This window comes from Silene latifolia, chromosome 9 (genome assembly GCF_048544455.1).
Source record: "Silene latifolia isolate original U9 population chromosome 9, ASM4854445v1, whole genome shotgun sequence".
In the NCBI taxonomy this organism is placed as follows: domain Eukaryota; kingdom Viridiplantae; phylum Streptophyta; class Magnoliopsida; order Caryophyllales; family Caryophyllaceae; genus Silene; species Silene latifolia.
The window spans coordinates 69,166,065-69,238,153 of record NC_133534.1 but is presented as its reverse complement, the minus strand read 5'-3'; the positions used below and the strand labels follow the sequence as shown (position 1 = coordinate 69,238,153).

The 72,089-nt window shown below is 38.9% G+C and overlaps 1 protein-coding gene, 1 long non-coding RNA gene and 1 other non-coding gene across 3 annotated transcripts; 2 read left to right on the top strand and 1 right to left on the bottom strand.

Annotated features, from left to right (window-relative positions):
• The first annotated feature begins 41,008 nt into the window (after positions 1-41,008).
• Positions 41,009-41,729, top strand: LOC141598144 (chlorophyll a-b binding protein 6, chloroplastic-like). The gene is made up of 2 exons (XM_074418069.1): positions 41,009-41,182; positions 41,569-41,729. The coding sequence occupies exons 1-2, from the start codon at positions 41,071-41,073 to the stop codon at positions 41,709-41,711; spliced, it is 255 nt and encodes an 84-aa protein (XP_074274170.1). The 5' UTR covers positions 41,009-41,070; the 3' UTR covers positions 41,712-41,729.
• A 12,368-nt stretch (positions 41,730-54,097) lies between these two features.
• LOC141599897 (uncharacterized) lies at positions 54,098-56,031 on the top strand. Its single transcript, XR_012524008.1, has 3 exons — positions 54,098-54,251; positions 54,436-54,536; positions 55,445-56,031. It is a non-coding gene; the product is annotated as an uncharacterized LOC141599897 (long non-coding RNA).
• Positions 56,032-61,286: 5,255 nt separating this feature from the next.
• On the bottom strand, positions 61,287-61,393 carry LOC141602897 (small nucleolar RNA R71). Its single transcript, XR_012524803.1, has one exon. It is a non-coding gene; the product is annotated as a small nucleolar RNA R71 (small nucleolar RNA).
• Between the last annotated feature and the right edge of the window lie 10,696 nt (positions 61,394-72,089).

Sequence of the window (72,089 nt, the reverse complement as noted above, 5' to 3'; positions counted from 1 at the left end):
CAATCACTTTTAATCTTGACAAGATAATGAGAGCTCCTCGATTACGTGAGCCATGTTTCAAGGTTGATCACTATAGCCGAGAAAGTGATAAGAAGAAGTTGGCATTTCAATGCAAAGATCAAGCTATGGGTAAAGAATCACTACCCATCTGGAAGAAGAAAGTGGATAATCCTCAAAATGCTCTATCCGGAGAGCAAGAAAATTTCAACAAGAATGAGAGCTTGAAGAGCTCACCATCAATCATGACAAGTATTGAAGAAGGCCTCATAGGCCATGCCAACAAGGAAGAAGAGTTGTTTTCATCAACTCATGACACTATTGGGAAGCAAGCTAGTGAAGTATGTGGTCTATGGGATGATGAATTTGAAGGATTAGTCAACCCCTACATTGGCAAGGCTATGACCCTAGACCAAGGCTTTGGTGATCATTTTGACTCAAGTCACCACAATGAAGAACATAATGTGCAAAGCTCTATTGAAGATCTATATAATAAAAATGAACAAGCCTTTGACTACTTCTACAAGGTGTTGAGCAACATCAACAACACCTTGGCTATGCCCCCTTGACATCCCATACACGAATGAGAGTTTGGTGGAGTCCTCCCTAAACCACCATTTGAAAATATTCTAACCCCTTAACTTGCATTTTACTTCTTGTATTGCATTTTTGTCAATTTTGGATTTACATTTTTATGTTTTGATCAAGGTTATCATTATGAGAGAAAGTGAGGGAGGTACTTTAATGTTTCTTGATATGTAGTGTTTGGACTAGTGTGGGGATAGCAATTGCTTAGGCTATCCGAGCCTTTGTAGTGCACCCGCAATGAAGACCAAAGGAATGAAGAAGAAATGACACGAGAATGAAGAATCCCCACTGGTGGAACTGAACCCGTGAGGTGCAGAAGTGATCCGAGCGTCCTGACAGTAAGACGCTCGTCTTGGCAGAGCTGGAAAGGAAAATTTCGTACTGACTATGGATCCGAGCGTCCCATGGAGAAAACGCTCGTCTCAGTCAAGAAGACGCTCGTCTGATTTAAAATCCGCGCGACTTGGCTACTTCAAAAATTGGGATTTCACTCTGACCTACAATCCGCGCGTCTCCACCAGAATCCGCCCGTCTCCAGAGAAAGACGCTCGTCTCCTCCTGAAGACGCTCGTCTCAACACGGGTTTGGTATTTCAATGCTGACTGACCTACAATCCGAGCGTCTCCACCAGAATCTGCTCGTCTCCTGCTCTTGAAATGCTATAACACGGGATTTTAAACCCTCTTCCCCAATTAATTTCATTCTATTCAAACACAAACACACATTCAAAACCCTCAAAACCCTCAATCCCTTCATCCATAAAACACATTTTCCTCAACAAAATTCACCCAAATCAAATCCAAACTTCCTCAAAACACAATCAAATTACTCCTTTATCAACATAAAGCCATTCAAACATCAAAACCCTCAAAAATTGAATCGATTTTCTAGGGTGACAAGGCAATTTCGAAAATCCTAAATCGATTAGGGTTCATTGAAGCTTAAGGATACTAGGAGCATTCAAGCAAAACTTTGGTTGTTGATGCATTCTTAACATGGAGAAGAACAATGGCAAGAACTAAAGGTGGAAACAAGGCACCCCTAAAATCAAATCTTTCAAAGAGTCAACAAGCTCTTCAAGCTTTCAAAGCTTTGGTGGTACAACAAGCAAGAGTGGAAATTCAAGAGGTACCTACTCCTACGGTGGAAGCTACTACTTCTATTCCGGATATTAAGCAATTACAAGAATATCCAGAGGTAACTTTCACATCTGATTCTCATAGGAAAGCTTTTATATCTCTTGCTAAGAAAACAATTTTGCCCACCAAGTTTATTTGTCAAGATGCTTTAGCCAAATTGGGTGTTATTGAGAGGACCAAGAACTTCTTCGAGTCTATGGGGTTGCTTACATTATTTGACATGCAAGAATTAACTTACCTCTCCCTCACCATGGAATTTATAACTTCATTGAAAATCACTAAGGTAAAGGCTCGAAGGAATGTTGAATTCCGCCTTGAAAATGTAGATAGAAATATGTCTTTGGAAGAGTTTGGCAAGGTGTTTGGCCTTGAGGACCATTCTCCTTATGTGAAGAAGCTTTCAAAATATGACTGCGCCCCTTTATGGAAAGGAATCACCGGAAGAAAATTTGAATCCTTCCATGAGTGACGTGCCCTTTATGTCTACCATCCGGGTATAAGGGTATGGCATAAGGTTGTGGGAAATATTCTAATTGCAAGGAAGGGCACAAATCATTTCATCGAACTCGATTTCATCTACCTTGAGTCAACCATGAATGTCGACAAGAAGTTCACCAAGAAATACAATGTACTTCAACTCTTACTTGAAAGGTGGCTTACAATTGACCATGGTAAGGAAGGAGCGGCTTTTTTTGTGAATGGGGGATTGATAACATGGTTAGCCAAACACTTTAACCAGGATTTCAACAAGGATAAGACTTACAAGCCGGTCAGGGGAGGCAACCTTATTGATCTAGCCACTATGATTAACAAATTTTATTTGGTCAAGAATAATAACCTTGACAAAAAATTTGTGTGGCTCACAAAAGATGCTAAGTCCTTCATTCTACCAAACAAGATTTGCCGACTCAATGTCCGAAGCCCAAATTATCATCTTCCACTCTCCAATGAAGCCGAGCTGATTATGCAACAACATAGGGAAACCATTGTCGAGCCCTCCTCCTCCTCCTCTATTGTGACTCCACCCTACCCGTTTACCTACCAAGAAATCCGACCCAAAGATGTTGAGGTAGGTAACGATTACTTGACTCAATTAATGCAACACATGCATAAGAAAGCCTATGAAGACCGAGTCAATGCCTATAGAGCTCAATATCCGCCCCTCCTACACCTATCTAAGCAACGACTCCTTGACCCATCATGTCCTATGCCTAGTTGGGCGGATAGGAAAGTATTCTTTCCTAATGCTCCTAAAATGGGTGGTGAGGAGATTGTTGTTGAGAGTGAGGAAGAAGAAGAAGAGGAAGATGAGGAAGAAGAAATGGAAAGCTCAAGTGATGATGGTGAAGCCTCCAGATCCATGGAGGTAGATGATGATGACAATGAGGATGATGATAATGACGATGATGATGATAGTGATGTCGCCATGGGCGACCATTGAGGATTAGCAAGCTTTTTGGAGGAGGTAACAACCCATTGTGAGTTTCCTACACCTCCTTTATCTTTGTTCATTTCTCTTATTTTCAAATATTTTTATCTTGATCATGAATATTGAGTCCTATCACCACCTAGAGGACTCTCACCTCTGTTTCATTGAGGTGTCTTTTATTGTTCCCACATGTAAAATCCAAAATGACAAGTTTAGTTTCATGCATATCATTTTTATGCATGAACTCCCCCAAATTTTTACACTATCAATAGTGTCTCATTTGGTTTGGGGAAGTTCAAGCACGAGCATTGGGAGTTAATATAAATTATGATCTCCAACCAAACAAAAATTCATGCATGATATAGTATAGTGTAGTTTGCGTTCACTTGTTTATATTCCATATAGTTTGCATCTAGTGTAGCAATCATGCATTCACGTATAGCTTGCATAATTTCCTATCGTATTGGCCATTGAGGACAATGCCCATACTAGTGTGGGGATGGGAAATTCTAACTTGACTCTTAAAACAAAAATGATAAAAATTGAAATTTTTTGAGAAATACAAAAACATGTCTTTTTTTTTTCATAAACAAAAACCCAAAAACATGTTCATTTCCTTTATAGTTTAGTATTGTATATCTTGTACATATTGTTTGTTTGTTTGTCCATCCTTTTTCACATTGATCGACTACGACACATCCGAGACATGAGGATATTGAAGACCGCATGGTATGATCTTTCCAATTTCCTTTTTCCTCTTTATGTTAATCACTATGTGGCTTGATTTTAGTTGATGCGGTATACACCAATGTGATCTTAGGAATTGCATTTAGATTATATGGCATACTAGTTTGTAGAAGCATATGCATTAGGTTGTATAAATGTTAGTTCCATCATGGCATATAGTTGCATTTAGGAAATTTTTTGTGAAAACATCTATTTAGGAAGCTTGAAAAGTGTATATAAGGCCCTTGTAGATACTTTTTCTTATTAAGACTTTGCTCATTAGAATGCTTGTAAAACACCCTAGGATGTATCATGCTAGTATCCTTTGACCCATGAATTAAGGCCTAGTCAAGAGTACCTTGTGGTGTGATAACTCCTAGGCTGCCGTTTATTCCAAGGTGACCCTTGAAACCATGAAACCATTTTCCATATTCTACCACATTTTGTCATCAAAAAGGGAATGGGCACAAAAATTCTCAAAATTTGAGTTCAATAATTGAAATGAAAGTAAAAAAGTTTGCAATTGCATCAAAAGAAAAGAAGAGTAACAAAAATAAAAACTCCTATGCTTCAAATAAAAGCACCCTCACTACAAATGGGGTAGCTTTGAAAATGTTCAAAAGAAAATGCAAAAAGTTGAAAGTTGTCAAGTATTGAAATGTCAAACATCAAAAGAAATGGCAAAAAGAAAGTGTTCTCAAATGTCAAATGCCACAAGAAATTGGGGGGAATAACAACAACAAAAGCAAACTCCCACATGAAACTCAAAATCTATTGATCCCTTTTTCATGAAATCCACTTTTGTGCATGGTAGAGAGGGGACGACCCTTATTATTGTCTAGGCAAGAAGGGGAATTCCGCGATCCTACAGTGTTTCTCACACCGTAGGGAGTCTAATCTTGACGAAAACATTTAACGATTGAGGACAAAGGTACCCTAGCTTGACACAACTTGGAGGTGATTTATTGATATCCTTCTAGGCTTAGTAGTTTGAAGAAACCATATCTATGATGGAGTGTGTACCCTTAGATTGCTTACCTTGTAGATAATTTCCGCCACTCAGATGAGGTAAGTGGCTATTCTTTTTGTAGATGCATCCATTACATGTTTTATGTGCTTTAATTGTAACACCCCCATACTCCAAGTGCCTTACCAGGACCACTCAGGTATAAAGCTGTTACCATCTCTGTTTCCCGAGGCAATGATAATCAAAAGACAATAAAGAAACAACGTTTAAATAGTATAAAGTTTAAAGCGAATACAATCCCAAAAACCAAACTGCCAAAAACGGTTTACATGTTCGTAAGCTAACTCTCTAAACAACTAAACAAATGTCTGATAAACTACTCAAGCAACAGTGGAAGACTATATCATCTGAAGGTGACACATCCCAGCTAGCCCATATGTCTCGACTCATACCTGCTCAACAACTGCTCACCATCCCCGAATGGATCACCACAGTTTTTAAAACAATAAAACGGGGTCAGTACTATACACACAATCATACATATACAACTACTATAAGACAGAAACCAACATATCTCAACCGTCACATAACCCAAACTCCACAATCAACTCCTCAACACCGACTACACACTAAAGTATGTAGTCCTGCCAGAGTACCCGTCGCAACAGGTTACTCCACTCCGCCAGTGGGCGACCGCAGCCGTTCCCACCTAAGCCCCGCTCATACCATAGAGCGAATAACCCAAATCCATTAATGTGCACATCCCTTCTGTGGCGGGTTCCACAGAAGGCGAATAATGGGCGTGAAGCCACTCCCGCAAGTGACCCCACTCAGCCAGGGACGCACCCCGAATACCACAGACAGATACAAACAATTATAACTACCAGCAGTAAAAAATTCCAACAACCATCACAATACTCGTATGATAATACTCAACAAACATAGATCACAACCAACACATATGGGAATAATACTGAGTAGGGAAACCCTACCTAGAACGCAAAACAATTAGACGATCTCAACAGCTGTTATCAAAAAGCCTCCTCTATGAATTCTCCTCCTAACATATGATCACATAATTACTAACAATCACAAAAACCAACAAACCCCCAAATCCCCAAATTAGGGTTTAAACAACTTTAATAAAATACTATAAAATCGGTACGTAGATCTTACCCTCGACGCAAGGATCACAAGGATGTAAAGAACGATAGATTCCGATCTCCCAAGCTCTGGGATTTGTCAATAACGCGAACGATGCGAAGAACGTAGTTTGAAATCTCTTTTGGAGTAATTAGGTTTGATAAAAGTGTATTATGAAAGTGACGGAAAGGTTTATATATTAATTCGCATTATTAACAAGACCCGACAAAACATTACCCGTAAACCGAGACACTCGATCGAGTGCCCAACGTACTCGATCGAGTGCCCCCTACTCGATCGAGTACCAAGGCTACTCGATCGAGTACCCTACAGACAGAAACTGTTTTAAAAACCCAAAACACCCTTACTCGACAGAGTAAGGCCCACTCGATAGAGTACCCAGAGACTCATAAAACCGTAGTATTACAGTCTTCCCTCCTTAAAAAGAACTTCGTCCCCGAAGTTCAAACCACAACAAAACAAAAACATACTACCACACTCCCGACACAACAACCAACATAAAACTTAACATAAAAACATGTTACCAACCAAACATAACCCGACTCAAACCACTACAAAACAAACCGACACAACACAAAAAGGGTGTAAAACTCTTTGCGATCATCTCCTACCCCCCTAAAAGAAACAAGGTTACGTCCCCGTAACCATACATACCTGATCAAAAAGGAAAGGGTAACGCTCTCTCATAGCCTCCTCTGCCTCCCATGTAGCTTCCTCTACCTCATGATTAGACCAAAGGATCTTAAGCAAAACTGTCTCACCACTCCTAGTCTTCCTAACCTTTCGGTCAAGAATCTGCTTAGGCACCTCAAGATAAGACAAGGACTCATCTAGCTCTATGCTCTCTACCTCTAACACATGTGACGGATCACTCACATACTTCCGCAGCTAAGATACATGAAACACATTATGCACCCTATCCAAAGAAGACGGTAAAGCCAAACGGTAAGCAACCTCTTCAACTCTGTCTAGGATCTCATATGGCCCTATGAACGTCTCACTCAGCTTGCCTTTCTTCCCAAATCTCATAACCCCACGCATAGGAGACACTTTCAGAAGAACCTTGTCCCCAACCTGAAACTCGATATCCCGGTGATGTAGTTCTACATAACTCTTTTGCCTATCCTGAGCTGCTCTCATCCTCTCCCTGATCATCTTAATCTGCTCAACCATCTCATGTATCATCGCAGGTCCTAAAACCACTGCCTCTACACTGTCGTCCCAACAGATCAGACTCCTACATCTCCTCCCATATAAGGCCTCAAATGGTGCCATGCCAATACTAGCGTGATAGCTGTTGTAAGAAAACTCTATCAAATCCAACCTCTGTTCCCAGCTACCACCAAAGTCCATCACACAAGCTCGTAACATATCCTCAAGAGTCTTGATTGTTCTCTCTGTCTGACCATCTGTTGCAGGATGAAATGTTGTACTCGTCTTCAATGTCGTTCCCAAAGATTCCTGTAACGCTTTCCAAAACTTGGAGATAAACCTCGCATCTCTGTCAGAAACTATGTCTTTAGGCACCCCATGTAACTTTAGCACGTTCTTTCGATAAGCCATAGCTAATTGTGCTTTAGTCCATGTATCTTTTATTGGCACAAAGTGAGCTGACTTGGTCAGTCGATCCACTATAATCCTTATCATGTTGTTACCCTGTTGACTCTTTGGCAAACCCACGATAAAATCCATAGAATTGGATTTCCACTTCCACTCAGGTACCTCAAGAGACTGAATCTTACCTTGTGGTCGTCGTTGTTCCCCTTTAACTCTCTGGCATGTCAAACAACGGGCCACAAACTCAGCTGTTTCTTTCTTCATCCCAGGCCACCAGAACGTGTTCTTTAAATCTTTGTACAGCTTGTCACCACCTGGATGTACCGAATACGGTGTACAACGTGCCTCTGTCATGATTGTCTTTTTCAGCTCCTCATCATTAGGGACACGCCACCTTCCATCAAACCTCAAACTACCATCTGAATGAATAGAGAATCTAGACACTGTCCCTTTCTCTACTCCAGCTCTCCAATCTACCATATTAGGATCCAAAGCATGTTTACCTCGTATATCATCATAAAGATCAGGCTGCACTGTCAAATCTCCCATGGCATCCCCTCTCTGCATCATATGTATCCCAAACTTTCCCACCTCATCTCTCAACCTCATCAAAGATATAGCTGTACATAAAGAATGTACACTCTTCCTGCTCAAAGCATCTGCAACAACATTGGCTTTCCCTTCATGGTAGATAATATCCATATCATAATCTCCAATCAACTCCATCCACCTCCTCTATCTCATGTTCAACTCCTATTGAGTGAAGATGTACTTGAGACTCTTGTGATCTGAAAATACCTTAAACATCGCCCCATAAAGGTAATGTCTCTAAATCTTGAGAGCAAACACAACTGCACCCAACTCTAGGTCGTGTGTAGGATAATTCTCCTCATAAGGCTTCAATTGCCTAGAAGCATAGGCAATTACTTTATCGTTCTGCATCAACACACATCCCAACTCATTCTTTGAGGCATCTGTATAAACCTCAAAGTTCTCACTCCCTTCAGGCAATGCTAAGATTGGAGCTGTGGTCAAACGCTCCTTTAATGTTTGGAACGCCGTTTTACAACTCTCATCTCAACGAAACCTGTTCTCTTTCCTCATCAAAGCTGTCATAGGTCTAGCAATCTTGGAGAAATCCTTCACAAACCGTCTTTAGTATCCGGCTAAACCCAAGAAACTCTGAATCTCAGCTACATTCTTTGGTGCTTTCCACTTGGTCACTGCCTCAATCTTTGCCGGATCCACAGCTACCCCATCCTTAGAGATCACATGCCCCAGAAAAGAAACTTTCTCCAACCAGAACTCACACTTGGACAACTTAGCATACAACTCGTGTTCCCTCAAGGTCTGCAACACGATCCTCAGATGTTCCTCATGCTCCTTCATAGTCTTGGAATAGACTAAGATATCATCAATGAAAACCACCACAAACTTGTCCAGAAACTGACTGAAACTCTGTTCATCAGGTCAATAAACACAGCCGGTGCATTAGATAACCCAAAAGGCATCACCACATACCCATAATGGCCATACCTCGACGTGAAAGCTGTCTTTGGTATGTCCACCTCCCTAATCTTCACCTGATGGTATCCCGACCTCAAATCAATCTTGGAAAAGACTAATGCGCCACTCAACTGATCAAACAGGTCATCTATCCTCAGCAAAGGATACTTGTTCTTTACCGTCACTCGGTTCAACTCCCTGTAATCTATGCACAACCTCAAGCTCCCATCTTTCTTCTTCACGAAAAGAACTGGTGCTCCCCACGGTGATACACTTGGTCTAATGTATCCCTTCTCTATCAGATCGTTTAACTGCTTCCTGAGCTCCTCCAACTCCTTAGGACCCATCCGGTACGGTGCCTTAGAGATTGGCCCTGTCTCTGGTTTCAACTCAACCGTGAAATCTCTCTCCCTCTTCGGCGGCAACCCCGGAATCTCCTCTGGAAAGACATCTGAAACCCCCCCCCCCCCCCCACAAATGGTATATGATCAACCGTCGGGCTCTCTATTCGGTCATCTCTCACATGGCACAAGATCAACGGGCACCCCTTCCTCAGATAGGACTTTAAGGTCACAGCTGCAATCAACTTAACTTTGGGTTTGACAACAAACCCACTATAAGACACACTTATGCCCTTAGGACCTCTCATAGACACTTTCTTTTGATGGCAGTCTATCTTAGATTTATACTTACCTAACTAATCCATCCCGACTATCATCTCAAAACCGTTTAAAGGAAACTCAAGCAAGTCTACAGGTAGATCAACTTGCCCAACTATCAAAGATACATCCCTAAACAACCTCCCACATGTTACAGACTCTCCCGAAGGTATAAAAACTTTCTCACTTACAGACTCATACTCTCTCAAGCCCAACTGTTTAACATGACTCGAAGATACAAACGACTGAGATGCCCCTGAATCAAACAAAACAAAAGTGTGAACACCATTAACAAGAAAGGTACCAGTGCTAACATGTGCGTCGTCCTCAGCTGCTTGTTTGTCCATCATAAACAGCTTTCCACTGGTCTTCTGCCCACCTCCCTGGACAGTACTGGTTGAAGTAGGCGGCTTAGCACCCGACCATGGTTGTTGTTGGTGTTGGTAATTGGTTTCTGATAAGAATTACCGCCATTGCGGTTACCTCCACCGTTGTTACTCTGACCTCCCCGGTTGCTCCATGACCCAGCTGGTCTATTACTCGCAAAACTCCGTGCCGGCCCCTGAGAAAAACTCCCCTGTCCTGATCTCTGGTAACCCCCGTTCGCCGCACTGGTGCACTCATGTCTCTTGTGGCCTACACCGCCACAGTTAAAGCAGGTCATACCCCAACTACCACCACTAATACCACGGCCACACCCGAATGAAGCCCCAGTACTAAACCCTGAACCAGAAGAATACGCTCTAGCCTGATTGTGGTTGCCTTTCTTGTAGTTAAATTGGCCACCACCCTCGCTCTCAGCCTTTCTTTTCTCAGCACCTCTCTCTCGGGCCATCTCTACCAACCTCTCAGCTCTCCCAGCCCTCTCATAAGCTTCCTTAACATCAGTAAGGACTCCCACGGGTAACTTATCCATTGTCTTGGGGGTCAACCCCTTCTCGAACTTCAGAGCTAGGTTCTCCTCACTCAGTCCCATATCCTCAGCATATCTAGACTTCTCATTAAACTTCTTATAGTACTCAGCCACAGACATCTCAGAGGTCATCTTGAACCCATCAAAATCCTCCCTCAGCTTACTCCTCACATGTTCCGGCACGAACTCCCTCTTCATAGCTTACCTAAACTCTTCCTAAGGAATAGCAGGCAGCCCCTGCTTCTCATACATCTCTCTAGCGCTCACTTTCACCTTGTCTCACCACTCTCCTGCTGCCTCCCTCAAGTAGAACGCAGCTTGTTCTACCCTCAACTCATCCGGACAAAGCACTAAATCCAGAATGTTCTCCATCTCCCTATGCCAATTGTCAAGAAGAATTGGCTCCCCGGTCCCCTTATACTCTTTTGGGTTAAACCTTGCTATGTACAGGTTGATCTTAGAGTGATCAACCTCCTTATCCTTCCCCACTCTCTTAAGGGCCTCCGTAAGAGCATCTTGATGCTTCAACATCTTAACTATGTCATCCACGTTCATGCTCTCAGCTCTCGCATACAAAGCGGTTTTCTTTGGCAGCATCTTGAAACTATATAAGAAAAGGTAGATATAAACATACGTACTATAACTCAAAACAAGAAAACAGCCTGCCCAGAACCCACTCGATCGAGTGCCCAAACCTACTCGATCGAGTGGAGGCTACTCGATCGAGTGCCTCTCGTACTCGATTGAGTACCCCGACTCCAGACCCCAAACAGACCTTCTGATCTCTAACCCACTCAATCAAGCTGACAGGACACTCGATCGAGTGCCCCCTACTCGATCGAGTGCCCCTATGTACTCGATCGAATACCCAAAAACACGGTTCTGATCATGAAAACGTCAAATACCCACTCGATCGAGTCAGACCCACTCGGTCGAGTACCTCACCCACTCGATCGAGTGCCCCACCCCCCCCCCCCCCCCCCACTTGATCGAGTCATGCAGACTCGTGAATACTACCCGCATGTTATCTCACATACCCCAACGTACTATGCATTCATTATTATCTTAACATTATAACAACAACTACGCATGCAAATCTACGCGATTCCTCATACAATCAACAAAAATAATCTACTTCATGTTATCAAGTGCCACATTATAAACAGCTAACATGCCTTTCATTCAATTCCACATATAAAACACACCTCTTCAACTTTTAACCACACACCCAATCCTCCATTTCCACATCCAATGATTCTCAACATATATCATTGCCTACACACACAAACCAAAAGATAACACACACGACTCTGACACATACCCCCCCCCCCCATGTGACCGATTCAAAATTGCAGGGCAAGTTCGCGACCTTAGGACGTGTCCCAAGCCTTTGTATTAGCTCCTATAACTTTTACCTCGGGTTCATTTTATTTGACTCCCTATGTTCATTAGGTTCATTATTTTTACAAGTTTCAGGATCGTCGCTCTGATACCATTTTGTAACACCCCCATACTCCAAGTGCCTTACCAGGACCACTCAGGTATAAAGCTGTTGCCATCTCGGTTTCCCAAGGCAATGATAATCAAAAGACAATAAAGAAAAAACGTTTAAATAGTAAAAAGTTTAAAGCGAATACAATCCAAAAAACCAAACTGCCAAAAACGGTTTACATGTTCGTAAGCCAACTGTCAAAACAACTAAACAAATGTCTGATAAACTACTCAAGCTACAGCGGAAGACTCTATCATCTGAAGGTGACACATCCCAGCTAGCCCATATCTCTCGACTCATACCTGCTCAACAACTGCTCACCATCCCCGAATGGATCACCACAGTTTTTAAAACAATAAAACGGGGTCAGTACTATTCACATAATTATACATATACAACTACTATAAGACAGAAACCAATATATCTCAACCGTCACATAACCCAAACTCCACAATCAACTCCTCAACACCGACTACACACTAAAGTGTGTAGTCCTGCCAGAGTACATGTCGCAACAGGTTACTCCACTCCGCCAATGGGGGACTGCAGTCGTTCCCATCTAAGCCCCGCTCATACCATAGAGCGAATAACCCAAATCCATTAATGTGCACATCCCTTCTGTGCCTGGTTCCACAGAAGGCGAATAATGGGCGTGAAGCCACTCCCACAAGTGACCCCACTCAGCCAGGGACGCACCCCGAATACCACAGACAGATACAAAAAATCATAACTACCAGCAGTAAACAATTCCAACAACCGTCACAATACTCGTATGATAATACTCAACAAACATAGATCACAACCAACACATATGTGAATAATACTGAGTAGGGAAACCCTACCTCGAATGCAAAACAATTAGACGATCTCAACAGCTGTTATCAAAAAGCCTCCTCTACGAATACTCCTCCTAACATATGATCACATAATTACTAACAATTACAAAAACTAACAAAACCCCCAAATCCCCAAATTAGGGTTTAAACAACTTTAATAAAATAATATAAAATTGGTACGTAGATCTTACCCTCGACGCAAGGATCACAAGGATGTAAAGAACGATAGATTCCGACTTTCCAGGCTCCGGGATTTGTCAATAATGCGAAGGATGCAAATAACGTAGTTTGAAATCACTTTTGGAGTAATTAGGTTTGATAAAACTGTATTATGAAAGTGACGGAAAGGTTTATATAATAATTCGCATTATTAATAAAACCCGACAAAACATTACCCGTAAACCGAGCCACTCGATCGAGTGCCCCCTACTCGATCGAGTACCAAGGCTACTCGATCGAGTACCAAGGCTACTCGATCGAGTACCCTACAGACAGAAACTGTTTTTAAAACCCAAAACACCCTTACTCGACAGAGTAAGGCCCACTCAATAGAGTACCTAGAGACTCATAAAACCGTAGTATTACATTAATGCTTGGATGTATCGCCATTTTGGCAAGCCCCACCTTGCCTTGCAAAAAGGCATCCTACCTCATGGTTGTCTTGTTGTGTGTTGAAGGGGCGGAGTGAGACCCGCTAATTAACTCACATCGGCTATATTAGTAGGTTAGTTTAAATAAAGGTCCTAATTTTGGTCACCACTTTACTCGGGACGAGCAAAGGTTCGGCTTGAAGATGTTTGATGTGACTCATATTTGAGCACATTTAGTCCCCGAATTAACCCCGTTCCTATGCTTTATAGTGCATAATTGGGTCATTTACTATCTTTAGTTTCCCATTTTGCATATTCTTTGAGGCTTTGTCCCCTTGGTAGGAAAGGAGTGCTAACCTTGCATTTACATGGCGAAATGGAGTTAAATTGATCGCATCTAATGAAGAAGCATCAAAGAGAAGACAATACTAGAAGGCCTATGTAAATAATAAAGTGAAATGGGCAATGATGAAAGGATCCATGCAACCCCGAAATGATCCTTGCGGATTCTAAAGGAGGAAAAAGAAGAGAAGCTGTCTGCCAAGGAATCCGAGCGAAGCAGACACGATCCGTGCGTCTCCCATCACCCACATCCGAGCGTCTCTCGGCCAAGACGAGTGTCTTGAAACTAAGGGATCCGAGCGTCTCCCAAGCAATCCGCTCGGATCATAGGTCAGAGAGCCCGTGTCACATCTCAAGATGCACGGATCGTGGCAAGACTAGCATGACGGATATGCTCACTTCCTTTGAGAGGAGCATTTCCTCAACTTTTCTTAAGGACTTAATAGTCATTTAAGCCCTTAGTAAATTTAATCCTTGTACCTAATCTTTAGTATAAATACCCCTTTGTACTACCTAGATTAACAAAGAAGTCTAATAATTCCTTAATGTTGCTCTCTTAATTAAGTTGTAATCCATTCTTAATCTTGTAATCAACTCTTAATCTAGACTTAATACAAATCTCAATACTTAATCTTTCCTTAATTTATCTATTGTTCTTCATTTATTTTGGGTAATTAGAAGATTATTTGGGTTTATTTGGAGGATTGACAACCTTACATCAATCATCAAGTACTTCTATTATTCTTTGCTTTATTATTTGGAATCATCTTCATAGATATAATTCTCTCTTAACCTTGTTTAATTATTGTTAATCACTTTCATCATGTTTTGCTTTGCTAGTATGATTGACAATCTTGTTAGCATGTTAAACTTGATAATGAGTGAGTAGTTTCCTTAACTAGGGTTAATGGGGAATTAGGGGAAACCAACATGGGGATTGATTCATGCTTAATCTAATATGTTTTCATAATTAATTTGCTTGCTTGTTGTGATTTCAAATTACGCACATGTTATGTTTGATGAAATGCGAGCCTACGAATCCTTGCATTTTTTACCCATCACCTATCTTTTCAATGAGACTTGTAAGCTTATACACCAACTCGAGTCTCATTAGACCATGCATATAGTTGAATAGGAAGGACTAAGTCGACTTGTAGATGTTGTACAATCTAATCGATTCGGCTCTGGGACCCAAACCTTCTTAGTAATTGTAAGCTTATACACCAACTCGATCCCTTCACAACAATACGTGCTTGCATCTAGTAGAGAACATGTTTGTATGATCAACTCCTATGAATCCCCTATGAACCCATGACACCCTAGTGCTTTTAATTAATTGTTTACATCTCATTTCAATTATCTTGCTTTTTTTTATTACTTTACTTTCGTATTGTTGATTAGCTTAGTTGATCTCCTATCTCAACCCAATTTGTGACACCCTAAGACACAACCATATGCAATTTAAAATCCTACATCAATACCTGTCCCTTGGGATCCGACCTTTACTTGCCTCTTTGCTAAGAGTAGTTGTAAAGTTATAAATATTGTTTTGGTTAGGTAGCTTTTGACGACAAGTTTTATACCGCACCACTAGCTTACCGTTTCTATTTGGTCAACAAGAATGATGACAACAAGACCGTGGAGTGGTTGATGAAGGATTTCCCTTCTCACATTGCCGGTTAACGGATTCCCTCGTCTTGCAAAGCGAAGGGAAATCTATCTTCTCTCAATATACACCACCAATGCAACAACTCAAGAAGATGATTCGTCTTTGCCTTCAAGTCCCAAATACCTCCCTCAACTTTGGTAATTCTTCCATATCCTTTTCTGTACAAGCCATATCTGCACGATGATAATAATGTCGTGGAAAGAAAAGACTATGTCTCAGGTTTAATGAAACATATCAATAAAGAGATGAACCAAGATCGGGTCAATAGTTAATATGACCAATATCCGCCTCTCTAAACCATGGCTAGACAATTGTTGCATGAACCTAACGGGCCTTTGCCGAATTGGGTGGATATGAAAGTTTTCTTCCCAAACTTATACACTTCAATAGATGAAGAGGTGGTATGTGAAGATAGAAATGGGAGTGATGGAGGGAGTGATGAGGTCAATGATGAAGATATCAATGGAAGGGATGACAAGATGATCAAGAGAGTGATAAACAGGATGATGAGAATGATGATATGGCTACCTCAAGTGGTGAAAATGAAGATGAGGAATCCGTTGATGATTGGATGAATGATGAAGACAATTGAGGGAAAAAGGATAACAAGCACTTGATGGATGCAGACTAACTTAGCATCCATGCCATGTTACTTGTATGTTCCTTTTCTACCTTTCTTTTCGTGTTTAATATAACTTGTAGTTCATATTGCATTTCTAGTGTTGTTTTGAATTTTTGCTTGATTGTTGTCCTAGCACCACCAAAGGACTTTTACACCTTAGCAACAACAAGGTGAACACAAATATTTGCTTCTTCAAGGAAAATCCAAAATGACAATTGCATAGCATGCATGGCCTTGTGGCCAAACATCCTCTCCTTAGCCTCAATCGGTTTGGAAAAGTTTGATCACAATAACCCGAGTCAATTCAAATTGGCTCTCTAACCTAATAGAAAGCATGCATCACTTAGCTTATTTTAGATTGCATCACTTGTAGTATATATCATATAGTATTGCATTTAGTCTTAGTTCATGCATTCACATAGAAGTTGATATAAAATTACTCGATTTAAGATTGGACAGTACGTTACACTGTTCGATAATAATGTTGCAGCGGAATTAAAGTATATATTTTTGGTTTTTATATGTGAAAAACGAAAATAGTAAAGGGATATGAAGTAAATTGCACTCCTTCCTCACAAGAAATTGTAACAACTCACAAGTGGTTTATATGACTCTCACCTCGTAAAGATTGACTCACACTCAACTCTCAACCTCACAAGGAAGAAATATAAAACTTAAAACTCGTAAGTAATAAGCACACAACAAGAAACTCCTGTATTAATTCTCAACTCGAATGAATAAAACTAAATGCAAAGCCCTCTATTTAGAGTAGATTTGGCCGACTAAAATCTCCTTAAGCTTAATAGGATAAACATCATAAAAACAGCTTTCTTGTGATTAGGAAACCGACTTATATATGGCATAATTGCCTTATTTTTGCCTCTACTGAAATTAGGAAAGAAACAAGAATTACCTTAAACTAATTAGGAAACTAATTTTAGGAAACTAAATTATGAACACAAAACTTGACATAATTGCTAATACACAGTTTAGGAAACCGTGTGGACAGCTCTGGCTTCCTTGCTCTCCAAGTAACCTATGTTGCTTGCTCTTTCTGAGTATGCTCCTGCATCATACTCCCCTTCTTCAAAAAAGAATCGACCCAATTCTTGGACCATCGACCTCCCAGATCAAATATGAATCTCGTAAATCTGGACGGCAAGATCGCTGATAAGGAATAGTAATGCACTCGAATCATCTTTGAGCTCATCATCCCGGATGCATATTTAAAGCTCATTTAACTTTTTTGATTCCAATCTCTTCTTGTGCTATCGTATCAGCAACCTCTTCTTCTTATACTTTCCATACCCGTGGCAATTCATATCGTGCCTTCCACCACGCTACCCTCCATGCACAAATTTATCGATAATAAATTTCAATACGCAAACTTTAATTTTATTTTCAATTTTCCCCATTAACAACGAAGTAAAGAAATCAGCATCATTACTAATATCAGGAACTTATCTATATTGGATTACAATGGAGATTTTTTGTAAGCACTTATAAATTCATTTTTGGGAAACTTATGTGCAAGGCAAGAATCAGAATTTTGGCTTGCTTCTTCTCTTGATGGAATCACCCATTCCCTAAACTCATCTTCATTTTCTTCATAAAAATAGCTGGTAGATTAGGGTCAAATAAAGATGTATATTTTACATAAGTTTCCTCTACAAAAAATAATAGTTCATCTTTAAACACGGCTTCTATGCGCTTCTCTTCTTTATGATTATCATTAAAAGATCCACCCTTTTCTTCTTTAATCAGATCAGTTTGAAGATTTAAGTTGCAAACCAGAAATTCTTCTTGTTGTTCATCATCACTTACCAGTTCAATAATATATGTGATAAACTCGGCTTTTTCCTTTGCTTCATCATTCTTAATCTGAATATGACAGTCTTCTGGATTGTTCTGTGGCGTCTCTCCATGCTTTCCTGCTTCTTCTTCATCAGTGACTTTACAAGATTCAATCTTTATCTCTTCTTCCTTCGTTCCAAAAGATTGATAGAGTTCATGCTCCCACTTCTCGTATTTGGATGAAAGATGGTCAATTCTTCTTATTATATCCTCCAATAACAAATCTTCCTCATATTCTTCCCACTTCCTCAATGCTTGTTTGAGTTTTTTTCGAGACATAGCAGCATCAGTGACAAACGATAAACTAAACTCCCAAGACAGATCTATTGAGAAATAAATCTAAACCTGGCTCTAGTAACCACTTTGATATAAAATTACTCGATTTAATATTGGACAGTACGTTAGACTGTTCGATAATAATATCGCAGCGGCATTAAAGTACGTATATTTGGTTTTTATATGTAAACAACGAAAATCGTAAAGTGATATGAACTAAATTGCACTCCTTCCTCGCAAGAAATTTGTAACAACTCACAACTGATTAGTATCGCTCTCACCTCGTAAAGATTGACTCACACTCAACTCTCAACCTCGCAAGGAAGAAATATAAAACTTAAAACTCGCAAGTAATAAGCACACAACAAGAAACTCTTGTATTAATTCTCAACTGGAATGAATAAAACTGTATACAAAGCCCTCTAATTATACTAGATTAGGTCGACTAAAATCTTCTTAAACTTAATTGAAAAAACATCCTAAAAACAACTCTCCTATGATTAGGAAACCGACGTATATATGGCATAATTGCCTTATTTGGTCCTCTACTGAAATTAGGTGTAGATACCCGTATCCGTCGATATTGGAATTTATAGAGAACCCAACAAACACCCGATGATGATAGGACACATGTATTCTTTAGTTGTCATTGTCATTATTTGGAGCTCGTTTTACGAGCTAGAATGGGCGTCGTCGATGAAGTATTTTATTAATTTAAATGATATTTAAATTAATGTTTTTTTTAGTGAGTTTATTTTATTAATTTAAATGATATTTAAATTAATGTTTTTTTAAGTGAGTTTATTTTATTAATTTAAATGATATTTAAATTATGGCTTTTTTTTAGGTGAATTCAATTTGATTTATTTTGAATTTATTTTTCCAAGTTTATTTTATTGAAAATAAAATAAATATTTGATTTGAAAAATCATTTTATGAGTCATTTATTTTAATGTGTTAATTGATTTGAAAAATCGATTTAAAAATCGAAAAGAACTCGTTTCAACCAAGCGTTTTTGAGCCCGATTTTAGCTCGGTTCCTGGGCCCGTTTTCTTTACGAGTTGGCACGAATATCGAGTACACTAACCAACCTAAGCCTCTACCCATCCAACCCAGTTCGAACCCCCATAACCACGGCCCAAATTCCATCCCAAACACCCCCCAAACAGCCCGCAAAACACGAAACAGCCCCCCCTGTTTTGCAGCTCAAACCCGAGCCCAAAACCCGCTCCAAATACCACCAAAACCCGTGCCCATTAACCCTAACCCATACCCTAATGTCCTACCCATATTAACTTACCTTAACCACCAAGAAAACCACCCATACGAACCCTAGAAAACCCCCCAAAAGCTGCTGGACAGCAGCTATGTGCAAACAGGCCCGACTGCCTCTCCTCTCTTTTACCCTACTTTAACTCCTTATAAATACCACCCCTTCACCATACATTCATTCCTCTAAGTTCTCCATACATCCTACCATCACTCACAAGCTTTAAACCTCAGAAACAAACCCTAAACATCCTTCAAAAACCCTAAACAAAACCGACACACAAACTGAAACTGTTTGTGTGTCCCCTTCAAAAACCCATTCGTTCCTCCATCAAATCTCCATCAAAACTCGATTTTCTTGTTCCTAATTAACCACATAACATCCATATACACATTAGACAAAGATTTACGAGCCAAATTGCCCTTGAGAGTACACGAAATCCCTCGAAAAACAGAGTGAAATAACACTCTGTTTTCGCGGTTTCTTCTTGTCTGTCCAGTTCTGTTTGTGCTCGTTTTTCGTGCCCAATAACCCAAAACGAGCAGGGGTTGCTTTAATATCCCTGTTCTCCTCTCTTTCTAGTTTCCAAAACATCTTTTAAATCGAATTTTCGTCGTGAAACGAGGGAGATATCATCGTTTGAAAATCGCTGTCCAGAAAGTTTCCAAAACGCGTGTTTGCTTTATTCTTCGTCGACGACGGCCTCTCGAGATAAAATCTACCATCGATTACGACCCAAGACGGTGTCAACGATACATGTAGGTTGAGGGTGCATCAAATCCTCCTCTTTTCCCTTTTATTTCTTTTGTTTTATGCTCGTTTTTTATTGTCTTTTTTGTTTGTTTTTTCGTTTGTTTATCGATTGTTTTAAATTAACTATGAAACTAGTTAGTCCGAGTATGAGTTAAAGTACCGCCATGAACACCCGCGTTGACTTGAGATGGGAAAATAAACCGCTACTTCAGTCGGTTGTACACCCCCGTCTCATTTACATATCCTCGTGTTCAAGGTAGGGCATAAATAAAACAATTATCTAACTTCGTTCTTCGCTTTTGACCCCTTTGTTATTTCGGCCAAATCGACATACCCTAGGACCCGTTGTATGTTAGTTTAACCTCTGATTGTTAACCTATGACACATTTAGACGACATTAATTTAATTTAATAACCTAATTAGACACGATAGGTGGCTTCGACGTAAGTTGTAAAATCAATCGACGATTCTGTAAACAATTGAACGCATCTTTCTTATCACTTGATTTCTCGCTAGCATAGGAGTGCGTGATTAGCACCTTCCTATTAACACTCGACGAGTAAGCTTTAATCTTATGATATCTGACCTAATTAGACCCTTTAGGCCGTGTAGAACACACCCTTGCGCGACAATCAATCAACATCGTTTCTAACTCTTTTTCTAACTTGCTTCCTATCCCTTTTCGCAATCATTCGATCTAACCAATGAATCTAACTTAGGAACTAGGTTGGCCTTGTCTTGGCCATGAGGGTGGCCGTTAGTTTGGGCCGTGGGTTGGCCGTGTGTTTTGTCTTTCTTATTTCGTTTCTCTTTCCTTGTTCATCATTCGTTCTTTGTTTGTTTTGTAGCTTGTAATTCATTGTTTGTTTATCGAGTTGTAATTTTCGAGTTTGTTTTTACTTCTTTTGAGTCAAAACCTCTTCAAAAAACCTTGGTCTTGTTTGGTTGGACGGTTGTTCCCCAATGCTTGTAGGAGCGTAGTAAACCGCATGTTGTCTAAAGCAACATGGCCCGGTTTATGCTAATACATGCTTTGGTGCGTAGCCCTATGTCTAATTCGATGAGATTAAGCGCGAGCACGCATTACGAGGAGTGACCCAAGGCCGTGGGTCCTGTGAGCCGTGGGCCACCCCTCATGTGCACGGTTTTCTAGGCCAAACGGCCGTGTGTGTTGTCGTGTATTGCGTCGTATGTAGCAATTGTATTTAGATCGAGTTGTATCTTTAATTTGTTGTTGTGTCGGCATGAAATGCCTGGTTTGTAATAGGTAGATCCCAACGGCTCCCCCATTCCCCCTCAAGCCTTGTTTGTTTCGTTTGAATGTTGCTAGATTAATCAACCCACATGCTAAATTACAACTTTGACAAAGTTAGTTTAATTGCATCTAAAACGACATAGAAATTGTTGTCACATGTTAGGGTTAAAACAACGTTTGCATATCATACATCGTAGTAGCTATGACCTTGTTTGAAATTCGACACTTGACTTAGTAGAAGCCGTTATTGACGGGCGGGGTTGGGTGTCCTTATGGGCTTCCCAACACGTACCCTCACCCCTTACTCAAGATCTATGGTTTGCGGATCCGTCTAAATACCATTGGATTACGAGAGTCATTCAAATCGAGTGATATAGGGTACAAGTCTTTATCTTTAATCACTCGTAGTCGATTGGCTTTATGCTTTTCGATGAAAGGTGTAAAGTTGACTTGAACGGTTCCAAGTTCCCAAAAAACTTGGTGGCGACTCTAATTTGCCTTAATTCGATTCGAAAGAACCTCGAGTCGATTATGCCGGGTGTGGATCCCTCGGACGCAGTTCCCGAGGGCCTTGTCCACGATTTGGCGACTCTCTTTGGGGAAAAGAGGACTAGTTACACTTTGTTTCTAGGGTCTTTTCCTCCGAGGTGAAACTTGAAAAGAAAGTGTTGGAAAGTAAAACATTACTCATAGTGCTACGATTCATGCATAAACCCTTAAGGACTTGCCCGGGCCGTCCCAGCGTTTCTTCGTGATACGTGGGGGGCGACGTCCCACTATGCTAGGAAGCTGCACATTGCTCGCTTCCACTTCACCTCGCGTGGTTCTTGATGGTGGGGACGATCTTCTAGGTACTCTACCTTAAGACACCTTGCTCTATAAGACCGCAAAAGGATGGAGGGCATAGACCTTCTTATAGAAGACTTGCCGAGACTTAGAGATGTCTAGAAGCATACATCCTTACAACATGAGAATGACAATGTGCAATTTGTTTTCCCGAGTCTTTTTCGAAATTTCCCATGTCCTTTTCAAAACCGAACTTTTGAACAACTTACTTTCAAAATAGCATGGTTTTAAAAACGCGGAATGCTGCCCAAATAGGACTAGAATTTTCGGCCCAAAATGAGCTTTTATAGCCGGCATGCTGCCCATTTCAAATCTCATTTTCGAATCAATCTTTCGTTTTTTCAAAACCAATCCAAAATGCCTCTCGAACCTCAACCAAGCATGAAATGCGTCAAGTCGTGTCCGAGTCATGGCCGTGTTAGGCCGGGTGTGTTTCGTTCTAAGAGTCTAGAACACGACCTTGTTGGGTCACCCAAGCTCACCTCTTGGGCCTTGAGTCATGTTGGTCGACCATTTGGTCTAGGATAGTCCACAAAAACGCCTAAGCTAGGCCATTTAGGGCGTTTCACCCGAACCTATGGGCTATGTTAGTCCAATCACGGGTTTAGTCACACCGAGTCCAGTTTAAAATCGTGCCATGACAGTTTGAGTCATGTTGTTTTGCCGAGTCCAAAATGAACCAAGGTCTAAATCAAATCGTGAGTCGAACCCTTGTTTAGTCAATCTCAAGTCGAGTCTTTGTTTGAGTCAAGTTGGGGTCGTGTCCTTAAGTGTGCAGGGGCTCTTACTTTAAATATTGACTCAGTACGGGGTTTTCTTGTATAAAGGCCGCCAAAAACCCGACGTCAAGCAATGGAAGATGCTGTTAACAAACTCACTGAGGTCGTGAACCTCATGATGACCCGAATGGATGCAATCGAATCTAAGCTGGGTGAAGATTCCCCTCCACCTCTGACTGATCTGGAGAAACGGTTCAAGTTCATCGAAGACCGTTTGAAACTCTCCCAGGGGAAGAACATCCACTATGAGAATGCTAGGACCTATGCCCCAGTTCAGGATAAGTTGCCCACGAACATGGTACTCACTGACATCCCAAAGTTCAAGGGCACCGAAGATCCAGTCCACCATGTTAAGGCCTATAAAGGGTACTTAGCACTGAAGGGAGTACCTGCTGATATGCTCTCTGAAATTTTCGCCCAATCTCTGGGTGAACACCCAAAGGCGTGGTTCTATAATCTTGACCTCAAGAACTTCCCCACTTTCGAAGATATTACGGTGGAGTTCTGTAAGCACTATGCTGACAATGTTGAGATTCAAACCAACATAAGGACTTTGGAAGTGATGACACAGAAGGAAAAATAAGGCTTTACTGAATTCCTTGCAAGATGGCGCGCTGAAAGCGTGAAGTTAGCCAAAAAGCCTGATGAAGTCGAAATGGTAGATAAGTTCGTAAACAATCTACGACCTGTTTACCGCAATGCTCTGAAATACCAGAATTTCGGTTCTTTCAAAGAATTGATAAGAATTGGGATAAAGGTAGAAGATGACGTCCGAATGGCAGAAGTTGAGAAGCCAAAAGGGTACCAAGGGGCCTCATCGTCTAAGGCAAGGCCCCAGCAACGGCCCATATTGATGAAGCCATCAATCTCTTAGAAGGGCAATCGAAAAAGTCGCAGCGCCAAACACCTAAGGCATTCACCGATATTGGATGCACTTATACATACGCTCTCCAAAGGCTCATAGCCCAAGGAAAGCTGAAGCCTATTGGTCCAACTCCGGACCCTCCCGCTGATCAACAAGGTAAATGGTATAAACCAAATGCCTACTGTGCCTTTCATCAAGGGAAAGGCCATGATACTGAAAGGTGCTATCGACTGAAGCACGAAATCCAAGACATGATTGAGAATGGAACACTCCCGATCCCAGCTGTCAAACCCAATAACATCTCCAATCCATTTGGCGATCACACTAACTTTGTTTCTGTCGAAGACAATGTCGATTATTCCCATCTTATCCGCCCATGTCACTTGAAAGGGGCGTTTATCGGGAAAATATTTGTGGATTGCTGTGAATTCTTGCCAAACCCGAAGAATGAAATTCAAGTCGGGAGTCTTGCTCTAGAATGTACTCCTCTCGTTAACGAAGTTAATAAAAGACAATTTGATTCACCAACCTTCATCACTGGCGTAGATCCTCAGAGGACTACCTCGGGATGGAGGCCGACCATCAAAGGGATCAAGGACCAGAGCCGGGCATCTAAGCCGACAAATTTGAAGAGAAAGCTCAAGACCAGATTTGAAAATTATGAGTCGGGATCTGTTTTCTTATCTTAGTCGAGTCGAGTCTAGGACTTTCTTTTCCTGAAGTTGAGTCGTTTGTTCCGCGATGACCTAGGGTGTGTCCTAGGAATCGTTCCTTCGAGTCTGTTAAGCATTTGTCATTCCAATAAAAGTTGCAGCTTCGTTTCCAAATATCCCTGGTTTTCAATCCTCAATCATTCCGAAGCATGATTAAACGCACAACACACTTAAAGGAATCCCTGGGGTAGAAATATGTCCCATTTCAAAATGTAAGGTACACTAGGATCCCGTGTTTGATTCCTTTACCTATTCCATGTCTGGTGGTAGAAAACCTCCATCAAAACCAATGTTTGTGACAAGCTTTTAGATGATTCTATGACAAACCCGGAATAGCTCCTTGTTTCCCCTATCGATGATGGAAGGCAAGCCTTTTCCCCAACAAAATCATCCCATCTCGAAGAGAGAAGATATCAACCCGTTCTAACAAGGAATTGTTAGGTCCTACCCAAATTAGTTGGCGAAACCCAGTTTTCAAGGTGTATCCATTTATGACTAAGAGAATGAATAGAAGATCATTTTCAAAGAGAGAAAAAAGATGAAAAAGAATGCAAAATGAGAAAAAGAGAAAAAATTGGAAAAATGAAAAAAAAAAAAATGAAAGAAAAAGGAAAAAAGAAAAAAGATGTTGAAGTCATTGCAGAATGCTTTTGGTTGAATGTCGAAGTTACGGAAGCCAGAAATCAAGTCAAGTACCCATAGTTGAAGTTCAATGGGCGAAGCCCAAAAGCTTAAGTAGTAACCTCTTTACCCCTAAGTCAGTTACAAGGGGATAGTTGGGAATTTTGAGAATCATTTCGCTTGTGTTGTTATACCTGGCCTTTAGGGTCCATACATGGAAATTTGAACCCACATCATTTTTCAACCCATTTGCACTCGTGGTTCATCAAACCCGAGACACCCATTCCAACCACATCAGCAGCCATAGCCCTTGGCCTTAGCACCACAAAACAAACCTTCAGAATGATGGTTAACCATTCCAACTTGTTATTACCAAGCTCCACATCCCAAAAGATCCAAGCCTTTTACACCTAACCCTAGACACGGGATTTAACGGTACTTTACAGGCTAGAATGGGATATGACATGATACCTTAGGTGAAACCTTCGAGTGTGTACACACAATCAAAATGCCATGTTTATGCACCATGATCGAACTACGTCGGATTTGATTTCGCTCCACGCGAATACGTAGGCAGTCCTTCAGAATAAGGGATTCAATCCACTCATCAACCAAGTTGTCATCTTGTCGGTTTCTTACGGGTCTTAACCAAGTCCAAATGAAGCCACCTTTGTTTGTGTCGGTCTTAGCACTCGATGTAGGCTAGGATAAGGATATAGGTTCAGATGAATAGTATCAAGTCTCAGAATGAGCTTTATCGAATGGTTTAGGCAAAGATGCTGAGTCACATATATGTGGGTTTGTATGGGGAACAGAAAATATGAAAAACCCGCTGAAAAGAAAGAAGGCGTGGAAGAAAAAATAGTAAAAGCCCGCTGAAAAGAAAGAAGGCGGTGGCAAGAAATGATGAAACTCGCTGAAAAGAAAGGAGGCGAGGAGAAGAGTGACAGAATGTTCCCAACAAAAGTCATGTGTGATGTCCAACTGTTCTCATAAAATCAGTCTGTGTTTGGTGCCTGGGCGAAGCCAACGTTGTTGCTCCGTGAGTTTAATCCACCTTGTCAATGCCAAGTGATCTTGGTTCCCATGTGCCCTCGGGAGCACGCCCATGCCATACGATATCTCTGTCTCAAGTCCGATGGCCTTGTGATTCCCATTTGCCATCTTTTGGCGCCAGAATGGCCAATTTACATTTCTACCCCCAGCGAGTCCATAATTGAATTAAAACCCGTGCACACTTAGGGTTTTATTTTCCTTTTTTGTTTTACGGTAGCGGGCTACGCCCACGTCTGTTTACGGGTCATACAGAGTGTCTGAGTCGTATTTCCTGCTCACCCGTCAAGGTTCGATTTCAAAATGCCAAAGATTTCAGAATTCCGAAATTTCAAAAACTTTTTGCGAATTATGGGATAGATGATCCAAGTAGTGGTACATTTCAAGTCAAGGTTCAAATCTCAAAGTTCAAAATCAAATTTTGGGTCGACGACCCAACATCCAAGTAATTCATTTCAAATTCAAAATTTGGGTCGATAGCCCAATTATTCAAAATTTTCAACATGTTCAAATTTCGGATCGATGACCCAGTCTTTCAAACTCAAATTTCGGGTCGATGACCCAACATTCCAAGTGATGTCAAATTCAAAATTCGGGTCGATGGCCCAATTATTCAAAATTTTCAAATTCAATTTTCGGGTCGATGACCCAATCTTTCAAATGATCCAATTCCAAGGTCGATGATCCAAATGTGCTTATGTGATGATTATTGCTAGTACATGTTTTTTTGTGTTTCAAATATAGCAGGATATGCTTCAACTGGGGGCTCTAAAGTCTTCGACTTTAGAGCCATTGCAAACTGGGGGCTCTGAAGCCGTTGGCTTCAGAGACCATTATCAAGATGAAAAGGATGACATCCACTCAGAATTCAATTCAATACAAGAGTATGAAATGGAAGAATTCCGTAGCTGAAAGCAAATGATAAAAGCGGCGGCAACCTCCTCGGAAAGTCCCATCCCATTCGGACAAGCGCCAGCAGATGATAAATATTGGGCAAATGTCAACAGATGATGAATTTTGGACAAATGCCAGCAGATGATAAACTTTGGGCATGTGTCAGCAGTGGCCGAACTACGACGCTGTTTGATTCCGTCTGAAACGGATACGTAGGCGCCTAAGGATAAGGCTCAACCCACCATTTATGCAATTTATGGGTCGATGACCAACGATGATAATTCGATGCAACGAAGCAAGAGTCGGTCCCAGCGAAGTTTCGGTATGATCTCTTCTTATGGTCAAGAGCTTATATCGCAAGTCTAATGGACTATAAACGACCCGAAGAATCCTCAGGTCGAGAGGGACCTGGGGTATACTTTGACTTTCGCCTTGTCCAAGCCTCAGTCAAAGTGGGGGCTCTGTAGATACCCGTATCCGTCGATATTGGAATTTATAGAGAACCCAACAAACACCCGATGATGATAGGACACATGTATTCTTTAGTTGTCATTGTCATTATTTGGAGCTCGTTTTACGAGCTAGAATGGGCGTCGTCGATGAAGTATTTTATTAATTTAAATGATATTTAAATTAATGTTTTTTTTAGTGAGTTTATTTTATTAATTTAAATGATATTTAAATTAATGTTTTTTTAAGTGAGTTCATTTTATTAATTTAAATGATATTTAAATTATGGCTTTTTTTTAGGTGAATTCAATTTGATTTATTTTGAATTTATTTTTCCAAGTTTATTTTATTGAAAATAAAATAAATATTTGATTTGAAAAATCATTTTATGAGTCATTTATTTTAATGTGTTAATTGATTTGAAAAATCGATTTAAAAATCGAAAAGAACTCGTTTCAACCAAGCGTTTTTGAGCCCGATTTTAGCTCGGTTCTTGGGCCCGTTTTCTTTACGAGTTGGCACGAATATCAAGTACACTAACCAACCTAAGCCTCTACCCATCCAACCCAGTTCGAACCCCCATAACCACGGCCCAAATTCCATCCCAAACACCCCCCAAACAGCCCGCAAAACACGAAACAGCCCCCCCTGTTTTGCAGCTCAAACCCGAGCCCAAAACCCGCTCCAAATACCACCAAAACCCGTGCCCATTAACCTTAACCCATACCCTAATGTCCTACCCATATTAACTTACCTTAACCACCAAGAAAACCACCCATACGAACCCTAGAAAACCCCCCAAAAGCTGCTGGACAGCAGCTATGTGCAAACAGGCCCGACTGCCTCTCCTCTCTTTTACCCTACTTTAACTCCTTATAAATACCACCCCTTCACCATACATTCATTCCTCTAAGTTCTCCATACATCCTACCATCACTCACAAGCTTTAAACCTCAGAAAAAAACCCTAAACATCCTTCAAAAACCCTAAACAAAACCGACACACAAACTGAAACTGTTTGTGTGTCCCCTTCGAAAACCCATTCGTTCCTCCATCAAATCTCCATCAAACCTCGATTTTCTTGTTCCTAATTAACCACATAACATCCATCTACACATTAGACAAAGATTTACGAGCCAAATTGCCCTTGAGAGTACACGAAATCCCTCGAAAAACAGAGTGAAATAACACTCTGTTTTCGCGGTTTCTTCTTGTCTGTCCAGTTCTGTTTGTGCTCGTTTTTCGTGCCCAATAACCCAAAACGAGCAGGGGTTGCTTTAAGATCCCTGTTCTCCTCTCTTTCTAGTTTCCAAAACATCTTTTAAATCGAATTTTCGTCGTGAAACGAGGGAGATATCATCGTTTGAAAATCGCTGTCCAGAAAGTTTCCAAAACGCGTGTTTGCTTTATTCTTCGTCGACGACGGCCTCTCGAGATAAAATCTACCATCGATTACGACCCAAGACGGTGTCAACGATACATGTAGGTTGAGGGTGCATCAAATCCTCCTCTTTTCCCTTTTATTTCTTTTGTTTTATGCTCGTTTTTTATTGTCTTTTTTGTTTGTTTTTTCGTTTGTTTATCGATTGTTTTAAATTAACTATGAAACTAGTTAGTCCGAGTATGAGTTAAAGTACCGCCATGAACACCCACGTTGACTTGAGATGGGAAAATAAACCGCTACTTCAGTCGGTCGTACACCCCCGTCTCATTTACATATCCTCGTGTTCAAGGTAGGGCATAAATAAAACAATTATCTAACTTCGTTCTTCGCTTTTGACCCCTTTGTTATTTCGGCCAAATCGACATACCCTAGGACCCGTTGTATGTTAGTTTAACCTCTGATTGTTAACCTATGACACATTTAGACGACATTAATTTAATTTAATAACCTAATTAGACACGATAGGTGGCTTCGACGTAAGTTGTAAAATCAATCGACGATTCTGTAAACAATTGAACGCATCTTTCTTATCACTTGATTTCTCGCTAGCATAGGAGTGCGTGATTAGCACCTTCCTATTAACACTCGACGAGTAAGCTTTAATCTTATGATATCTGACCTAATTAGACCCTTTAGGCCGTGTAGAACACACCCTTGCGCGACAATCAATCAACATCGTTTCTAACTCTTTTTCTAACTTGCTTCCTATCCCTTTTCGCAATCATTCGATCTAACCAATGAATCTAACTTAGGAACTAGGTTGGCCTTGTCTTGGCCATGAGGGTGGCCGTTAGTTTGGGCCGTGGGTTGGCCGTGTGTTTTGTCTTTCTTATTTCGTTTCTCTTTCCTTGTTCATCATTCGTTCTTTGTTTGTTTTGTAGCTTGTAATTCATTGTTTGTTTATCGAGTTGTAATTTTCGAGTTTGTTTTTACTTCTTTTGAGTCAAAACCTTTTCAAAAACCTTGGTCTTGTTTGGTTAGATGGTTGTTCCCCAATGCTTGTAGGAGCGTAGTAAACCGCATGTTGTCTAAAGCAACATGGCCCGGTTTATGCTAATACATGCTTTGGTGCGTAGCCCTATGTCTAATTCGATGAGATTAAGCGCGAGCACGCATTACGAGGAGTGACCCAAGGCCGTGGGTCCTGTGAGCCGTGGGCCACCCCTCATGTGCACGGTTTTCTAGGCCAAACGGCCGTGTGTGTTGTCGTGTATTGCGTCGTATGTAGCAATTGTATTTAGATCGAGTTGTATCTTTAATTTGTTGTTGTGTCGGCATGAAATGCCTGGTTTGTAATAGGTAGATCCCAACGGCTCCCCCATTCCCCCTCAAGCCTTGTTTGTTTCGTTTGAATGTTGCTAGATTAATCAACCCACATGCTAAATTACAACTTTGACAAAGTTAGTTTAATTGCATCTAAAACGACATAGAAATTGTTGTCACATGTTAGGGTTAAAACAACGTTTGCATATCATACATCGTAGTAGCTATGACCTTGTTTGAAATTCGACACTTGACTTAGTAGAGGCCGTTATTGACGGGCGGGGTTGGGTGTCCTTATGGGCTTCCCAACACGTACCCTCACCCCTTACTCAAGATCTATGGTTTGCGGATCCGTCTAAATACCATTGGATTACGAGAGTCATTCAAATCGAGTGATATAGGGTACAAGTCTTTATCTTTAATCACTCGTAGTCGATTGGCTTTATGCTTTTCGATGAAAGGTGTAAAGTTGACTTGAACGGTTCCAAGTTCCCAAAAAACTTGGTGGCGACTCTAATTTGCCTTAATTCGATTCGAAAGAACCTCGAGTCGATTATGCCGGGTGTGGATCCCTCGGACGCAGTTCCCGAGGGCCTTGTCCACATTAGGAAACAAACAATAGTTACCTTATACAAATTAGGAAACTAATTTTAGGAAATTAAATTATGAACATAAAACTTGACATAATTTTTAATACATGGTTTAGGAAACCGTGTGCACAGGTCTAGCTTCCTTGTGTAGACACCTCATTTCTGCACCTCCCGCCAAACACCCAGTGATGATTGAGCCGCATGTTTAGCATATGTCGCGATTTTATGACGTTTCGTAAATCGGTTAATAAAAGGTAACTCGTACACTTGTGTCTAACCCATGGTCGTCATCTACGCGTCGATACGGTCATTTTGACAGTATTTAGAGTACATTTGGAGTGCGGGTCAAAAACCATTTTTATTTTCTAAAAACGTCAATCCCGTGTCAAAAAGCAATGGGCTTGTCTACGTAAGGTTAGGATGTCATCAAATGTTAGGAGTATATCTCATTTTGAGTCTCATGTCACTTTTTTTAGTCTAAACTTAAGTTTACCTTGCAAAATGTGCATTTTATTTAGCTGAAATGACAACCCGGCCTTTAGGCCCATTTTACGAGGTGATAACGACTTTTTTGGGTCTGGCATATTTCACAAAAATTTCTATATCTTTCTCTTATCTTTCCAACGCCACCAAAATAACCTTAATCCGAGTCTTGTAGAGAAAGTTATGCCTAAAAAACGACAGGCTGTCAGACGCGCTTTCTTGCGAAGAAGGAAACCGCCCAAGGGAGGACGCACCATATGTTGCGCCTCTTCCAAAGGTGGCTTTTTCCTGAAGCAAGCTCCGCATCTACGCACTTGCTTGGGGAAGAGGCTATCTTTCCTATTTCCTTCGATATTCCTTTCCTAAACCTTAATCCTCGGGATTAGTATAAATAGAAGCCTTCGCCTCACATATTTTTCACGCGAGTGTCCGCTCTTCTCTGCTCCCTTTGCATTCTAAGACAACACTCTTGCTTATCGACGCCTACATGCTTGCTCTACGCGACCACGTAAGCCCAGATCATGTTGGGTACCAGTCACGTTGCATAGACCGACCAATTTGGCCACTACACAATCAATAAATCAAATCTTTTTAAATATTTTTTCAAGGGCACTTTCATATTTTCAAAGATCGAGTCGAATTACCACTAAAAAAGCCAATTTCAGTTAAATCTCGTGATGCTAACATGTAAGTCTGAGGGTATTGTAACACTACGGAATTTCCTTGGTGACTACTCGACCGAGTAGCGCCTACTCGGCCGAGTAGTGCTGAGGTTGTGTGTTGTTTTGGTTCTGCCGAGGAACACTCGGCCGAGTATAGTTAACACTCGACCGAGTATGGGACACTCGGCCGAGTATACACTTACTCGGTCGAGTGTCCGGTTTGGCGGAGTGTTATTTCGACGGTTTGATTAGGGAATGTTTAGGGTATTTTATATTTCCGCGTCAGTTTCTAATATCATTTGAAAGCTTTATCATTCTACGATCTCTCCCTAATCACTCCCTAATCATCCTCTTATCTCGTTGTGTGTGCAAATCGTCGTGATCCTTGCGTGTAGTCTCTTATTCTACTGTTGGTAAGTTTCATTCCCTTGTCATTTGTATTCTTTTGGGGTTACTGTATATATGGAATTGGGGAAAATGGGATTGTGCAATGTGTAATTGTAGTATGTGATTATTGTTGTAGGTGACGACGTGATATTTGTTATGCATTTGTGTGGTTGATTACAAAGATAGCGGATTGCGAAAAGGTAGGGTTTCCCTACTCGGTTCTTCACAATTGATTTGAGATTGTGCTTGTTGTAATTGTTGTTATCTGCACGATCATCGGAGTATGGAGATTGTTGTGACGATGTTGGTATGAGGGGATTGAGATGGCAGTGATGTCATGTGATTGTGATTGTGGTGGAGTCACTTGCGGGAGTGGCTTCACACCCTAGTTCGCCCTCCGTGGAACCCGCCACGGGAGGGGATGTGCACATTAAGGGACAGGGGATTGTTAGTCGCTCGTTGATGAGCCGGACTAGGTGGGGATGGGTCATGCGGTCACCCATCGGCGGCGAGGATTACCTTGCGATGGGTAATCTGGGGGCTACACACTTCGGTGTGTAGTCGGTTCTCGTGCGTGAGATCGATGATCCGCTAGCGGTAATGTTGTTGTCTTATATTGATTGAGTAGTACTCGACCCGTGTTGTTGTTTTGTAAACTGCGGTGATCCATTCGGGGATGGTGAGCGATTGTGACAGTGATACGATTATTGAGCTTGGGGGCGATTATGGGAGAGTCACCACGCTGGATTAGATGACACCATCACGAGCTTTAGTTACTGTTTTGGTAGTTGTTGCCATTTGGATAATTCGTTTATTAGATTTTGGAGACTATGTAACCTTTATAATTACCGTACATTAATAAATGTGTTTGGACTGTTGCTTTTGATATATACTAACCTCGGGCAACCGAGATGGTAACAACCTTTCATGCTGGGGTAGTCTTGGTAAGGTACCTTGGTATGAGGGGGAGTTACAAAGTGGTATCAGAGCCGACGATTCCGGCACCTAAAACAAATGAACCCAATGAACTTAGGGAGTCTAAATAAAATGAACCCGGGGAGAGTTGTTTGGAGCTGCCGCAAAGACTTGGGAGACGTCCCGGAGTCGCACTAAGGCCCTTACAATCTCAAGCCGGTCACATGGGGGAAAATTTTGTATGTTGAGTCATGTGTGTGTAATACTTGTAACTTGAGCCTTGGATTGTTGTTGGATGAAATGAAAGGATCTGACCATGGTGTTATATGATAAAGGAAGTGCGTAGTTGCGTGTGACTGAACCTGGAGCATGTTATGTGGTTACTGCTTGGCTTTTGAAAAAAAAAATCTTGTTTAATTGTATTAACGAAAGGTGAAATAATTGGAGTATATGTAATGTGAGGTAGGATGTATTTATATGATCATGATGATGTTAATGTTTGATTGTTAGTAGTAGCTTGTGTTTAAGCTCATGTGTCTGCATATGAATGTCGTGTTTAATTTTCATGTGAGAATGATAAAAGTTCATCCATGTACTGGTATTTAGAAGTACTAAGTTGTTTTTGTTGCCTTATGCATGTTCAAGTTGTTTTGGCATTAGAAAGCTTGATTTATCTGAATACCGATTACGGAAGGGTTGTCTTAAAACTGTTATAACTCAAGTTCGAGAAACTATATTGCTGTGATTCCAAGTTGAGGTGATAGCTTGTCCTCTTACGATTCTAACGATAGGTCACACGCCCAGAATGACCAAGTAACGAGCGACATATAACTGTTTTACGAAAACTGACGGTCTTGAGAATCGCGCCTTATACTCGACCGAGTAGTCCCTACTCGGCCGAGTGTCCTTTATACTCGACCGAGTATTCCATATTCGGCCGAGTAATCTCTCTGTGATAATACTGTTTAGCGTCTGGAGTTGTGAACTCGGCCGAGTGGTCGTATACTCGACCGAGTAAGGTCTACTCGGCCGAGTATTCCCAATACTCGACCGAGTAATCCTTCTGCGGCAATTGAGTTGCTTCTGAGTCGAAAACTCGACCGAGTAATATGGTTACTCGACCGAGTACCTTGTACTCGACCTAGTATGTTATATACCCGACTGAGTACCTCATTGGGCGGTCACTTTGAGTCGGTGGCTATGTTCTTACTTTTGTTTTGAGCCGGTGGCTATGTTTTTTTTTACATTGTTTTGAGTCGTAGGGTAAATACACATGTATGTTTTGAGTCTTAACGCATTCTTTTATATGTGAGACGGTCTTGATACGTAAGTTACCGGAAGTTATGACATGGAGAATGACGGCTTATGAGGGACATGTGTTGGGTAAGGAAGACATGTGTTAATGTGGTTGTGAAGGATAGTGGAAAAAGAAAAGGGAAGAATGATGAGCTAATCGAGGTAAAGAGCATGTTTTATGAGATATGATGAGTGAAATAGTCGTGTATTGAGTAGTATAAAAGTAAGTGTATATGGGCAAGGGTGATGTAAGTGTAAAGAAGCATGAGAATGAAAGATTGAGATGAGAGATACGAATAGTGACATTTCGGGATGTGTAAGGACTTATAGAGGGAGACGGTTAGCATTGTGTTGCTTAAGGATATAGGTAATGAAAGGTTGCTTTAGATGGATGGAGAAGAGGGGTATATAGTGAACTTAGATAGAGATATGTCGCGACGTGGAATTGAAGATGGTGACCAAGTTTGGGAATTTGGAATTTTCACGATGTGAGCCTAGTGAGTAATTCTTTGGGCAGCTAACGGTATGAGATGAATTTTGGTTTCCTAGTGATGTAAAAAGGGAGATGCAATTGTTTGAACTTTAAACGTTGATTTTATGGATAGATTAGTGACAACTGGGAGTTATAGTATAATGAGAGAAGACCCATGGTAAGAAAGAGTGAGATGATATCGACATAAAATAATGGGAATTGAGTTTGGAGCAATGTGAAGGTAACCGGAGCACTAGAGAGTTAGATAGAAATAATGAAGAGTTGAATCATTAAGGGAGTTTGTCGAGGGTAAAAGAAAAGAATAAGGGGAGTAAAACTAGGAACATGTTCACTGAGGATATGTGATATAAGAGTAAGGAATCGTAGAGATGTATGATACTATCATGAGGATTTGAGTTACAGTTATGTAGAAGTTCCAGGACAACATGATAATCATGAGTTTCGAGGAATTAAAGAAAGCAAAAGTTGGGTAAAGAATTTGCACGATATGAGATTTTGGTGGTGAGTCGGGTGACGATACAATTACGGATGAAATTGGAAATAGTGTTGAGGTTGATTTTGTGAAGGTGATTAAGGTTTGGTTATGAGGGATTTTAAGGTATGGATATATGAGGTATTCGTTGGTAGTTGGGTACAGATGATATGGCTACGTTCGCCGGGTGGTGATAATTGTGTGTAAAAGAAGATATGTTATGAAGAGCACCTGAGTTAAGTCTGGATAAGAGATTTTCATTGTCAAGTGGTAACTTACGTGATCAGGATTGACTAGTTGGATGTGATTATGGGTCTAAGATGCATATAAATGTTTGTGTGAGGTTGTGACCTCACGAGAAGCGGTATGGTGTGATAGTTTTAATGTTGTTATATGAATGTTCTGTAATATATATTGGATACGGAACTTAATGGAATGATGATCAAAAGTGATAGTTTGGGTGATCTGACAAGACTGGTTATATTTGCATGTGTATTCATGATATATGTTTATTCCATGAAAAGTATGGATGGTATGCATGAGATTCTTGCCTATTTGTTCCGTATGATATATGGTGTTGTGATCTGCAAAAAGCGAGTCTTGAGTAAGTTTTCTTGTCCGTGATGTTATATTGAGTCAGTGTTTAAGGGATTGTGTATGTCGTGATGTCTATCAGTGTGGTTGTGGTGCCTCGGGTGGTGATCCGGGCACGGTACTTAGTGTTGTGATGCGGGCATTTTCGCATTGCGGTACGGTTGTGGTGGCGGTTTTGCGATGACGTCACCGGTTGTGGTGGAGTAGGTGAGATGTTTATGTTACGAGTTTTGAAAGTGCTTACCGATTAAACATATATTGTTGTTTGTTTGTTTCATTGTTCTGGTGAGTCTTGGTTGAACATGCAGATCGTTGTTTTTTGTTTGTTGATGTTTCTTACCAGTTTCAGTTTGGGAATGAGGGTAGAGTATGATATGAAAGAGAGTTGTATATGTTTTTGTTGTTGTCATGGTATAGTGATATTTTGTTGATAGGATACAGTTGTGAGAAGTTGTTACAGTAATTTTGACCTTGTTTCAGGATGAGATATCGGTAGTCATAGTCATGACAAGTGATTCGTGGAATATGTGTTATAATGATCTGAAAGCGGCAGGCGGTTCATAATCTTTTGTTGAGATAGTGAGTACAGGATATTGGGAATTGGTGTCATGTTAAGTTATGTATGAGTTTTGCGGTAATGAAAGAAAAGAACTTGAGGATCTAGTATGAGTGTACGTAACAAGTGTGGAATGTGAGTTATGCTTTTGGTGATATGAGTTTTATATAGTTTATATAGAAAGGTGTGTCATGTTGCGGTAATGTGGAAGATTTGAAGTTTTGGGTTAAGCTAAGGATTTTGAAATTGAAGGATGAGAGTTGTTTAAGTAAGAGAGCCTAAGATATATGCATGGCGACTGTTCAGATTATAAGTGGTTATCTTTGACACGCGGTGGTGATGGGGATAATGAGAAAATATAGCTAGGATTTAGTATTAGCGAGTTACGAGGACGTAACATTTATCTTAAGAGGAGTAGGATGCGATAAAGGATAAAAGAGATTTTGATGGTTGTACATATGGTAGTATAATTGGAAGTAGAGTGTTGGTGTAGCATAAAGGTCGGATATTTGCTTTGATCAAAGGTCATGACCGTGCTTGTAGTAGTTCGATGTTTAGCAATGAGAGAATATTTCAACAGTGTTGATAGTTGAATGACAATGATTATGAGTCCAATAGTTTTGACAGTTGGAAGATGATGTTTATGTGTGTGAGTAAACTTCGAGGACGAAGTTCGTTTTAAGGATGATAGAATGTAACATTCCGTTTTGATGATTGATCTTCTTTTGTGGTTGAGTGCTATTGAGTGTTATGGAAGTGATATAAGGTTGGCAACATTATATTGTGGTTATTGGGTAATGTTATGGAGTCAGTATTGAGAGCCTATGCTATAGTTGAGACGATATCGTGAGCCATGTTGTGGAAGGAAGAGTGGTTTGTGGAGTTGGTGTTAAGTGTCCATGTTTTATAGGTTGCGTTGGAACTTCGCGGTCGTGTTTTGTTTTGTTTGTTGTTTTGCTTTGAGTCGGGGTAATGATTCTTGTGGAGACTTGTGTAGTTCCTTAGTGTTGTTATATGTGGTTGGTTTAGTCTTGTGGCGTAGTGTTGTGCTTTGTTTTATAGTAGAGTGTGAACTTCGGGACGAAGTTCTTTTTAAGGGGGGAAGATTGTAACACTACGGATTTTCCTTGGTGACTACTCGACCGAGTAGCGCCTACTCGGCCGAGTAGTGCTGAGGTTGTGTGTTGTTTTGGTTCTGCCGAGGAACACTCGGCCGAGTATAGTTAACACTCGACCGAGTATGGGACACTCGGCCGAGTATACACTTACTCGGTCGAGTGTCCTATTTGGCGGAGTGTTATTTCGACGGTTTGATTAGGGAATGTTTAGGGTATTTTATATTTCCGCGTCGCTTCTAATATCATTTGAAAGCTTTATCATTCTACGATCTCTCCCTAATCACTCCCTAATCATCCTCTTATCTCGTTGTGTGTGCAAATCGTCGTGATCCTTGCGTGTAGTCTCTTATTCTACTGTTGGTAAGTTTCATTCCCTTGTCATTTGTATTCTTTTGGGGTTACTGTATATATGGAATTGGGGAAAATGGGATTGTGCAATGTGTAATTGTAGTATGTGATTATTGTTGTAGGTGACGACGTGATATTTGTTATGCATTTGTGTGGTTGATTACGAGATAGCGGATTGCGAAAAGGTAGGGTTTCCCTACTCAGTTTACTGTCAATTGATTTGAGATTGTGCTTGTTGTAATTGTTGTTATCTGCTGATCATCGGAGTATGGAGATTGTTGTGACGATGTTGGTATGAGCGGATTGAGATGGCTGTGATGTCATGTGATTGTGATTGTGGTGGAGTCACTTGCGGGAGTGGCTTCACACCCTAGTTCGCCCTCCGTGGAACCCGCCACGGGAGGGGATGTGCACATTAAGGGACAGGGATGGTTAGTCGCTCGTTGATGAGCTGGACTAGGTGGGGATGGGCTGCGGTCACCCACTGGCGGCGAGGATTACCTGTTGCGATGGGTAATCTGGCAGGGCTACACACTTCGGTGTGTAGTCGGTTACTGTGCGTGAGATCGATGATCAGCTAGCGGTAATGTTGTTGTCTTATATTGATTGAGTAGTACTGACCCCGTGTTGTTGTTTTGTAAACCTGCGGTGATCCATTCGGGGATGGTGAGCAGATTGTGATAGGTGATACAGTTATTGAGCTTGGGGGCAGTTATGGGAGAGTCACCACGCTGGATTAGATGACACCATCACGAGCTTTAGTTACTGTTTTGGTAGTTGTTGCCATTTGGATAATTCGTTTATTAGATTTTGGAGACTATGTAACCTTTATAATTACCGTACATTAATAAATGTGTTTGGACTGTTGCTTTTGATATATACTAACCTCGGGCAACCGAGATGGTAACAACCTTTCATGCTGGGGTAGTCCTGGTAAGGTACCTTGGTATGAGGGGGAGTTACAGGTATAAACCCACTTTAATTTTGTATTTATTTCCGTAATTATAATTTATGTAAGAATTTATGTCGTAAATATGCTTGAAAACCGTTTTCAAGATCAGCTTTTTAAAACTTTTTGACGAAAACAGATGATATCTGACGTGGGGGAAGAATCGTATCAACTTATGCACCTCCTGGAAAGGCCGCAACATCTGATGCGCCTCTTCCAGAGGCTGCCTTCAGTTGTTGCACTTCTTCTTCTTCTTCCTCGGGTTATCGCTTCTTTCACCTTTTATCTTCTTTCTTCGTTCTTTTCTTCTTATTTCGTCTAGTAATTTTCAAATTAGTTTTTATTCCTTAATCTTATCAAATATTTTTCGACATAAATCCCTAATAATCAATATTTGCGGGTTTTCGTCATTTATTCAGACCCGGATTTAAAGGATTCGATTTCTCCATATCGAGTCGTTTGACTTCGTCTTTGTACATGCTTTTAGTTTGTTTTCCAGTGTTTTAAACCACTTCCATTCGAGTTATACACTAATAATCAATGTAAACTAACCTGTGATATTTTATCGAATAACCTGTGATATTGTATTGCGGAACCTCTGATATTGTAACGAAATCCTCAATCCTCAATCCTCAAAAAGATAGTGTATTCTCACATGATCTCATTCCTATATATATATATATATATATATATATATATATATATATAGGGTCAAGATCCAGTGAGAACCTATGATATAATGAGAACCATGAGAACCATGACACTAATCATACACGATCCAATTACCAGTCAAGTATTGGTATAATCAGAGTCAAATTATCACAATTCACAAACTACACATTTCTCTCTCCATCTCTCTCCTCATTCCACCACCGCGTCCTTCCAGTTTCTCCGTTGCCGATCACCGCGCCTCTCCATTTTATCTGTTGCTGACCACCGTAATTCTCCAGTTTCTTCGTTGTCATCAACCATTGAAATACTCCTCCTTTACCGCCATTGACACAGGTAAATTTTAGGTCCAAATTTATTCAATTTTTTGGCATTATTGGACTATCACAATGATTTTGTGGCAAATTTCTTTGATTGTTTCGATATTAACTTAAGTTGGTGGAATGTTGAATTAGTTTGAGTGATATATACAGTAAATTAGGGTTCATAAACAATACAATCTGGATATTAGACCTTATTTTAATATTGTTTGTAATCATTAGTCCCCAATTTTTCATATTGTGATAATGCCTCTGATTGTGGTGGTGTTGCGGCAAGTAGGCCGGCGGCGGAAGGTTGTAGGAGTGAAAGACAGATCGACATATTACTTTTGCCTCTGATTGTGGTGGTGTTGCGGCAAATTAGGGTTTCGTGAATTAGGAATGAAATTATGGTGGCCGAATTGGTGACTCGACATTTAATGGGATCGAGTGAATTGGTGGTTGAATTGATGTCCGGCTGATTGGAGGAGCAGGACAGGTTATGGTCCTTATGGAGTCGGGTTTTGAGCTGAAATTGAAGCTGGTGTTAAGTTTCGATGCTGTTATGACTCGAGTCTGGGGTTGATGGAGTTTTGTGGGCTCGGTTGAGTCGTGGGGCAGGTGTGAATGGAGGGGGAGGAGAAATCTGCCTACCATTTTGGCTATTCAATTCCTGGCCATCGCCTTTGTCGAGCACCAACGTAGCATGGAGAAAGACCCTGAAAAGAAGAAGTACCCTGGTGGCGCTTTTGACCCCTTGGGTTACTCTAAAGACCCTAAGAAACTCCAGGAATTGAAGGTCAAGGAGATCAAGAATGGTAATTACCTCTTCTTCTCCGTCTTCATTTTTAACACTTAAATACTCGTATCACTTTGGAACAACGGAACCTCGACTGCATACATCTAAACTTGTATATATCACATTATAAGCAGGTTAATTCGTATAGAACACTGGACATAACTCCTTCATTCTTCTTACTGTTTCTTTCCTACAACTATAAACAAATTGAACACAGAAATTACTAGGGAAAGTCATCGGATGTCGCCCCTAAGGGGCTAAGACCTTGTATAAGCGGTCTGAAATATTGTGTTAGGTTACATGTATCATGTGGACAAAATTTAAAATCAAACATGATCCTTTGATTGCAAAATCAGTCTCCATTTCCTATACCAATTCTGATATGTCGTAAATGTTTGTTGATAGGTCGTCTTGCTCTATTGGCTTTTGTGGGTTTCTGCGTTCAACAATCAGCATATCCGGGAACCGGTCCACTAGAAAACTTGGCAACTCACTTGGCTGATCCATGGCACAACATTGGTGACATTGTTATTCCTGGAGCACATTAATTTTGCCATGATTGTATTATGAAGAACATCACCAAGAGAAGCACCGATTTACTCCTTCTTCTTCTGGAACAAGTTACTCAAGATAGACAAATCTGCGCAGCAGAACTCAATGGATGCCATTCGAGCTGCTGAGGAGAGGTACTTAAATCCCAAACTCTTTGATTATTACATGTGCATTCTACCTTGCTTCTTTTCTATCACTATTTTAGCTTTGAATAGTTTCAATTTAGAAATAATTCCCGACCTTTGAATTCAAAGCTCAACTTTTATACTTTCACTGTTTGTTTGGTTGGAGGTGTTGGAATGGAATGGAATGGAATAGAATAGGTTAGAGTGATTCTAGTGTTGAACTGGAGGCTCTGAGTTTGACTGCTTTTCATGAAATCTGAAAATGCGTGTTTTTATATATATATATATATATAGAGATTCAATAACAGCAAGGTATTATTACTGGAACTTTCTTCCGTCACCTTCTCAGATACCCAAAGACAAGTGCTTAGGATATAATGCTGGGGATGAATCTATGGGCAACCATATACAACATGGCCTTCATGTTTGGTTGGCCGCGTGCAAGTGGATACGAAGCCATTAGATTCTGCCAGCTCCATCCTGAGGCGGCCTGAGACATTTTCTTCTACTGCTTATGCGGTGTTGTTGGCCAGAACTTCATTTTTCTTACTGTCAGTCGCTTCAGGTCCCTTGCAAGTTGGTCAGCATTGTCATCTCTTCATTTTTGAGTGGGAATCCGCTCTCTGCAACCGGTGGAGTAGTGTTACCATGGTCTTCTCTGGTGTATCCTACCAAATTTCACCTGAAATGGCAGAAGTTACAACGATTGCAGAAAAAGAGGAAGGGTACTCAATGACTATGAGTTTATGGTATATAGATTCTGGATTTATTACAAATTTACGGAATCCCCATATAACTATCACTATTATTTGGAGTCTGAAGGCAATATCTTGGCTTTCCTGCCTGCTTCATATGTAAAATAAGAATCCAAAATATTTTGCTGTCTCCGTTTCCTTGGTAGTAGCTATGAGCTAGCTGCTTTTCGAGTAAAATACATGCGCTGATGAAATAGTCCTCTAACTCAAGCTTAAGCTCTTCTTTCTTCGGCGTGTTACTTATTTTGAAAGCCAATTAGCTCAAATGGGAGAGCATTGTGCAATGCACAAGATGTGGGTTCGACTCCCATATTGGCTATGAAATACCAAATCTTTCTTTTATTCTAAGAATGAAATAGTGTAATTGATAATCCTATTTCCAGTTCTTATCACGGACCTAAAGACAAAAAAGATGAGGAAATTGGACACTTATTTCATGCATGTACAGGGTTGTTTAATGCACATAGGTTGCTTTTTCATGCATCTAATAGGCTATATGGGACTCGAACCCATACCATTGTGCAAAATTTGCACATTGCTCTACCATTGAGCTAATAGCCTTTAAAATACGCTAAACAAATACGAGTATTAAATAACGAGCATATCATATGATTATGGCCTCCTAAATAACTGACATAAGTGTACTGAAATGTTTCTGACATATTAGCAAGATAAGTAATAGTTACATAAAAAGAACGGTAAATACATTAAATCTCCTCCACAATCATTTCCCTTATTTCATGTACATAGAACTTTTTTTCATGCACATAGAACCTTATTTCATGCACATAGGACCGTATATCATGCACATATAATCTTATTTCAAGCCCATATAAAATTAACGTCCTTGATAAACAGTAATTAATATCATAATATAACCAAATGATGCAACTGAAGAACTTTTTAATAACCTTATTTCATGCACATAGAAGCTTATTTTATACACATATAACCTTATTTCATGCCCATATAAAATTAGCGTCCTTAACTAACAATAATTGAGTATCATAATATAACCAATCGATGCATCCAAGACCTTTTTAATGCACATAGAACCATATTTCATGCATATAGACTTGCAATTTTTTATATAGTTCTTGCTTTGCTGTTATCGGTTCATTTCTAGTGAACTAAATAAGGGGTCATTTTTAGTTTCATTTCTATTCAAAATCACAAGTCACCGCAGGCCTACAAATCGTTTTACTCCTAAACTTCTGAATTTCCAAACACTTTCAATCAGTTCGGTCGATCAGCCATGCCTATCAAAAGTAAAATTCACTCATCACAGAACAAATTTTACCTGTGGTTTTACTTCGACAATATGTTTGCCGCGTTTAACATCAACAGGTTCATTAGCGAGCACATTCTCCAAATGGTCAAGTAGCTCTTTCGATCGGGTCACACCAAAATCAAGGTCGAATCTTGATAATGCCACACCAAAGTCAAGCTTCCTTTTGCTCTATGGAAGACCCATCTGTTGCCTCTGCATAATGCTCCATAATCGGTTGGACAACCGTCTTCCAATCCAAATCTGTGCCTTGCATGCTGGACTCCCAAGGAGAATTCTTACTCCACCTACAATCAAAGAAAAAAAACATCTTACTATTTGCAAGGCAGGAAAAATTCCACAAAAAATGGGAGAGACTCTTATATGTGAGTCAAACCCATTAACAGTGTAACTAAATGAAAAATACACAAGGATTTCGGAAGATAAAAAACAGATGTGTAAGTACCGAGTAAAGTAGCCATGCTCAGCTGATAATCCAAGCTTTTCACAAGAGGAGAACCACTTGCTGAGAATCTCTCTACCTCTTCCACTTACAATGTAGACGGTATTTTTCGGGTCGTTGCATAAACTGCGCAAGATTGCGATGACTTCAACGCTCGGAGCTTATTTCCAAGTTCACGTAGGCAATCAACCAGCAATACTAGTATTGAACTCCAGAAGTTAGCCAGAGTTTTGACCAAACGAAGCTAGCAAACAGCGGGGGCACCAAACACGATTGAAACCTTATTTCCAAGTTCACGTACGCAATAACGTAATGTGAGGGCAATCAGCTAATGGCGACTAATCAATAACAAATCCCGGAATTCAACCTCTCTATGTCGAAAAAAGAGCGGGGTAAGGCTGTGTATAACCAACACTCCTTACCCCGCCATATGCGAACCCTCGAGGCACTAAACCCTCAATTTCCAACCACATTAACTAAACTGAAACAGAAACATCCAGAACACAATGTACCCTCCAAAGTAAGAATTCAACTTTAGCTAAACAAGTACAAGTACTCAGAAACCTAATTCAAAACAAGGGAGCTAGTAACTAAAGTGGCAATCAATCAACTAATCTTTAACCAGCAATAAACCACAGAATTTGAGCAAAAACAAAAAACACAAGCAATCATTAAACGAGGATCAAATACAAAAAAAAAATAATAAAAAAAAAAGACGAAACGATGCAGATTTTACATATTTCATGCATATACAAGGTTGTTTAATGCACATATATCGCTTTTTCATGCATCTACAGGGCTACTTTATGCACTTATAAGGCTATTTAACCCTAAACCCTATTCATGCTTTTCTCATTCAATGCATTTGTTGATTTTGGTGAAAAATAATATTTGATTGACTCACCTACTTTCACTGGTGGAAATGAAACAAAACATGCAGCCTGGACGGTCAAATTAAAATGAAGGTGTAAATTGGATACATAAGTTTCTTAATTACTCTAACATCCAAACATGAGTAGGTGACGCTCAAAATCAGGCATGCAGTAAATTGGCTAACCGGAACATATCATAGTCATGCTGTATTATTATTATTGTCCATCCTCTTAATTTTGTGGTGTATTTTTGGATAAGTAGCTGCTACTTACTTTGTGATAGCTTGAAGGTGACAATTTGCTCATTTCTTCACCCAATTGTTTTTCGTAAAACTCACAATGCTCGAACCTGTGAGTTTCATTCCATCAGAGATTGAATTAACAAAACAAATAAATAATATCAACATGACGACGATATTAGATGTTACCAATAAGCAAGACACTGATATGGTGCATATTTGTCATAAACTTCTTTCACATCTCTTCTCGCGTATAGCTGGTTTCTATTTCACCCGATGCATTTGTAAACTATGGTGCTCTGAATGCATATACAAATCTGAAAAATCACAATGGTAGATCGAGAAAGAAGTGAGCATTAAGACTAGTTTCGTAACAACTCAACTGATATATAGAAACTTCTCCCAAAATCTGAATAATTAAAGCGTTAACCATAATTTTTTGCCAACAGAGATATAGACAGCAACAACCACAGAGATATCGGACATGGGTTCCTTGACTCATAATAACTACGTGAAAATTTCAAGAAGAATTCGGCAATATTCAAACTGTAAAGACAAGTTGTATAATCAACTAAGCAAAATGAAGGATTTTCAAAGGTTGAAGATGAAAAGTAATAACAAGATGACGAATTAGGGTTCGATTTCTTTGAATTAGGTAAAATTTGGAGGGGGAATAATTACCTAAATTAAGAACAACTTGGGCAGGAGTGGTCGCCTAGCCGCCAATCCATGTCGTCGTCGGCAGGTGACAGCGGTGGTCGGTGGCTGGAAATGAAAGTAAGAAACGTGGATAATCGTAGAGAGAGAAAAAAAAGATGAGTGAGAATAGGTTTGGTAAAATGAGGTGATTAGAAACGGTTTTGGGGGAAGGGGTTAGTTGTGCGATATTTTTAGAAATTAGATGAGTTAATCTCGTCGTCTATTATGCGTTTGATCTAAGGGCGTGAGTGGTTCTCACGCTCTCATTATCTTGATGGTTCTCATAGGATCCCGAATATATATATATATATATATATATATATATATATATGTATATATATATACATATATATATATATATATATATATATATATATATATATATATATATATATATATATATATATATATATATATATATATATATATATATACATATATATATATATATACATATATATATAGGCAAGATCCGGTGAGTCCACCTATATTTTTGAGTCTCATGAGTCCACTTATGTATCACACGTTGTACAAAATAATATCACGATTTTTTCTGTCCGACAATTTATCTGTACGGTGAAACAATTAAGTGAATATTAATTACTACGGCTCTACACCGATAAATTATTCGGACATTATTCTTCTTATGGAGAAGAAATCAAATACAGTAGCATAAAATGAGGGAAATTTACAACTGTATTCAATGAAAGAACAACTCACAATAGCAGAATCGTATGACTGAGAGTATACTAGTAATAGTGCGTATGACGGGTAGCAATCACATAAGAGAATGTTTCAAATAATTATACGAAATTCGGACAAAGACATGAATCAACATATGGTATACAACTACACACCATAGTCACAACAATTTGCACAGAAGAATTTAGCAATTCCAACAGAGCATGACACTGCAATTTTTAGTCTTCAAAGCGACTGAATTGTGCAAAGATGAGTAATATCCATAAATATGAACAGAAAATCAAACAAATCAAGCCCGATTCTCGCAAAAGTAGTACAAATAATGTACCTAGTCATTTGACAAAAAAGTTGATCACAAAAGCACAAAGCTTTGCAGACATGAAACATCCCTCTAATTTTTAAGCAACATGTCAATGGAAGATTGTATTTGTAAAAAAAACAACATAGGGAAAAAAATCACAAAACTTTTACTCGATAGGAGAATGCACATTTATAGCACCATGCCACCATACCTTCTACTAAACTCGATAGGAGAAAAAATCCAGGTGGATCTCTGGCTGCCCATTCGATACAGTTTGCAGGTGACGTTTCAGAACTCATGCTCAACTATGTTGTTCAGTATCAGTACCTGTATCAGAATTCAGGTAAAATTTAACTATCAACCAAAAGACTACAAAAAGTCACATAAACTCCCTACTTCGTGTTTATTACCCATTTTTTTGTCCGATAATTTATCTGTACGTAATGAATATTTGACTCATACTCGTACTTATCATGTGATGCTTACTCTAGCGATTCAATCTCTCCTTATTATTTTTTTGTTGTTGTCATTATCATTGTTGTATCTTTTGTTGTCATTATCATTGTTGTATCTCTGTCCAGCGAAAATAATAAGGCATCCTTAGGTTCAGTGGTGTGATATTGTATAATATAACCCGTGATATTGTTTAGTACAACCAGTAGTATTATTTATTGTAAGGTGTGATATTGTTTTGAATAACTCGTGATACTCTTTCATTGGACTCACAGACTCAGATACAATATCACATGTTATACTGAACAATATCACATTTAGACTTTAAAAAAAAATTCATAAAAAAAAATTACTCATAAAAAAATCGTGATATTTTTGTATAGAGCGTGTGATACATAAGTGGACTCACGGGACTCTGATGTGACCAATATTTGAGCATATTTACTCCCCGAATTAGCCTCGTTCCTATGCTTTTTAGTGCATTTTTGGGTCATTTACTATCTTTAGTCCTTTGTTTTTGCATATTCTTTGAGGTTTTGTTCCCTTGGTAGGAGAGGAGTGCAAACCTTGCATTTTCATGGCAAAATAGAGCTAAATTGATCGAATCTAATGACCAAGCATCAAAGTGAAGACAAGACTAGAAGGCCTTTGTAAATAATGTAGTAGATGGGCAATGATGAAGAAGATCCTTGCATCTTCGACAAGATCCCTGAGGATTGTTGGAAGAAGAAAAGAAGGAAAGAAGAAAAAGCTCACTCGACTGGAATCCGCTCGTCCCAGCATCGGGCCGCTCGTCCAAGAGTCACAATCCGCTCGTCCCACCTGTCAGGCCGCTCGTCCAAGAGCTCCACAATCCGAGCGTCCCACCTACCCAGCTGCTCGTCCACCACCTGCACAATCCGCTCGTCCCGACTTTTGGACGCTCGGATTGTTCTCCAGTGCAGCCCGGCTTCTTCTTGTTCTACTCGGGATGCGCATATTTTTCGAAGACTAGCAAAAAGAAGACTCGCATCTTTCTTCGAGAGGAGCATTTCCTCAACTTTTCTTAAGGACTTAATCGTCATTTAAGCCCTTAATAACTCTAATTTGTGCACCTAATCCCCATTATAAATACCCCATTATACTAATTAGATTATCATGTTCTTCTTATCAATCTTTAGTGTAGTCTATATTATTCTAATCTCTCTTTAATCTTGTAATCAACTTTTTATCAAATATTAATACAAATCTCATTTCCTTAATTTCTCTATTGTTCATCCTTTATTTTGGGTAATTGAAGATTATTTGGGGTTATTTGGAGGATTGACAACCTTCCAATCATTCAACAAGTAATTCTATTATTCTTTGCTTATTATTTTTGAATCATCATTAGGTATAATTCTCTTAATCCCTTTTTAATTATTGTTAATCATCTTTACTTATTCATCATGTTTTGCTTTGTTAATATGATTGACAACCTTGTTAACATGTTAAACTTGATAATGAGTGAGTAGTTCCTTTAACTAGGGTTAATGGGGAATTAGGGGAAACCAACATGGGGGATGATTCATGCTTAATCTAATATGTTCACATAATTTACTTGCTTGCTTGTTGTGATCTCAACTTATGCACATGTTATGTTTGATGAAATGCGAGCCTATGAACCGTTGCATTTTTTACCCATCACTTACATTTTCAATGAGACTTGTAAGACATAAACCAACTCGAGTCTCATTAGACCATGTATATAGTTGAGGAGGGAGGAATAAGTCGACTTGTAGGTGTTGTATAATCTAATCGATTCGGCTCCGGGACCCAAACCTTCCTAGGATTGTAAGATATAAACCAACTCGGCCCTATCATAACAATAATTGCTTGCTTATAATTTGAGAATATGTTTGTGTGATCGATTCCCATGAATTCCCTATGAACCTATGACACCCTAGTACTTTTAATCAATTGTTTACACCTTTTTTTAATCATCTTGCTTGTTTACTTTTATTGTTATTTAGTTTAGTGATCTTCTTATCTCAACCCAAATTGTGACACCCTTAGACACCACTACTTACAATCGAAAATCCTACATCAATACCCGTCCCTTGGGATCCGACCTTTACTTGCCTCTTTACTAATAGTAGAGTTGTTTGTGAAGTTATAAATATTGTTTTGGTCTAGGTGCTCCTAACGACAAGTAACCGAAATCTAAGCTCAAAGCGGACCGACCAGACTCAAAAAGATAAGGTGGACTCATGTGATCCTAATTATATATATATATATATATATATATATATATATATATATATATATATATATATATATATATATATATATATATATATATAGAGTTAGGATCATGAGAGTCTAGCTTCTTAGGGTGAGTCCGTCCTACCAATCTGGACCGTTAGATGAATGAGATCATACGGTATGGATATAGTGCGTGTTAATAAGGGGTAATTATGTAATTTCAACACCGTGTATATAACTTAATTATCCCAAGTTTGTTCCTGTTATTTTTACGATCTCTCAACTCACTCCCTCTCTCTCTCTTCCTTTCTCTCTCTTCAATTTTTCCTTATCCTAATCTCCACTACTTTGTGCGTTCTATGGCCATCAACAATAAATGTTCGCTACTTGTAATTGATCGTCATCGGTATTTCCGCAATGTTTGTGGTGCTATTATCAATGTTCAGAGTCAAGATTTTAGGTGTGTCATTTTTTTTTATTTCTATTTTGCCAAATTTGTTTTGTTTATTTGATGAGGATTTCGAGTACCGCTATCTTTGATTTGATGATTTTTTAATTATTGTGGCAAGATGAGTGGTATATCGCTACAATTAGGCTAAGATCTACCTTAATGGCATTGATTTGTAATAGATAATGATGTATACTTTTAATTAATTTCAACTGGACAGTGATCCAGAGTGATGGCGTAATTGAGTAAGAAGAAAGCGAGAATAGTGTGCGTACACCATTACATCTACAGTACTACAATATTTTTGTATTTCAATTTGTGTTAAGTCTATCCGCCTAAATATTAAACCCGAAATTCAGCGTTTCGGAGTTCGTTATCTTTGTGAGCGAGTTTTTAAATCGAATCTGTTTTTCGAAGGCAATTTTACCTCATTTCGAAGTATTTGATATTATTCTTCGTTCTAGTTGATTATTAATTGACGTGTGTTTAATCTGCTTATATTCCTTAACCTGCATATTCTAAAATCGAGAATCGTCTCTTTATTTTCACCGAATGAAGGACATAATTATTGCTTGTTCAAAGAGAACAAAAATTTACAACTCGTTTCATCTTGTTGAATGTAGATTATATTTCTTTAATTTTGTTCATCGTTTCAGTACAACGATCGAGCAATTTAAGGATATGTACTAGTTTTAGTACAACGATCGAACAAGGACTATACAAGAGTATAATAGCTACACGAGTTTGCTTGACTACTTGTTCCATTATCGAAATCGATGCATTCTTGGGTGCATTTGCACGAGTGCTTTTTAACTTTGTTACTTTAATGGTATAATTGTGTTACACTAATAGTGTAACCGTGTTACAATGATTGTAGAGTGGTGTTACTTTAATCTTCTTAACATTGTTTACTAGTTTGTGAAGATTTGCTGGTAGTTTAAGTTAGGTGATTTGGTAATTCAAATATTCAGAATACGCCATGAATTTCAGAATAACTGTTATTGACCATATATGAGCTTTTATTGTAACATAGAATAACTGTTATTGTAACATAGAATAATTGTTATTGTAACATATATGAGCTGTTATTGTAACACAGAATAATAATCGTTATTGAAATATAGAATAATTGTTATTGTAACATATATGAGATGTTATTGTAGCATAGAATTTGCATTGTTTTGCACAAGTTCATAATGTTGCTGCTTTACTTGTACAACATTAGGAGTTCCTCTGTTTTTTTTTTGTGCAAAAATAAGGTCGTCAAATTCAGTGTTGCACTAGGTAATTACTAAAGTGACACTAGTTGTGTACTAGTCAATTGCGGCAAATCAACGTCTATTAGCTCAAAAGGTAGAGCATTGTGCCATTGCACAAGATGTGGGTTCAAGTCCTACATAGACGAGTAAATGTGATTATGTTAATATGCGTTCAAAAGGTAGAGAACTGACAATGAATCAAGTGGCATTTAGGTGAATTAGATCGACCGAGTTGTGCCATTTTAGATTCAAGTGTGTGATTATCAAGTCATTATTATTTGCAGGTTGATGGGTTAAAAAGAGGAGCATCATTCTTAGTGATCAGCAGCACAATATCAGCATTCTAAACTAGTTAGCCAAGTAACACTAGCTAGTCTCTAATGTAACACTAATTTGTCCTTAAAGTAACATAAGTTGGTCTTTATTGTAACACTAATTTGTCCTTAAAGTAACATAAGTTAGTCTTTATTGTAACATTAGTAAATCCCAGTTATTTCTAACAAAGTAATTTTGATCCCAAACTTGGCCTCAAAGTCCTTCAAGAAGTTCAACATCACCTGTCCAAAGATTCATACAAATTTGAATTGGTCAAATACCCACATATAGGAGACGGTGTCATATAAGAATCACGTGAAAGTAAAACTATGAGGTAATAGCAGATCTTAACATCGAAAACAAAATTATATGAAATGTCACATTTTGTTAGTCTCTTCTTACAAGACTAACAAAGGTTCAAATTTTACAATCAATTAAGTCACACAAATTGATGAAAACGTGAATTTCATAAAGCCAAGCTCTAGTTGAGATAAGAAACTGATGCACATGAATTCCATAAAGCCAAGGCAAGTAACTCTAGTTAGTTTTTAATGTAACAGTATAATGTCCTTAAAGTAACACAAGTTAGTGTTTAATGTAACACTAGTTTGTTCTTAACGTAACACAAGTTAGTCTTTCATGTATCACTTCTATTCAATGGCCAACATTGGTTCGCATCTTGTGCATTGCACAATGCTCTACCATTTGAGCTACTTGGCTTTCAAAACCAATTAAAACTAACCACTCGTAATTTACATCCTACCATACGAAAGAAATGTTCAACCAACTCTTTGCAATCTGTATAGAACTTATCCCGCACATAATAGCTTTCATCAAATATATTCCATCTAAAAGAGACTGTACAATCAAGGTAAGCATTCATCAAATATATTCCATCTAAACACAAGAACTAGACATAAATTTCAGATCAAAGGAACACGAATAGGCAATTCTTACTTTCTTAGTATAACCAAGTCTTACACACTTATCTTACGATGGTTCGATTATAGAGTATATTTTTTTTTTGGTGCAAACTGTTATAGAGTATATCATGATGGCATAAGCATTCCTTATCTATTCCACATCTATAATTGTCCATTTCCTGCGTATTTCTGAACCAACATAAGCATCGCTCATAGTTCAACACCAACAAAATTATTACAGACAACATTTGTAACGAGTGTGACTCTAAAAAAATAACCACGGATATTTGTTATTGTAACTTGTAGAAAATGTTACCATAACACCATGAATGTGTTACGATAACTTAATATGCGATTTAATAACAAGTACTCCAGGTATATTGAAGTAATAACCCTATACATGTTATAATAACACCAAGTATATGTTACATTAGCAACCTTTCAACATCAAAATATATAAGCATCATTCATTAAATGATTCAATCGGAGTGTGATTAAAATCAAAAGATGAAATTCTCAAGTCTTAGTATCTCTGCTAATAAAAAATCATGAAATTAGTTAATCAAGTCTCTGATACATATACAAAAATTATACGATAAAAATTAAATCTCACGGATTTCTAGGGTTTGAAGATTAGTTATTGATTTTGAAGCGAAAAACCATGAAATTAGGCACTGCGATAACGGAGAGAATGAACAAATAAACAAAATGCACTTCTATGAACATACCTAAATCATTTCTTAAAGATATCCTGATCAATTAAAAATTCGAAAAAGAAAGATACAATACCTAACACATATTTCCATGGAATTCGATGATGAAATGCGCCGACGTTATCTGGATATAGACTAGATTATATTATCCTTGATCTAAGTCATATTTGTTTTGATTTTTGTAGGTTGTTAAGTTAAAATAGTGGAATGACTGGAAGGATCAAGAGGTGAGAGAGAGAGTGGAAGAGTGTTTTTTTCTTTTCCGATGAAATATGAAAGGCTGGTTATCAACCCAGCGTAGCTCACGTGTCCCTTTTTTCATTAAATCATAGTCGCCGATCATCTTAGATCCTACGTTCGAGAAAAGTAGAGACGACTCATTTAAAACCCCTGACTCACCTGGGATCTCTGTATATATATATATATATATATATATATATATATATATATATATATATATATATATATATATATATATATATATATAATTGAGATCTTGCGAGTTTTGTTTCTTATGGTGAGTTCGTCCTCACAAATCTAGACCATTAGATTATATTAAAGATTCACTGTCAGAATTAATCTCGATATCATATATAACTTCGTTCTCCTTTTATATTTTTCGTTCTTTTATATCTCTGTCTTCGGTATCAAAACATTACTTGCTTCTCCCTTTCTCTCTCATTTGTTATTCTTATATTATTTTACATTGTTCGTCTCTTTTCTCTCCCATATTCATCACTTTTTTTTTATCCAGATTCCTCACCGTTTTGCAACTGAAGGTAATTTCACGACCTTTTATCCTCCTCATGATTTTATTTGTAAATTCGTTTTTTACTCTTCGATTTCACTCGAATTAATTCGTTCTTCAATTTCCCCCAATTTTCTATGTTTAAATTTCACGCTTTGTGCAATATTTGTATGATTTATGTACAACTGCCTAATTAAGTGACTGATTACTGATAGGATGTAGCATGACTTCCTTCTTGGGTTCAACCTAATCATTCTCAATCCTCCACGACACCGTTTCTACGCAACGATGATAATTTCCCCTAAAATATCTTCAGGTTTCCCCCATTTTCGCCTTTTTAATGCTACATTTTGACGTATTTAGCTTATTTTGGTATAACATTCTCTTTATTTTGTTTTCTTTTTAATTAGTTTGATTATGAAACTGGTTGTGATTGTCATTGTCATTGTTTAGTTAAAGACCCTCTAAATATTTCGACTGTTGATAGCTTACAAACCAAATCAAATTTATTGAATTTTGTGATATGGATTGTTTTATGCTTCATACACGAATTAGCTGTGGTTTTCTAGAGATAATGTCACACTAATATCACTTCCTCTGATTTTAAATACTGATTGCTTAAGGGTGGACATTGGCCGTGTCATCTCGTTTTTTATATTCAAACTCAAAAAGATAGTTCAATAGTGTGCAACAAGTTTACATCTTTCGCTCTAGGGCGTCTATCGCTTAACTGGTCGCAGGAGGGATGGAAAAAGGGTTGATCGTTGAATAGTTGTTGATCATCCCTACGAATGGGCATTGAGTAAATGAACGACATAATTTTATTTTTAAACTGCATTTCAGTTGATTGTTATCGTACGCTTTTGATTTCGTGAATTGCATGCGAGTAATCAGATCGTATTTTCTCATGGGATCATCATGCTAAATAGGCTTCAGTAATGCTACTGTTGTGTTTAATGTTGATGGTCATAAGTTAATACACATCTCGTGAGTAAACTTGTTTTGCGAATAAATATGGTCTGTGATAAAAATTATTATTAGAGAATTCTAGCTTAGTTGGTTTAGTGTTTATTGTTTACATGCTTTTCAAAGCCTACAGGTTCACTCGTCTTTCAATTTTTCTAAGCCCTCCCACTTGTGGTTATTTTACTTCTCTTTTTGTGGGAAATGTAAACTTTATAATTTTCAATATAGCTTGGAACTGATACTCTTTTTCCTTTCTAGGAATAACTGCGAATTAAGGATTGATGGCATTTTTGGAGAAAGAAGTGTAATTTTCAATTAATGTCTTGAGGCACATTGCAGAGAATGAAGTGTTATTTATAATCACTTTATTAGCTGCTTATTTGCTCGATGGTAGTTCAAGTGTATCTGCTCCCTTGCTTGTGTAGAAGTTTATTATTTTTCAAGCTGATTCCTGACTCGTGCGAGAGATAGCACTAGACTTCAAGACATACCTAAAGTTCCAGAGCCACGCGGTGTTGGCATTGCAGGAAGCGACATAAGTGTACCTTGTGGGTCTCTTTGATGATACCAACTTGTGCACCATTCATGCTAAGAGGGTCACCATCATGCCTAAGGATAATCAGCTCACTCGTCGTATTCATGGCAAATGTGCTTAAGGAGTAGTTCAGAGTGTAAGTTGTCTAGTCTCACCAAGATGATAATCTAGTTATACTTGACTGTTTGGCTCCATTGTTGTTAATTGGTTGTTTTTAGAATTACAAACGATGTTATGGTAACTGTTTCTTTTGTAAATTTGACCTTAGTAGTTTATGGTTGAATTGGTAATTAGCTGTTTCTTTTGTGAATTTCATCTTAGCTATATTAGTCTTTTTTTCGTGCGTAGGCCAATTAGTCTTATGTTTATTGTTAATTCCACAAGTCGTCCTTGTTTACTCTTATTAATTTTCCCAGTACACTTATACTAAAGGTGGCAATCATTAACATGACACGAACCTGACACGAAGTTAGCGGGTTAGGGTCAAGACATTGTAACCCATTTAAGTAATTGGGTTGACACGGACGCGACACAAAATTTAAATGGGTCGGGTTAGGGTTGAACTCTTTTGACTCGAACCTGATACGAATAACCCGTTTATTTAAAAGTGCCATGATATATTTGGGTTGAATCAATAATCCTCCCAAACAACCTAAAAATCAGTATTTTCATTCCTTATTTGTGGGATAATAGGCTTATAAAGCTTAGTTTATTTTATTAGTTTTTTAAATTAAACGGGTTAAGTGGGTTAAAAGTGACCCGCTAAAAGATAAATGAGTTAAACATGACTAGCTAAAAGATAAATGGTTTAAACAGGTCGGGTTTGGTTATAGAAAAATTAAATAAGTTGGGTTAGGGTCGAGACAAATGAACGGTTTATGCAATTGGGTCGGGTTAGGGTTAGGGTAGTGGTAACCCATTTAAAGTTGACAAGAACAAGAATACGAACACGACACGACCTGATATGTTTGTCAGGTCTAACTTATACCATGTTCTTTTGAGCTTTCTTTAGTGTTCAAAAGTAAGGCAATACGGAGTAACACTAGATTAACATAGAATAACACCAAAATAACATAGAATAACACAGAGTAACATAGGAATAACATCAGAGTAACATAGAGGAGTAACATCGGTGTAACACAAGAGTAACACAGTGTTATTGTACTGTTACTCTAATGTTATTGTAGTGTTACTCCAGTGTTAATGTAATGCTATTGTAGTGTTATTGTAGTGTTACTCAACCACTGAGTTTCTCAACTGTGTTAGACTGATGTTATTATGATGTTACACTAGTGTTATTGTGTTGTTACTGTAATATTATTGTGGTGTTACTGTAGTGTTATTGCGGTTTTATTGTAGTGTTATTGTCGGATTAACTTCGTCTTTTTCATTTTACAATAAATTAATAATGGAATAACACATTGTAACAATGGGATAACAGAAACATAAGAATAACAATAAAATAACATTGGAATAACAAATGATTAATAATAGAATAACATTAGAATAACAAAAGATTAATAATAGAATAACACAGCGTAATAATAGAGTAACATAAATGAGGTTTTTTTTATAAATATGGTGTTGATAAATTTGATGTTTCATCTACCACTAAAGTTCATTTATTTGTACTCGATTAAAGGCACACTTACTCTTAAAGCACATCTGCAGTACTCATAATATTATTTTTATGCCCTTAAGCAACGACGCCATATGGATCAAAATGTCTCCACGACACTAAAAGGCTGGTCAAATATAGCGTGACGAAGCCAAAATTAGAACGCTACTGTATCAGACATGATCATTTGAATACATGGCCAGAGTTGGGATATTGTGAGCCTGGTTTCTTATGGTGAGTTTGTGCTCACATGTTATTCCAGTGTTATTCTTATATTCTCATGCTTCTCTTAGTTTCTCTTTTTTTTTTGTTATCACGTGTTATTCCAGTGTTACTCTTATGTTCTCACGGTTCTCTAAGTTTCTCATTATGTTACTTTTTTTTTACTTGTTATTCTAGCGCTACTCTTGTGTTAGCTTTGTTGTTACTCCGGTGTTATTTTGGAATTATTGTAGTGTTATTCTGGTGTTATTATAGTGTTATTCTTGTATTATTGTGGCGTTACTTTGGTATTATTGTAGTGTTATACTAGCGTTATTGTAGTGTTATTCCATTATTACTCTACATTTCTCATTGTTATTTATGTGTTACTCATATGTTACCATGAACTCGTGAAGTAATTTTAACCCTTACCTTGATGTTGGAAGCTTCTACTTTAACAATTAACAATTCTCCTCAGAATGTAGCGCATTAAAGTAAAGCATATGGTAAACAAACTTGTTTTAAACATTACCATTTATCAACAAAAGATGGTGCACGATATATTTTTATACATAAATTCTAAAATGCCAATATCTAAAATGCAGTCCGCCCTGAAACTAAAAGATGGGATTACTTTTTCCATTTCTCCTCTTAATTTTACTCCATTGTTCCATCTACCAAATTATCTGTCACTAGCCATCCACATGTACTCGAATCTGAATCGGAGCCAAATTAACAAACATCGGCAGAGACAAAGTCGACCCAAACGATAACGCCATTTCAATAATTGGCGAATCCGGTACCCGACTGCCAATCATTCATACTCTTATTCAATGGTTTTGTGAAACAGTTGCATACTGCACATATGCAACAAAGTTCATACACCATTAAACCCCTAAATGTGCCCGAGTGAGCATACAATTCTGGTTTCACCAGCTAACACTTAAAATACCTTGTTCAGGCGTGTCCTTCTCACTTAACTCCGTCAAATTATCCTCAATTGGTTCCGCCATAGTTAACAGACTTATCAATTAACAAACCAATGTTTCACCTAAGCAATTTTAAAGAAGTTAAATACTACATAAAACATCAAAGTAAATTAAAAACAAAACCTGCACTAGAAAATCCCAGCAACAAGTGAATCAAATTTGCATATGGCATCCAGCTAAACAAATCTTACATAAATAAAACAAATATCATTAAACCAAAATCAAAACACATTAAAATTAAAATGAGTGAAACAAAATGGAAAGGCTATCCGTGAGGAGGACAATGATGTGACCATAATTAGCGCATATTTAGCCCCCGAATTAGCCTTGTTCCCATGCTTTTTAGTGCATATTTGGGTCATTTATTGTCTTTAGTTCTTTGTTTTGCATATTCTTTGAGATTTTGGTCCCTTGGTAGGAAAGGAGTGCAAATCTTGCATTTTCATGGCACAACAAAACTAAATTGATTGAATTCAATGACCAAGCATCAAGGAGAGATAAGATTAGAAGGCCTTTGTACATATTATAGTAGATGAGAAATGTTGAGAAATGATCCTTGCATCCCCAAGGAAATACCCAAGGATTTTATGAAGAAAAGGGAAGAAAAGAAGAAGAAACAATGCTGAGCAGCAATCCGTGCGGATTGCCTTGAATCCGTCCGTCCCCAGCACGAGAATCCGTGCTTCTTCTGCCAAAGACGCCCGGGTTAGAAGCCACCAGAATCCGCCCGGATTCCCTCGAAGACGCCCGTCTTCCCCTGCTACAATCCGCCCGTCCCGACACCAATACGCCCGGATTCCAGCCCAGCACGAATTCGTCTCTTCATGCATCAAAGAAAGAAGTCCTTCCTTCGAAAAATACCGGCTTCTCCCTGCTCAATCTAAAAAGTGTAATTACTAGTTTAGCCCTTAGTTAACCCTAATGCATCCACCTAATTTCCACTATAAATACTCCATTAGTCTAATTAGAAGAGCATGTTCTTCTTATTAATAATTAGAGTAGTTAATATCAATCAAATCCCTCTTTAGTTTTGTAATCAACAATTAATCAAGTTTTAATACAAGTTTTATCTCATTAATCTCTCTTTTGTTCATCCTTTGTTTTGGGTAATTGAAGATTATTTGGGTTATTATTGGGAGATTGACAATCTCTCAATCAAGCATCAAGTACTTCTTTTATTCTTTGCTTTATTATTGGAATCATTAGTAGGTATAATTCTCACAATCCCTTTTTAATTATTGTTAATTACTTTCATTTGTTCATCATGTTTCCTTTTGTTGGTATGATTGACAACCTTGCTAGCATGATCAACATGATAATGAGTGAGTAGTGACCTAGCTAGGGTTAATGGGTAATTAGGGGAAACCCACATGGGGAATGATTCATGCTTTAATTAATATGCTTTCATGGTTTATTTGCTTGCTTGTTTTGATCTCAACTCATGCACATGTTATGTTTGATGAAATGTGAGCCTATGAATCCTTGCATTTTTTACCCATCACCTATCTTTTCAATGAGACTTGTAAGACATAAACCAACTCGAGTCTCATTAGACCATGCATGTTGTTGAGTAGGAAAGACTAAGTCGACTTGTAGGTGTTGTACAATCTAATCGATTCGGCTCCGAGACCCAAACTTTCCTAGGATTGTAAGATATAACCCAACTCAATCCATCACAACAATAATTGTTTGCTTATAATTTGAGAACATGTTTGTATGATCAATTCCCATGAATCCCCTATGACCCCATGACACCCTAGTCCTTTTTATCAATTGTTTACAACCCTTTTAATTCATCTTGCTTATTTACTTTCATTGCTATTTAGTTAGTGACCTTCTACATCAACCCAAATTGTGATACCCCTAAGACACCACTAGTTTCAATAGAAATCTCATCTCAATTCCCGTCCCTTGGGATCCGACCTTTACTTGCCTCTTTACTAATTGTAGAGTTGTTTGTGAAGCTATAAATTTTGTTTTGATTCGGACGTGACCCAACGACAACATCTATTCAATTGTGAACACGAAACGAACCGATCAAAAAATGGCGCCGTTGCCGGGGACGGTGTTAACTTGATTTAGATTTTCTTATATTGTTTTTAGTTGTGTCTTTCTTTGCCTTGGGGAAGTAAAACTCCTCAAGGTTTGTTTTAATTGTTTTCGAGTTGTTTGATATTTTGCATATCTAGAAGGTCACAAGGTGATTTGTTACCTTTTGATCGTGAAATTGAAAGAACCTTGACAAACAATAGGAGATTTGCTAGGAGGAATTTGAGAGGTATTAGTGAGGTTGTGGATATTCAACCAACTATTGAGTTCATCAACCCTTTTGCAAGAGAAGGTGAGGAGAACCCAACACAAAATACCCCACAAAATCAACCTACAATGCCTAAGTTTTCATCACATTCCGTACCCACCGAGGAGAACCTACCCAATGGTACTCCCACACCACAATATTTGACCGGAAGTTTTATTGCTAAATCCGCCTTTATCCAATTAGTCGAAAGGAGCCAATTTGGGGGGATGCCTAGTGAAGACCCTCATTCTCATATGGAAACCTTTTGTGACTATTGTGATGCGATTTCTCAAACCGGTGTAACTCAAGACCAAATTCGATGGGTCTTATTTCCTTTTTCTCTAATCGGCACCGCGAAACAATGGTTGAAAGGCCTTAATAAGGCCACTCTCGGAATAGATTCTTGGAAGAAATTGGCTCTAGCTTTTTACAAAAAATTCTACCCACCGGAAACGACTAACATGCTAAGAGCTCAAATTACGGGTTTTAAGCAAAGGGATGAAGAATATCTGTATGAAGCTTGGGAGCGGTTCAAGGGAATTTGTCGCTCATGTCCTCACCATGGACTTAGCGAGTGGTTCTTGGTACAACAATTTTGGAATGTTTTATATGAAGATTCAAGGAACATTCTCAACATGGGATCAAATGGAATGTTCACCGAAGTTGATGACAATCAAACATGGAATAAGATTGAGGAAATGGCGGTCCATAACTCACAATATAGTAGACCTCGCAAGGCTACTAGAGGAGGAAGGCATGAAGTGGACTCCGTTACTCAATTGGGTGCTCAACTTAGTGCTCACATTGACTCAATCAATTTGAAGTTTGAACAAGCTATGGCTAGACTTGAAGAAGCCTCAAAATCACCAAAGCATCATGTTAATGCCATGACGGCATCCTCATCAATCCCAAGTGGGATATGTGAGAATTGTGGAACTTTGGGACATGACCAAAGTGAATGTAGGGGAACAAATGAATAAGTGAATGCTTTCCAAGCATACAAGAGTGGTACCCCTTATTCCAACTATTACAATTAAAACACCAAGTTTCATCCAAATCTCTCATACAAAAGCCAAAATGTTCAAAACCCTCAAACAACATACACCCCACCTCCCATGAGAAACCAAAATCAAAGACCCTTTTTCAACCAAAACCAAGGTTACCAAAACCAAAATCCATACAATCACCAAAATGACCAAGGTTTTGATGTTCAAAAAGCGGTCCTCCAAATGCAAAAGAATCAACAAGAGTTTTTCACTCAAATGCAAAAAGATAGTCAATCAAAGGAAACCACCATCAACAACATTCTAGCTCACACCAAGATGTTTGAAACCCAATTGACTCAACTAGCATCTTCAAGCTCACAAAGACAAAAGGGGCAATTACCACCTCAAAGTAATCCCCCAAGACATGAAACGGTTAGTCCCATTCACTTGAGAAGTGGTACAAGGTATGAAGCATCGAAGAAGCAAGTTGAGGACGAAGTTGTGGAAGCTAGTGATAAGGAAGAAATTGTGCAAAACTCCAAGGATGGAGAACCATCAAAAGAAGAAATTTCAAATAAAAATGAAGACAAGGTCAAGGAGAAGGAGCCCATTGTGATTAGACTTCCTTTTCCAAGTCGTCAAGCCAAGCCCAAATTTGATGACCAACTTTGAAAGTTTATGGAAATTGTGAAGAATTTGGAAGTCTCAATTCCTTTCACGGAATTAATCAATCACGTGCCGGCCTATACAAAATACATGAAAGACATCCTCACAAAGAAGAAGTCGATTCGGAAACTTGAAACTATCGCCTTCACTAAGGTGAGTAGTGCAATACTTCAAGGGAGTTCACCTCCAAAACTAAAAGATCCGGGAAGCTTCTCAATACCGTGTACCATTGGCGACACCACAATCAACAAAGCCTTATGTGATCTAGGGGCTAGTGTGAGTGTTATGCCGTACTCGGTGAGTAAAAGGTTGGGGATGGGAGAGCTTAAATGCACCAATATCACACTCCAAATGGGCGATAGATCGACGAAGACACCATTAGAGATATGGGAAGATGTTCCCGTGCGAATTGGGAACTTTTTCATCCCGGTGGACTTTGTCATTGTTGATATGGAGGAAGATTCCAACATTCCAATCATTCTAAGAAGACCCTTCTTACACACCGCGGGTGCGGTGATTGATGTAAAACATAGTGAGCTCACTCTCGATTTGGGAGATGAGAGTATAACTTTTAATCTTGACAAGACTATGAGAGCTCCCCGTTTACATGAACCGTGTTTTATGATCGATCATTATAGTCGGAAGGATGAAAGGAAGAAGTCGGAACTCCAATGGAAGAAGAAAATTGAAGATGCTCCATTCAAAGAGCAAGTGAATTATGACAAAGAGAGCTTGCAAAGCTCATCAAAGTCAAGCAAGGAAGAAGATGGCCTTATTGGCCAAGAAAAAGAAATGGGAGAGTTGTCTCCATCAAATCAAGATATTTTCAATGATCAACTTAATGAAGTATGTGGTCTTTGGGACGACGAATTTGAAGGGATTTTTAATCCCTACATTGGTAATGTCATTGATCAAGACCGACAACAAGGGCCAAGGTCTATTGAAGACCTCTATCATGATAATGAACAAGCATTTGATTACTTTTTGAAGGTGTTGAGCAACATCAACAACACCTTGAACATGCCCCCTTGACATCTCATCAAGAATGAGAGTTTGGTGGAGTCCTCCCTAAACCACCATTTGTAAATATTTCTAACTCCCTAATTTGCATTTCAATTCTTATATTGCATTTTTGTTTTTTTTGGATTTTTATAGTTTGATCAAGACAATTATCATGTTCGAGAGAAGTGAGGGAGGGACTAACGATTTCAATTAATGTGTAGTGCTTTAGCTTAGTGTGGGGATGGCAATTGCCTTGGCTATTCATGCCTTAGTAGTGCCCCCACAATGAAGAACACGAGATATGAAGAAGAATGGAAAAATGACAAGGGATATGCAATGTACACGGATGGAACTGAATCCCGGTACAAAGGGGTCGAATCTGAGCGGATTCGGGAGAATCAGCCCGTCTTCAGGCAATCCGGGCGTATTGGGTAAAAGACGCACGTCCCTCTGAGCTGAACTTTTGAAATATTTTTGACTGTAAGCGAATCCGGGCGTCCTGCATTCGAATCCGCCCGTCTTCAAAAATCCGCCCGTCCTGAAAAGAAGACGCCCGTCTTCTTGGCTGAGGAAAACAAGAAAAATCCCTGTAAAGGAATCCGCCCGTCTTCTGCAGAAGACGCCCGTCCCGTGTTTGCAAATCCGAGCGTCTTCACTGAAATCCGCCCGTCCCGAGCAGAATCCGCCCGTCTTGCCCCTGCATTTAAAATTTTTCGGGTTTTATAAACCCCCTCCCACTTTCATTTCTTCATTTCTTCATTCATAACACTACTCATAACTCCAAAACCCTCATCCTCTCCATCACAAAAACAAGATTCCTCAACAACATTCACCAAAATCAAATGAAAACATCCTTTTAACAACAAATCAATCATTGGTCTTCCAACAAAAATCAAAACCAAGCACAAAATCTTCAACCTTTGAGTCGATTTTTGAATTCATAAAGGCAAAGCCTTTCATCTTTAAATCGATTTGGGTGCACTAGAAATTGAAGATTTTTTACTCTTTTCTTGGTTTATTCAACAATGGCAAGGACTAAGGGAGCAACAAAGGCAAAGGCACCAAAGGCAAAGGCACTCTCATCAAGACAAAAGAGTCTTCAAGCAAAGAAATCATTGGCTATGGTGGTAGCTAGCCCAAACTTGGAAGTGCAACAACAACAACAACCTCCCATGGAAGCAACAACATCTACTACTGCGGAAATTGCTCAACTTTCGAACTATCCGGAGGTAATTTTCATTTCCAAATCCCATAGGGACACTTTTGCCAAGTTTGCTAGAAAATCATTTCAATCCACCAAGTTTATTTGTGAAGATACCTTAGAAAAATTGGGTGTCCTTGAGCAAATTAAAGCCTTTTTCAAAGCCATGGGGTTGGAGAAATTATTTGAATCAAAAGAATTGACATACCCCTCCCTTACCTTAGAATTTTTGAATTCTTTGAAAGTTAACAAGGTTGAGACCATGGAGACCATCGAGTTTCGTCTAGCTAATGTTAGTAGGCGCATCTCCTTTGAGGAAATGGGTAACGCTTTGGGTCTTAGTGGTTCTCCGAGTTATTTTAAGAATGTTGGCAAATATGACCCCGACCCTCTTTCGGAGGCGATTTCTGGAAGGAAATTTGAAGACTTTCATGCTAGTCGCGCTCTATTAGTCCACCATCCGGGTATTAGAGTGTGGCACAAGGTCGTAGGGAACACCATCATTGCAAGAAAAGACACCAACCATTTCACCAAACTCGATTTTGTTCTTCTTGAGTCGGCTTTGAACATTGGAAGGGAATTCACCAAGCCTTTCAACTCTCTAAGGCTTTTGGTGGATAGATAGTTAAATATTGATTGTGGGAAGAAAGGCACCACCGTTATTGTGAATGGAGGCCTAGTCACTATCCTAGCTAAATACTTTGATCCAAACTTCAACAAAGATACCAAGTATGAGGCGAAAGAAGGTGGTCATCTCATTGATATTAATACTATGATATACAAGTACAAGTGGGTTACCCATAACCCTCTTGACACCAAGTATGGATGGCTCACTAGTGAGGCTAGATCTTTCACTTTGCCTTCAAAGATTTGTCGATTGAGTGTCCACCGGACCAACTATCTACTTCCCCTTTCAAAAGAGGCCGAGTACATTATCCGACAACAAAAGGGTGAACTTGAAATGCCCTCCTCTTCCATTGTCACACCACCCTACCCTTTCGAGTACCAAGAGTTCAAGCCGGAAGGTGTTGAAGAAAGAAATGATTATTTGACTCTTCTCATGCAAGAGATGCACAAGCACGCTTTTGAGGATCGGAAAAATGCTTACTTAGCCCAATATCCACCCCTCTTACATTTAGCTAGGCAAGGACTACTTGACCCATCATGTCCTTTGCCTAGTTGGGCGGATAGGGAGGTCCTATTTCCGAGTGCATCTAGGGTTGTTTCGGGTGATAATGAGGTTGTCGGTAATGAAGAGGTTGATGATAACATTGATGAAGAAGCTAGTGAAGAAGGAGAAGAGGATGATGAGCAAAGTGAAGAAGAAATTGGTAATGAATCCAATTCTAATGAGGAAGGTGATGATAGTGATGATATGATGGAATATTAGCAAGCTTTAGAGGCTCCTACCCTCGTGAGGTTTGTCTATTTCTCTCTTTGTTTTAGTTATTAATCTTGATCATTGTTGGAGTAGTCCTAGCACCATTGAGGACTAACACCTCGGCCCCATTGAGGTGTTCTCATTTTTATTGTTCCCACCTTTCAAAATCAAAAATGACAAAATTAGTTTCATGCATTGCATAGTGTGTGCATGAACTACACCCACCCTTAGGACATTAGCAATAATGTCTAACTCGGTTTGGGGAAGTCAATGCATACACAACGGGAGGTAATCTAAATTATACTCTCCGTCATAAACAAAAACCATGCATCATGTAGTGTAGATTAGTGTAGCTTGCATTTAGTGTAGAAATCATGCATCATGTTTGCATAATTTCCCATTATTCTGGCCATTGAGGACAATGCCCATATTAGTGTGGGGATGGGGAATTATAACTTAACTTTTATTCAAAAATCCAAAAAAATTGAAAAATTTCGAAAAACCATAAAAATGTGAAAATTGAAAAACCCAAAAACATGTTTATTTCTTTGGTAGTGTAGTCATGTATATATTGTATATATTGTTTGTTCTATCCTTGTTTACATTGATTGACTACGCCACATCCTAGACATGAGGATCATGAAGACCGCATGGTATGATCTTTCCAATCTCCTTTTTCCTCTTTATGTTAATGACTATGTGGCTTTATTTTGATTGATGCGGTATAACAATGTGAACTTAGGACTTGCATTTAGTTTATATGTCATATTAGTTGATAGAATCACTTGCATTAGGATGTATATAATAGTTGCATCATGGCATGTAGTTGCATTTAGAAAAAAAGTTTTGAAAAAGTGCCTAATTGAGAACTTTGACAAGAGCAACTAAGCCATTACAAATACTTTTTCAACTTAAGACTTTGCCTACTAGAATGGTTGTAAAACACCCTAGATTGTGTCATACTAGTATCTTTTGACCCATGACCCAAAGCCTAGTCAAGGGTTTGCATGTGAGTCACCTATCCAACCCCGTGATGCGATGTGGACTTGGTTAACTTGTCTAGGTGACCTTGATTGACCTTGTGTTAAGGCAACCCAAAAATACTTTCTATCAATAAGTTTGAAGTGCTCATTTCGAAAATTTTGTCATGTGGAAGTAATTTATTGCTAAGGAAACCTCAAATGTTATGAAATGTTGAAATGTTGAGAAATTTAGTTGTTTTGATGGAGGCGTACCACTTCGATGTGCTTTGGAGAGGGATCCATTGAATTGGGCCCCCACACGGTTGTGAATTCGACCGCCCAGAGATAGAGTGACTATCACCCCAAAAAGCTATTGTCTAGAGGTTAACCGGTTGCCTAATAAGCGATTGGCGAAAGCAAAGGACACTAGCCTGGAAGGGACAAACCCCATCTTAAATTTTTGAAATGTGAAAGTTAAATGAGGACAATTTTGAATACTAGTCATATCCACCCTTGTTTATAAAGATTTGAGCATTTCATTCCCTAAAAGCCTTTTGTCAAACCACTTTGTCGAGCTTGGGACGATCCATGACCTTTACTTTTGTAGAGAATTCGAGACTCGTCATGTCATATGCTACTAGAATCATAGGGATCATCATTCCACCACCATCTGATCGCTCTTGACGAAAGCATTTGGAAATTGAGGACGAAAGTAGTCTAGTTTAACACCATTTGGAGGTGATTTAGTGCCATCCTCTTAGCCTTAGTAATTTGTTGAACTAGTATTTGTGAAGGATTATATGCTCTTAAATTTGTTCTCTCTTGGTTGCCTCCGCCACTTGATGAGGAAGTGGCTATTCCTTTTGTAGATGCATCCATTATTTGATTTTGTGTGCTTAATGTTTGGATGTGTCGCCATTTTGGCAAGACCCACCTTGCTTTGCAAGAAGGCATCCTACCTCATGGTTGTCTTGTTGTGAGTTGAAGGGGCGGAGTGAGACCCGCTAATTGTCTCATATCGGCTATGTTATTTGGTTAATTTAAATAATGGTCCTAGTCTTTGTCACCTCTTTACTCGGGACGAGCAAAGGTTCGGTTTGGGGATATTTGATGTGACCATAATTAGCGCATATTTAGCCCCCGAATTAGCCTTGTTCCCATGCTTTTTAGTGCATATTTGGGTCATTTATTGTCTTTAGTTCTTTGTTTTGCATATTCTTTGAGATTTTGGTCCCTTGGTAGGAAAGGAGTGCAAATCTTGCATTTTCATGGCACAACAAGACTAAATAGATTGAATTCAATGACCAAGCATCAAGGAGAGACAAGATTAGAAGGCCTTTATACATATGATAGTAGATGAGCAATGTTGAGAAAGGATCCTTGCATCCCCAAGGAAATACCCAAGGATTTTATGAAGAAAAGGGAAGAAAAGAAGAAGAAACAATGCTGAGCAGCAATCCGTGCGGATTGCCTTAAATCCGTCCGTCCCCAGCACGAGAATCCGTGCGTCTTCTGCCAAAGACGCCCGGGTTAGCAGCCACCAGAATCCGCCCGGATTCCCTCGAAGACGCCCGTCTTCCCCTGCTACAATCCGCCCGTCCCGACACCAATACGCCATTCCAGCCCAAAGACGAATTGCGTCTCTTCATGCATCAAAGAAAGAAGCCCTTCCTTCGAAAAATACCGGCTTCTCCCTGCTCAATCTAAAAAGTGTAATTACTAGTTTAGCCCTTAGTTAACCCTAATGCATCCACCTAATTTCCACTATAAATACCCCATTAGTCTAATTAGAAGAGCATGTTCTTCTTATCAATAATTAGAGTAGTTAATATCAATCAAATCCCTCTTTAGTTTTATAATCAACAATTAATCAAGTTTTAATACAAGTTTTATCTCATTAATCTCTCTTTTGTTCATCCTTTATTTTGGGTAATTGAAGATTATTTGGGTTATTATTGGGAGATTGACAACCTCTCAATCAAGCATCAAGTACTTCTTTTATTCTTTGCTTTATTATTGGAATCATTAGTAGGTATAATTCTCTTAATCCCTTTTTAATTATTGTTAATTACTTTCATTTGTTCATCATTTTTCTTTTTGTTGGTATGATTGACAACCTTGCTAGCATGATCAACATGATAATGAGTGAGTAGTGACCTAGCTAGGGTTAATGGGTAATTAGGGGAAACCAACATGGGGAATGATTCATGCTTAAATTAATATGCTTTCATGGTTTATTTGCTTGCTTGTTTTGATCTCAACTCATGCACATGTTATGTTTGATGAAATGTGAGCCTATGAATCATTGCATTTTTTACCCATCACCTATCTTTTCAATGAGACTTGTAAGACATAAACCCACTCGAGTCTCATTAGACCATGCATGTTGTTGAGTAGGAAAGACTAAGTCGACTTGTAGGTGTTGTACAATCTAATTGATTCGGCTCCGGGACCCAAACTTTCCTAGGATTGTAAGATATAACCCAACTCAATCCATCACAACAATAATTGCTTGCTTATAATTTGAGAACATGTTTGTATGTTCAATTCCCATGAATCCCTTATGACCCCATGACACCCTAGTGCATTTTATCAATTGTTTACAACTCTTTTAATTCATCTTGCTTATTTACTTTCATTGCTATTTAGTTAGTGACCTTCTACATCAACCCAAATTGTGACACCCCTAAGACACCAATAGTTTCAATAGAAATCTCATCTCAATTCCCGTCCCTTGGGATCCGACCTTTACTTGCCTCTTTACTAATTGTAGAGTTGTTTGTGAAGCTATAAATTTTGTTTTGATTCGGACGTGACCCAACGACAACATCTATTCTATTGTGAACACGAAACGGACCGATCAGACAACCTCATATAGCTTACTAAAAAATTAAAAATACTTTTTTTTCGATTATAAATTTACAAAATGGAAAGTTGGCACCAGGTACCTTGAAATCGCAGTTCCAGCATAAGCTTTCCTGGTCTGACTCACAAAATATCATCGCCGGTAACTCGCATAGCTCATAGCTTTTCATTTTATTTATTTCGTATTTATGTGGTTTGAGGATTAACAAAGTGTGAAAGAGAAAAAATTGAAGGGCCAAGTGGTGTTAGTCCAATGGTAGCCGGGTTGAACCTTGAAGCTTGTAGAAATGCAGGAGTTGAGAGGTCCCGGGTTCGACTACCAGCTGGGGCGATGATCATTTGGCCACTGCAGCCCCCGAAGGAGGTTGCTTACATGGTCCATGTGGTGGTACGGGAATGCATGGACCCTGGGGGATTCAACCCCCTCGTCATAAAAAAAAAGAATATAGAAGAAGAAAGAGGCAAGTGGAACTGTGGAAGAATGATAATGTTGAAACTTCCCTAAGTATCCCTGAAATCTCGAGAATTATCGCTATTACTGGTAAAGGGGAAGAACAAAGACATGAGAGAGAGAGAGAGAGAGAGAGAGAGAGAGAGAGAGAGAGAGAGAGAGAGAGAGAGAGAGAGAGAAGAGATGCGTGGCTGTATTTTTATTAGATTCAATCTCAGCTGCCTATTAAGTCTTATTTAATGGCTGGGATTTGTGAGCAAAAACTCACCATAAGTACCAAACTCGCTAGATCCCGTGTCTCTATATATACATAGTAATTTTGAATATATTTTATTTAATTTTATGAAAGATGTACGAGATTAGTGACACCCGTCAGAATTACTTGGAAGATTACAAGATAAACCTTGAGTTGACTTTATACATTGACTTTTGGGATAACCGTAGTGTGAAAGCTACATAGACAGTATTATAATTTTATAAGGTTAATTATGGTAATTTATATGTGGTGAGTGAGTATGTTAACCCGGAAACTCACTAATTATGGATTCGATTAGGAGGACTATGAGGTAGACCTGTCTAACGGGTCAAACGGGCGGGTTACGGGTTCAGACATTTTGGGTTCGGGTAAAATACGGGTCGGGTCTATTTCGAGTTTGAAAAATACGGGTTTATACAGGCCGAAATTATACGGGTTTCGGGTCGGGTTTAGGGTGAGAACGGGTCATATTAACACCTTTTTTTAAAAAATTATTTTCTTTAATTTTACTTATGAACACGTAATTATTCTAAAATTTTTATTATTATCTAGTTTAATACTCCCTTCTATTCATAATAACTTCCCCCCTTTCCTTTTTCATCTACTCATATAACTCTCCCCCTTTCCTTTTTTAATAAAGTTTTATACTTATTTTAATCACCTCACCCCACAACAATACCCCACAATACCACACTTTATCTTATTTTATTCAACTCACCCCACAACAATACTTTAGCTTATTTAATTCAAACACCCTTAATTCCCGTACCACCCTCCAATAGGGAGAGTTATTCCGAATAGGAGGGAGTATATGATATTAGTAAGATTAAACATTTTTTTTAATATATTCAATATCACTCTGTTATACGAACGTGTCGATACGGATTTTGGGTAGGGTTCGGGTAAAAAACGGGTCGATCAACATCTTTTTCTGTCATTTTTTAAAACATACATTTATACTTTTTGTCTCCTCTTGCTCGTCTTAGTCAACTTAATTATCACCATTCTCGCCATCACCATGTCGTCATCATCATCATCATTACCCTCACTAACTCGCTAAGTACGACAATGAGACTCTAATAAGATGACATTGATGATGTGGCATGTGATCTGAGGTGATGAGATGGAAGTGCTGACGTGGAGTGCGGTTCCACATAATTTGATAAAAGTGATGGTGTGGAACATGCTTCGAAGTGATGACGTGGCAGTGGCGACATTGAATGCGGTTCGATGTAACACGGTGAAAGTAATTGCGTAGCACACACTTCAAGGTGATAACGTGGCATGTCGCCTGAAATGATGGCATGGTAGTGCTGACGTAGAATGCGGAACGACGTAATATGGTGAAAGTGATGGTGTGGCACACACTTTGATGTGATGACGTGGCATATGGTTTGAGGTGATGACGTCATATTCCGTATATATAGATGTCTTTCCTTAAAAATTTATAATCAATACCTATTTGACATTATCAATTTTAAGGAAGATATATTG

Coding starts and splice junctions, on each gene's coding strand:
- LOC141598144 (XM_074418069.1), top strand. CDS start 41,071: ATGGAGAAAGACCCTGAAAAGAAGAAGTACCCTGGTGGCGCTTTTGAC. Junction 41,183..41,568: donor GGTCAAGGAGATCAAGAATG/GTAATTACCTCT, acceptor GTTTGTTGATAG/GTCGTCTTGCTCTATTGGCT.